Source organism: Petaurus breviceps, unplaced genomic scaffold (assembly GCF_028583685.1).
Source record: "Petaurus breviceps papuanus isolate PSGF00001 unplaced genomic scaffold, PetGlider_PUasm1.0 90760, whole genome shotgun sequence".
Classification (NCBI taxonomy): domain Eukaryota; kingdom Metazoa; phylum Chordata; class Mammalia; order Diprotodontia; family Petauridae; genus Petaurus; species Petaurus breviceps.
Window position 1 is genome coordinate 10,283,032 of NW_027187338.1, and position 72,089 is coordinate 10,355,120.

The 72,089-nt window shown below is 42.4% G+C and overlaps 1 protein-coding gene across 1 annotated transcript; it reads left to right on the forward strand.

The window, feature by feature from the left end:
• Positions 1-6,155: 6,155 nt before the first annotated feature.
• AZIN2 (antizyme inhibitor 2) lies at positions 6,156-44,172 on the forward strand. The gene is made up of 11 exons (XM_069068136.1): positions 6,156-6,269; positions 6,551-6,667; positions 7,080-7,239; positions 8,458-8,631; positions 15,582-15,754; positions 18,172-18,306; positions 20,251-20,419; positions 23,914-24,076; positions 25,171-25,283; positions 40,404-40,618; positions 43,216-44,172. The coding sequence occupies exons 3-11, from the start codon at positions 7,144-7,146 to the stop codon at positions 43,346-43,348; spliced, it is 1,371 nt and encodes a 456-aa protein (XP_068924237.1). The 5' UTR covers positions 6,156-6,269; positions 6,551-6,667; positions 7,080-7,143; the 3' UTR covers positions 43,349-44,172.
• The last annotated feature ends 27,917 nt before the right edge of the window (positions 44,173-72,089 follow it).

Genomic DNA, 72,089 nt, shown 5'->3' on the forward strand with positions numbered 1-72,089 from the left:
GGGTTGTTGTGAGGATCAAATGAAATAATATTTGTAAAGCACTTAACATAGTGCTTGGCACATAGTAGACACTTATTCCTTCCCTCACGACTCCTGTGTCTTTGCACGGGCTCTCCCCTATTCTTGGAAAGTGCTACTTTCTTATCTTCTTTCATAATTCTGTCCTCATTGAGGCTCAGTTTTCTCAACTGCTGGACTAGGCAGAGATGCTTTCCTTCAGACACTTTCTCTAATCACTTTAGCTCTAAATTTGTGATGCTTTGCTGTGAGAGGCTGAATAGCATAAGGAATACAGGGCTGGCCTTGGAGTCAAGAAGACTTGGGTTCAAGTCCTGCCTCTCATATAGCCTGGTTGTAGAATCATGGGTGTAACCTCTCAGTGCCTCAGGCAATTGTCCAAGATGATAAGTTACAGAATTGCTAAACTGAATCAGCAAAGAGAATGTCCATACTGGGAGTTCCTTGTGTTGTAATGTGAAATTGTGAGATGGAGACCATTAATAATTTTAAATGGAGTTTATTGTGGAGCATAATTAACCCAGGGACTGCCTGGGGTCATGTATCCAAATCAGGCAGCCCCAAGCATATACATCTTAGGGTTTATATAGACAAAAGCCACAACATAAATGTCTCCAAGGGGAGCAAGCAGGGAAAATACAGAAGCCAAAGGATAGTGTTGCTTAACAATTGTTGTCTAGCAATCAGTTTGATGTCCAACTGGAAAGTTCCTAAATCTATTTTGAGAACTGAACAGAAGACGGGGCGGGGGAGGAGGGGTGCTATGAGCTTCAAGTAGCAGGTCTGGGCAGGTTTACTTGGCAGGTTTGTTGCTTTGTTGAGTTTTAGGCAGGTTTCCTAGGTAGTTCTTCTATGATGGGGAGAGATGCAGGATGTTCACAAAATGAGGGGTTACTGCACTTGCACCAAGGATTCATTGGTTCTAAGGACCATTCCCCATCCCTGATTTGCTCCCTTGACAAAAAGGGACCCTGTGTCATAGGACCACAAACTGAAAGTTCTCTCTAAGCTAAAAAGTTTCAAGTTCAGGTCTAAATATGGATTAAGTCCAAGGACCAGCCTAGCTAATTTCAGAGCATTTTATCACTGGAAAGTTAGCCACCAGGTAATGGTCATGAAGACTATCTATCAAGACCTAGAGGGGGGTTGCCATCTGCATTGTACTAGGGAGCACCCACCCCAAGTCATATATCACTGAAGTGATGAAGTGTAATTTACTTTGTTTGTATTTTGGAGGGGGAGAGGCAGGGCAATTGGGGTGAAGTGACTTGCCCAAGGTCATATGGCTAGTAGGTGTTAAGTGTCTGAGGTCGGATTTGAACTCAGGTCCTCCCGACTCCAGGGCCCGTGCTCTATTCACTGTGCCACCTAGCGGCCCCTATGAAGTGTAATTTCATCTAATTACATTTGGATCATGGCTCATGTTTCAGCCCTTTGAGATAGCTCTGGCTGTTGCTATTGTCATCTGGCACATTCCTCCCAGCCCTGCATCACTTGCAAATTTGATGAGCTTGCCATTTATGCCTTCATCCAAGTCATTAATAAAAATGTTGATTTTTGTTAATGAAAAGTCAATTAATAAAAAAAATTAATTAAAAAAATTAAATAGATATGGACAGAGTCCTGTAGTACTCTGCTAGAGATTTCCTTTTGGTGTTGACAAATCATTTAAGTGTCTGCCTCTGTGATGGATGGGCTTGTCTTTGTGTGACATTATATTCTATTTATGAAGTAGTGGTGACCCTAATCTGTATTTCCATGTTTTTCCTTCCACTGGAAGAGGGGAAACAAAAGAACAAATGATAAAGGAGAGCCAGGACTTGTGGTTTGGCCTATGTGGGGACAAAGGGGAGAAAAGAAAATGGAAGGAGAGGAGAAACTCATGTCTAGCTGTGATGGAAGTGACAGGAGAAGGAGGAAGGTGGTTAAGTATTGGGAACAATAGGTCCCGGAGCTCAATGCACAAAGGGACTGAGAACAGGTTACTATGGGTCTTGGGTTGGAAATTCAGGGATTACAAAAAAAATTGAGACTTTCCACTGGGAGCTCCCTTTTCTCCCTTCCTCCTCACCTGACAACCTTTATATCTCTTCTCATAACACCAACCCCCACCCTTTTCTCCTTTACTCTAGTCTCCAGTGAAGAGATGACTCTTCTCCTCAACAAGACCAGCCCTTCTACATGCATCTTTGATCTGATCCCTTTTCATCTTCTTAAGCAGATTTCCTCTCACCAGTATTTAATCTTTGGCTACTGGTTCTTGCCTCCTTGTTTCAAACACACCCAAGTCTCCCCTATTCTCAAAAAACCAAACCAAAACAATAAAACCTTCTTGGCACCATCATACTATGTCTCTTCTCCCTTTCTCAATTAAACTCTTTGAAGAAGCCATCTAGACTTGGTGTCTCCCCTTTCTTTCTTCTCTTTCTTAACCCCTTATAATCTGGCTTCTGATCTTACCACTCAGCTGAAACTACCCTCTCCAAAGTTACCAATGATCTCCTAAACATTAAGTCCAACAGCCACTTTTCAGTCTTTATCTTTGACCTCTCTGCTCCATTTGACTGCTGACTACTTTCTTCACCTGAGTTTTCATGATTCTTGATGACTCTCTCTCTGTCTCTGTCTGTCTGTCTGTCTGTCTGTCTGTCTGTCTGTCTGTCTGTCTGTCTCTCTCTCTCTCTCTCTCTCTCTCTCTCCTTTCTGGAGGGCGAATGCAGGGTAATTGGGGTTAAGTGATTTGCCCAAGGTCACATGGCTAGTAAGTGTTAAGTGTCGAGGCTGGGTTTGAACTCAGGTCTTCCTGACTTCAGGACTGCTGCTCTATTCACTGAGCCACCTAGCCACCCCAGTTAATGAAGTTTTCTTGATCCTGACTGCTTCTTCTCATTCTCCTTTGCTGACTCAGCATCCATGTCATGGCCCCTAACCATGGGGGTGTCCCAAGGCTCTGTCCTGGGTCCTCTTCTCTTTTATTGCTGTAGTCTCTCAGTGATCTGATAAACTCCTGTGGGTTCAATTATCATCTCTACACAGATTACTCCCAAATCTGTAGATCCAATCTCTATCTCCTTTGAGCTCTAGTTCTGCATAACCAATTGCCTATTGGATATTTCCAACAAAGTCTAAGGGGGTGTTTCAAACTCAACATGTCTAAAATAGAACTCATTGTAACTCCAACCTCCAACCTACCCCTCTTCCAAATTGTTGGACACGATAATCTTCCCAGTCATCCAGATTGAAAACTTTCTCACTTTTACCTACCCATAGATCAGTCAACTCTGACAACAAATGGCCGGAAAGTCACAGAGGTTATGCAACCTCTGTTAACTCTGAAAAAACCAAAGAGTTCACATAGATTATTACAACCACAGTTAACTCTGAAAAACAAAATAAAACAAAGAGCTAATTGTGATCATAAGCAAAAAGCTTTCTTTATTTCATTGGAGGAGGAAACTAGACACATGTGCCAGGGCCTTCTCTGATACTGAGTTGACCTGATTTAGGGGGGGCAAATCTCAATACATAAACTAGTGACTATGAAGTGAGCTGTGCTCAACAATGAAAGGTAACAGCAATGAGACAAGTTTGGTTCGTAGTGGGATTTCGTGACTGGAACATGGTTTCTTCAAGTACTTATCTGAGCTCAGGGACCACTTGGTGCTGGTATAAACAATTTTGGGATTTTGCTGTGGCCAAATTCATTCAGAGGGTGAGCACAAAGGATTGTTGTTATGCTACAGCTTGCTTGCTGGGCCTTAGCTCTAAAAAATAGGATGTTTCCTAAGAGTAAAGAGAGAGGAGTTAAAAGAGAGGGGTGGTCTTGGCATGGAGATCTGGACAGATTCGATCATTTACCAAATCTTATTTCTAACTCTGCAACTACTCTCCTATACATCACTTCCTCTCTACTCATATAGCCACTACCATAATCCATTTCCTCAATATCCCTTACCTGGCCTTCTATTTGACCTCCTTGCCCTCTGCCTCTGCACTCCAATGCCTCCTCTATACAGCTGCCAAAGTGATTTTCCTAAAATGAAGGTCTGATCATATCATCCCCTACTTAAAACCTTCAGAGGCTGTTTCTTGCCTCTGGGACCAAATTTTTGACTATTACAACTGGTTACCTTCTTGACTTTCCAGTTTCTTAACACTTTACCACCCTGCTGGCACCTTGCATTCCTCCCATACTGGTCTCCTTGGTGTTTTGTCCCTATAGTGTGCCATCTTTCTTCTCTGTGCCTTTGTATCAACTGTGTCTTGTTGCTGGAATGTGCTCCTCTCCCCGCCCCCCACCAGCCTTTTGGAATTCCCGGGGTTTCCTTCAAGGCTCTGCAGCAACACCACCTTCTGCAGGAGGTTTTCCCTCCAAAGCTGCTAATGCCCTCCCTTCCATCCCAAACCACCTTGTATATATTTTGTGTATACTTGTGTGTTCCTATTCTCTTTCCCCCATTAGAATATGAGCTCCTTGAGGGCAGGCACTGCTTCACTCTTAGATTTGTAGCCCTATCCCTTACTATATTTCCCACATATAATGATTGTGTGTTAATTGATAATGAGAGGGGAACCCCTTGGGGGTTGAATGCAGTGCTATTGCCTTAGAGAAGGAGATGAAATTAATGAGAAATTCCAGACTGAAAACAACCTCATTGGTCATCAAATCTAATTCCCTCATTTTTTATAGATGAGAAAATTGAGGCCTAGAGAGGTTGGGCATCTTGCCTGATGCCACACAAGGAGTAAGTGGCAGAGCCAGAATTCAAACCCAGCATTCCTTCCACTGCAACATCAATTTCTGGGAAGATGATGTACATCATCAAGGTCCAGGGCTCAGGGCTGAATTCTTTACCGTCTCCTTTCCCACAAAGGGTCAGCACTCCCTGTTTACTGTGCTTCCTACTGGGGTCATAAAGAAATCTCTATAGTTAAATTTTGTGCCTGAATCTGTGATACAGTGAAAAGAACACCAATTTTGGAGTTAGAGAACTCAGGCTAACATCCTTTGTCTCTCACTGACCACCTCTGTGACCTTGGCTAAGTCATTATCCTTCTCTGGGCCTCAGTTTCCTCATCTGTAAAATGAGGGACTTAGACTAGATGCCTTCTAACATCTCTTCCAGCTCACACTCCTATGGATCCCTAGGCCTCATCTCTGTCCTTGAAGGGCTTACACTTCTCTGCCTTGAAGAATCTTGATCTAGAGAGGAAGACCGATTCCAAACCTTGGTCCTTTTACAGAAAGAGGAGAGAGGGGAGCAATGTGCTCAGGGTCAGCGCTGGGGCCAGCAAGAAGGCCTGCAAAGAGCACTGGCAGTATGACCCTCAGGCCTTATGCCTAGATGGCAAGAACCAAGGGGCCTACAGAGACTTGGGCCTTGGGGCTGCAAGAGATTCAAGTGCGTCTAGCATGGAATATTAGAAACATGACTGGCTCTACGAACCTGAATTTTAATTCTGGTTCTGCTGCTTACTGGGTGACCTTGGGAAAGTCACTTGTCTTTTGGGTCTCAGTTTCCTCAAGTATCAAATAAATGATTGAAGTATGATTGTGGATCCCTCTCTACCGGGAAATGCTAGGATTGCTGTCTAATGTCTTCATTTGATAAGATACAGTATTTCAGAGAAGAGAGAGATCTCCCTTGCTGGGGTGAGTGGGAAAAGCAGTGCAGGAGGTAGATTGGGTCTGGGCCTTGAAGGGATACCCACCCTGGATTTGGCATTTAGAACTGGAAGGGGATGGCCTGTTTTGCTGGGAAGTCTTTCTCCTCCCGCATCACCTATCTCTCATGATGTCCGGGCCGTTCCTCCTTGAGGTTTGGCGCTGAGAGGTGGCTGCCTGCCTTGGGACCACAGTGCACTGTGGCACCAAATGTGAACGAGGGAGTGTGGAGGGTGAGGTCCAGGAGACAGGGATGACAGTGGGGGACGATGCTGAGGTGTGTGTCGCGGGCTAGGGTGCGGCCGGGGACGAATGCTTTGTGTCGGAATCGACCAATGGGCTGGCAATGCCCGGTTGCCAGGGCTACGGGAGAGTCAGAGGAGGCGGGGCGAGGAGGTCGTGGGGGTGTGGGGGTATATAAGGGGAGAGGCTGGCGGGAGGTGGGGTGTGGAATCAGTCGCTGCTGCGGGCGGGCGGGGCGCAGGCCGAAGGGCCGGGCTGGAGCCGCGGGGGGAGCGGAGGCGCCGGTATCCGATTCAGTCGCTGGGGAGACCTATGGGCAGAAGCCGTGTAAATGCGTTTTAAGGTGAGTGGAAGGGAGTGTTCCCAAGGGGATGGGAAGAGAACGGGCCATCTCCCCTCTCCTTCTATGCCAGGTTTTCCTCTCTTCCTCCCAGTCCCGGACAAGTCCTTTACAGTCTTTGGGGTCTCAGTTTTGCTGTCTGTGAAATGGGGGAGGCTTGGACCAGACGGTCACTAAATTCCTTCCCCGCTGCAGGTCCTTCCCCCTCCTCCTTCTTTCTTCTTCCCTTCCCCCTATTCTAATCAGCTGCTCCCTTTCTCCCTCCCCCCTTTGGTGGGAAGCAGGGGCCTCAGCTCCCCAGCAGCAGCTACTCCTCGGGGTGTTGCCCAAGTTTTGAGCTCACCTGCGAGCCCCCCTAGCATCGCACCCGGTTCTGCCCCCGCCAAGGAGGACGGGGCCCGGTAAGTGGGGGCCCTTGCCTAGGGGAAGGAAGCCTTAAGGGGAGGAGGGGAGGAAGGGAGGGCTCCAGCCTGGTGACCTGGGAGGGATGTGCCACATATAGGTGTCCTGGAACTGAGCCCCAGAGAGACCTCCCAGGTGGGTATTTTTCTGCAACTCATCGTCCTTCCTATACTAACAGTATCCAACACTCTTAGATCAGGACCCCTGAGGATTTCAGGCTGAAATCCCAGGCCTTTTCTTGGAGACTCTCCTTGCTGGAAAGGTGAAGCTTATTCCTGCTCTCCCCCAATCCACTCTATGCTGATGTGTTCCTGGGAACAGGCTGGGGCTTAGGGATACTGAGGGCCCTGAGTGAGCCCTGGGCCTCCTTGTGGGGGCCCTCTCTTCCTGTCTTTCTTTCAAACCTGGCAGTGTGTTGCATACTTTCTACGGCGGTGGGAGCCGGTCCACCTAGCATTCCCTGTGGCTCCCAAGCATGGCTGGCTACCTGAGTGAATCAGACTTTGTAATGGTGGAGGAGGGCTTCACCACCAGAGACCTGCTGGAGGAGCTGACCCTGGGGGGCTCACAGGTACGAAAAGAGACGAAGCAAAATAATTGGATGCCCTGCAGGGAGGGGAAGATCCAGAGACTAGCTAGGAAGGTGTATGGTGGAGTATGGTGGGCTAAACCCTGGATTTGGAGTCATTGGGATGTAGGTTAGCATCATGCCTCTTCCATTCCTTCCTGGATGTCCTCGGAAAAGTAATTAAATCAATCTTAACATTCTTTATTGATAAAGAAAGGGAAGGGGTCAGACTAGACCTCTGAGGCACCTTAGCTCAAATTCATTATAATATGGTCCTATGCTTGGGCAGCTAGGTGGCGCCATGGTACACCAAGTGCTGGGCCTAGAATAGGGAAGACTCATCTTTCTGAGTTCAAATATGGCCTCAGACACTGTAACCCTGGGTAAGTCACTTAACCCTGTTTGCCTCAGTTTTCTTCTCTGTAAAATGAGTTGGAGAAGGAAATGGCAAACCACTCCAGTATCTTTGCCAAGAAACCCCAAATGGGATAATCAGACACAACTGAAATGAAAAAAATTGCATCAACAAAACACAAATCACTTTTTTTTTATGAGCAATTGGGGTTAAGTAACTTGCTCAAGATTACACGGCCAGTTATTTCTGGGTGTGGTGCTAAGTGTCAGAGCCTGGATTCGATCCCAAGGTCATCCCGACACTGGAGCCGGTACTCTTACTTGCTGAGCCACCTGGCCACAACATAAAAATCACTTTCAAGATGTTTATAGACAGAAGATAAATAAGCTAGAGTGGAAGGCGAGAAAAGATCCAGGCTCAGGAGCTGGGGAGGATCCTTAGAGACCTCTAAAGCAAGGGACCCTCACCTTGCAGATGCATAAAGGCTAATTGCAGGAATGTGAAGAAGAGACCTCCTGTCAGTTACTGGTGATGCTGGACAACTAACACCATTTCTTTGGGGTTTCACCTGCCAGTTAAAGAGGACTGGGCTTGATAACCTCTAAAATTTTCTTCCAGATCTAAATCCCTATTCTTCCATTTTTAAGTAGAGGAAATGAACCCCAGGAGGGCATGCTCAAGTATTCTAGCCTTGCACAACTGTTAGGCCAGAAAATATTTGGGAAATAGCTAAATAGGTGACCCCCGGGACCTAGCAGTGGTTGCCGTCCCTACTGGTGTGATGAGGTGTTTGGACAGGGAAGGGCTGTGGGGAAGGGCAGGGACCCCTAGGCCTCAATGCTGGTTCATTCCCACTCTCTGTGTAGGATGAAGGTGCATCCTTCTTTGTGGCTGATCTGGGAGATGTGGTGAAGAAGCATCTTCGTTTTCTGAAGAACCTGCCCCGTGTCAGACCCTTCTATGTCGTAAAGTGCAACAGTAGCCCCGGGGTGCTGAGGGCCCTGGCGGAGCTGGGGCTGGGTTTCAGTTGTGCTAATAAGGTAAGGAGATGCCTCCCTCTTCCCTTCTCTAGTCTACCTCAGGAGTCCTATTTCATTTTAAGAATTTGGAGCATACATTGTCAGAGCTGGGAGGTGAACCTTAGGACATAGGCTATCAAGCTGGAAAAGGGAGGGTGAGGAACCTTAACATATAGACTGTTGAGTCGTTTCAGCCATGCCTGACTCTTCATAACTCTGCTTGGGGTTTTCTTGGTAAAGATGCTGGAGTGGTTTTTGCCGTTTCCTTCTCCAGCTCATTTTCCAGATAAGAAACCTGGGGCAGACAGCGTTAAAGTGACTTGCCCAGAGTCTACATAGCTAGTAAGTGTCTAAGGCTGAATCTGAACTCAGGTCTTCCTGACTCCAGGCTTGGTGTTCTAACCACTGCACCACCTAGCTGCTGACCTTACAGAATATTAGCTCTTAGGAAGAAGCTTAAAATCATTCAGTCAGTAAGAATTTAAAGTGCTTACTATGTGCCAGGCATTTACTAAGTAAGTGGTAGGGATACAAAAAAAGGTAAAAGACAGTCCCCACTATGGTACATAGTGCACAGAGTGCTGGGCCTGCAGTCAGGAAGACTTATCTTTCTGAGTTCAAATCCATCCTCTGACACTTACTAGCTGAGTGATCCTGGGCACGTTACTTAAGCCTGTTTGCTTCAGTTACCTCAGCTGGAAAATGAGCTGGAGAAGGAAAAAGGCAAAGTATTCCACTCACAAAGAGTTGAAAGTAGCTGAAACAACTGAACAACATCAGCGAAAACTCTCAAGGAGCTCACAATCTAATGGGAGACGTGACAAAGAAACACAAAAGAAGGTCCCTGCCCTCAAGGAGCTCACAGTCTGATGGGGGAGAAAACATGCACACACTTGTGTATAAACACACACGGTATAAGTAGGAAATAAACAGAGGGAGGTACTAGAATTAAGAATGGCTTCCTGCAGGTGGAATTTTGGCTGGGTCTTAAAGGAATGAAAAAAATGAAGAAAGAATACTCCCGGCAGGGGACACAGCCAGTGAAAATGCACGTAGTCTGGGAGATGGAGGGTCTTGTTCTAGGAACAGCAAGGACTAGATTAAGAGTACATTGGTGGGAGGGGTATCATAGAAAGCAGGTTATATGAATGCCAAAGAGAGGATTTTTGTAATGGATCCTGGAGGCAATGGGGAGCCATTGGAGTTTATTTTGAGTAGGGGAGGACATGGTCAGCCTTGTGCTTTTGGAAAAACCACTTTGATGGCTGAGTGAGGATACTGGAGTGGGGAGAGACCTGAGGCAGAGAGACCCACCAGCAGCTAGTGCAATAGTTTAGGTACGAGGGAATAAGGACCTGCACTAGAGTCTTGGTAGTGGTATAGGAGAGGAGGGGGGTGGTTTTTTGTTTTGTTTTGGTTTTTTTGCTTTCTGGAAGAGGAAAGGCTGGGAAATTGGGGTTAAGTGACTTGCCCAAGGTCACGTAGTTAGTAAGTGTTAAGTGTTTGAGGCCAGATTTGAACTCAGGTCCTGGTGCTGACTCCAGGGCTGGTGCTCTGTTCACTGTGCCACCTAGCCAGCCACCCCAGAGGGGGGCGTATTTAAGAGATTTTGCAAAGGTGAAATTGACAGGCCTTGGCAATAGATTGCATATTGGAGGAAGGAGAATGAGAGATAACAATGTAGTCTATCTTCCTCCTCCTCTTACATACAGTTGGAGGAAGCTGGGATCCAGGGAGGAGGAAGTGAGTGATGCCCAAAGTTATCTGCAATGTCAATAGTGACATATGGGACTTGCCCGCCTCCAAGGCTTTTTACCATCACTAAAATATGTCTTCCGATTATTTGGTCATTTTATTGAGTGTCTGTTGTTTGCTCAGCATTCTGGACTAAAGACACAATAAAGGGAGCCAAAAGGTCTAAGACTGAGTCAAAGTGTTTCATTTCAGTTGTGTCTGACTCTTCATGACCCTATTGAGGGTTTTCTTGGCAAAGCTACTGGAGTGGCTTTTGTCATTTCCTTCTCCAGCTCATTTTACAGATGAGGATATTGAGGCAAACAAGGTTAAGTGACTTGCCTAGGGCCACACAGCTGCTAAGTGTCTGAGCTGAGGCCAGGTTTGAATTCAGGAAGATGAGTCTTCCTGATTCCAGGCCTGGCACTCTATGCACTATGGCACCTCTGGCTGCCTTTAAATGATGTGAAGTGGAAGAAACAACACCCCACCCCCACCCCCACCTCTTGAAAAACACAACAAAAAAAGTTTAAAATCACAGCACTCAGAATCAGAAAACTTGGAATTCAAGTTTTAAAGTTTTGTCATTTCCTAGCTGTGATTGCCTCTCTCTAAGCCTCACTTTTGGGGTTTTTGTTTTTTGCTTTTTGGAGGGGAATGCAGTGCAGTTGGGGTTAAGTGACTTGTCTAAGGTCACATGGTTACATGGCTAGTAAGTGTTAAGTGTCTAAAGTCCGCATTTGAACTCAGATCCTCCTGACTCCAGGGCCAGTGCTCTATTCTAAGCCTCACTTTTCTTTCCTGTTAAATGGGCATTAACATTCTAAATATTAATTTCACTACTGTAAGAAAAGTACTTACAAACTTTAAAAAATCATAGAATGAGAACTAAAATGTGAATAGATGCCCATGTATGAAACAACTATTATCATAAGGACAATAAATATTTGAAGAGCCCAGCCGTGAGATTTTAGAGAAGACAATTGGAGTAGAGTGGACAGACATTTGGAGTCAGGAAAACTGTACTTGAGCCTAGTCTATAGGGCAAGGCTTACTTCATTTCTCTAGTTCCTTATTGGAACCTTAAGGAGTCCTTATTGCATCTTGCAAAATGGAAAGGGCTATAATAATATTTTTGATTTTCAATTTTGTTTATAACATTCATTTTTAGAAGTTTCAGGTTCCATATTGTCTTCTTCCCTCTAGCTGAGGGGCTAGAGAAGACAAGCAATATGATACTCATATATATGTGAAATCCTTCCAAACATATTTCCATATTAGCTGTGTTGCAAAAAACAAGAAAAATAAAGTGAAAAACAATATGCTTCAATATACGCTCAGAATTCATCAGTTTTTTCTCTGGGGGTGGATAACATTTTTCATCATGAGTCCTTTGGAATTGTGGATCATTATCTTGATAAGAGTAGTCAAGTCTTTCATAGCTGATCATTATAATATTGCTGTTACTGTGTACAATGTTCTTTTGGTTCTGCGGACTTCATTTTTGCATCAGTTCATATAAGTCTCCCCAGGTTTTTTTCCCCTGAAATTATCTACTTCATCATTTCTCGGGTTATAATAATATTCATTCTCATACCTTTGGGCCAGGGTTGTTAGGGAAGACTTGATAGAGAATCTTGAAGGGTGGATAGGCTTTGAACCAGCCAGAAGGGAAGGAAGATGAATTTGGGTTGTGGGTTACATCGAAGGAGATAAGACTTGGATGGGGCTGAGAGAATGAGCCCTGGGGTGAAATCTGTCCTGACTTGAACTATTGTAATAAACCTTCTCTGTAGAGCATTTTGTTGTTGCTTAGAATAGAGTTGGCTTAATTTTCACTTGTTTATTACCTCCTCCCTCTCCCAAGGCTGACCACAGAAAACCCTTCTGGGGATTTAGATCCTTGGACTCCCTCAGGACCCATTTCCTGGGTGGGGTGGTGGTGGAAGGGGAACCTGCTGGACCCTGGGATTGAACCGCTGGGTCAGTGGCTTTATCTTCTTCAGGGTTTGGGGGAGAGTGGGGAAAATGACTGCCAGGGCAGGGAGTCCCATGCTAATAGGTAGGTTGACTCTTTTTTCTACTCTCTTTACAGATGTGTCTCCACCTAAACCTCCATTTTCTAGACAGTTCTAGGTACAAGTGATGCTATGAGCTCAATTACAGGAAATTCTGTGACATCACCTAGTTTAGAAGCTCATTCTTGGGGATCCCTGGTCTAGATAGTGGAGGATGCCCTCTTGTGGCTATTTCTGGTGGAACATCAATGTGTCCTTTAAAGACAATGGATAGCATTATTTTACTAGTCAGTCAATAAGTACTTATTAAACTCCCACTGTGTGCTCTGGGGGTACAAAGAAAGGCAAAAGACAGTCTCTGCATTCAGTACAATTGAAAGGGGTAAAAACATACAAATAACTGTAAAACAAGATATATAATTGGTAAATTGGAGAGATAATCCATAGGGGAAAGGTACCAGGAAAGATTTCTTCTAGAAGGAAGAGGACCTTAACTGGAATTGAAGGAAGCCAGGAGGTGGAGGTGAGGAGGGAGAACATTCCAGGCATAGTGGACAGCCAGTGAAAATGCCCAGAGTTTGGAGACAGAGTGTGTCCTGTTTATTTAAAGAATAGCAAGGATGGTGGGGGGTGCAGTGGGGGTAGTAATGTGTAATAAGACTGGAAAGGTGAGAAGCAGGTTGTGGAAGGGCTTTGGATGACAGCAGAGGATTATATATTTGATCCTGGAGGTGATGGGGAACCACTAGAGTTGATTGAATGGTGGTGGTATGTGTGTGTGTGTGTGTGACATAGTCAGATCTTCACATTAGAAAGATTAATTGGACAGCAATTACTATATTATGGAGTGGAGAGAGACTTGAGGCAAGGAAAAAAATCAGCAGGCTATTTGCAGTTGTTCAGGTAAGAGATGATGAGTGTTTGTACAAGGATGGTGGTGGTGTCAGAGGGGAAAAAGGGGGCATATAAAGAAAGATGTTATAAATGTAAAATCAGTAGGACTTGGCAACACACTGATTGGATGGGGGTGCTGATAAAGAGTGAGGAGTTGAGAATGACGTACCTAGTTTTGAGCCTTGGTGACTGGTAGAATGGAAGTGTCTTTGGCCATATTAGGGAAATTTGGAAGGCTTTATGGGGAAAGAGACTAAGTTCAGCTTTGGACACGTTGAGTTTAAGATTCATCTTATAGGATATATCTGAGATATCTAATAGGCATTTGGAAATGGAAATTAGGAGAGATCTAGAGATTAGGAGGGCTGGATAAATTATGTCTGAGAATCACCAGCATGAAGATGATAGTTGAAATGTTTCATGGGAACTGATAAGAAATCACCAAGTGAAGTAATATAGAGGGGAGAAGAGAAGAGGGCCCAGAATAGACTTCTAGGTGGGCACCCACCTTTAGTGCGTGAGACCTAAACACAAGATCCAGCAAAGGAGACCTAGAAGAAGGAGTAGTCAGACAGTCAGGAAGAGATCCAGGATAAAGTAGTATTATGGAAACCTAGACAGAAGAGGGCATCAAGGAGAAGACAGATGATTAACAATGTCAAAAGATGCAGAGAAGAAGGATAAGGTTTGAAAAAAAGACCATTAGATTTGGCAATTAAGAGATCATTGGTAACCTTGGAGAGGGCAATTTTGGTTGAATAATGAGGTAAGAAGCCAGACTGTAGAAACCTAAAAAGAGAGTGAGAAGGAAGTAAGTGGAAGCATTGATTATAGGATGGCCTTCTCAAGGAGTTCAGCCACAAAAAAGAGAAAAGGCAGGGAATGATAACTAGTGGAAGTCTAAAATATGACCCCTATTAATCTCATGATCCATTTCTAAGGTCTTAAGAACTCTTAGGAAGCACCCAGTCCCATTCCATCTCCTTGTATCATAAGCTTTCCCCCATGCCTCCTTCTCTGAGATTCTGAAGCAAAGGTAGGTGGCCTGGTGGAGTGTAGAGAAGGGAACTGATGTGAGAGATGGTGTAGAGGCATAATTCACAAGAGTGGACAGCTGATTGGCTCTAGGAGGTAAGGGAGAAGTAAGAGCTGAGGTTATGAGCAGCTGAGGGTGGCTATGAGGATGTGAGCCTAGGTAATTGGAAGATTTGGGGGCGCTGCCTCCAATAACATCCAGAACTGTTGGATTTGAGCTGCTTGTCCCTGGAGTATGTTCATGTGCCATGTGGGGGGACCACTTGTCAGAGTTGGAGTAGGGATTCAGGTACTGATAAGTACCCTGCCCTCCTTAAAGCCTTGGGGTTTCTGGGATTCTGTGATCTTTTGCAGTCTCAACTGCTGTTCCAAGTCAAGACCTTGCATCTGCTTCTGTCTTCTACCATGTCAATGAATGAATGTCAACTAATAATCTTTAAACAACTACTTAAGTGTACCAGGGAACAGAGTATTATTACGGATCATTGCCTGAGTTGTCCAGATTTCTCTTCTGCTCAAACTCTTCTTTGTCCAGCATTCAAGGCCCTCCACTACCAGTGCCCATACCCCCTTTCTTTTTAGTCTCATCTTGTGCTACCCTCTTTTTATTCTGAACTGTATCCAACCTGAATTCTATCCCCTACAAACATCCTTCACTTTCCTTTCTCTACCCTTTTCTTATTCTGGTTTCTTATATCTATATTCCTCCTTCCTCTCTCCCTTTCCCTTTTCCTCCTTTCCTTCCTTCCTTCCTTCCTTCCTTCCTTCCTTCCTTCCTTCCTTCCTTCCTTCCTTCCTTCCTTCCTTCCTTCCTTCCTTCCTTCCTCCTTCCTTTCATCCTTTCCTCCTTCCTTTCATCCTTTCCTCCTTCCTTCTCTTCTTTCCTCTCTCCCTCCCTCCTTTCCTTCCTTCCTTTCTTTCCTATAGGGAAATCCTGATGTGGAAACTCTTTCTGTACAGAGACACTTGCTCTGCACCTTTTAGTCTTAGAGAGCTGACCCAAGGGCATCGAAATCTAAGTGACTTGTCTAAGGTTACCCAGCCTGTATTGTGCCAGAGATGAGCCTTGAACCTAGCTGAGTCTGAGACTGGCTGTCTATCCACTGGGCCAGGCTGCCTTTTATTGAATTCTTATCCACCATTTAAAATCTTAACTCACATACCAACTCATGCAAGAAGCCTAAGAGCCTGATTAGCCCATGGGATAGTAATGGGCCAGCTTGCTGGAGTCTTGCTGGGTGGGACCCTGGACAAGCAAGGCCAGAGTTCAGTCCCTTACTGTCCTTGTAGGCAGAGATGGAGCTGTTGCAGCACATTGGGGTCCCTGCCCACAAGATCATCTATACCAGCCCATGCAAGCAGGCTGCCCAGGTGAAGCAGGCTGCCAGGCTTGGCATTCGAGTGCTCAGCTTTGACAACGAGGTGGAGCTGGCCAAGGTGGCGAGGTCCCACCCCACTGCCAGGTAGGCTGATTGTAAGGAAAACTTTTCCAAAGAATCATCCAAAGAGGCTGGGCAACCTTGGGAGGAGGTGGGGATTCCTAGGATTGAAAATCTTCAAGAGAAGACTGGATGACCATTTACAATGAGAGTTCGGAGTGTAACAGGCACAGAACTTCAGAACTGGGTTATGCCTCAGTGGCCATTTCCTCAAATCACAGATTTAGAATTGAAAGGGACCTTTTTAAAGTTCATCTAATTTTTTAAAATTCATCTAATCTAACTCCTCTCACCTTATCCAGATGAAGAAACTGATGTCTCAGAGAGGTTAGTCTACTTGCCCAAGGTCACACAAAAGGTAACTTGAAGAGCTGGGGTTTGAACCTAGTCCTCAGACCACACTTGGAGAATTCTACCACAACACAGGTTGTTGCTTGGGCTAAATGACCTCTGGGATTCTGAAACCCGTCTCTGCATGCTTTGTGTGTCCTTGGTATAGTAATTTCTCCTGTCTGAGCCTCAGTTCCCTCAGAAAATGAAGATGTTGGATTGTCTTTAATATAATTAGTAAGGCTTCATGATTCTATAATGAGATTATGAGTTTTATTAAGAGGAAGTATAGATAGTGCTCTAGGAGCCAAAAGACTGATTTGTGTGATCCTGGGCAAACTACTTAAATTCTCTGGGTCTCACTTTCCTCATCTGTAGCCCCTGCCTCCCAGGGTTGTGAGCATAAAATGAATAATATTTACAAATTATTATATAAAGTATATAAGTATACATTACATTATATATTGTAGTCATACATTATATACAAGTACATTATCTATAATATACGAATATGTTATATATTATATAAAATTACACTATAAATTATTACCTGTAAAATGAAAGGTTTGGGCTATATTGCCCTAAGGGGCCATTCCAGTTTTACATCAGTGATCCTTTGATTCTCCGTCACTTCACTTTCCAACCTCTCAATTTCTTCCTCTATTGAGTGGGAATAATAATACTCCCATAGCACTTACCTTTGGAGAAAAGGGTGTTCTAGTCAGTGTTTAACAATAGACTATCTGGGGGAAAAACTGTATCTATGCTACACTTTTAAACATTAATAACATCTTCTCCATCACTCTTGAAAAGTCTAGAAATCAGCAAAACAACAAGTCATTTGCCCTAATTTGTAGTATTTGCTGGTTTTTGAGGTGTCAAATGCTCCTACTGAACATTTAACAACCGGCTTGAGAGATCAAGCTGGGCAGGACAGGCTGCAGCATACTGCAGGTTGAAAACCTTTAAGCATGATAGAAATGTGAGCTGTTGTTAGGGGCACACTGAGGGCAAGGATGGGAGCTGTGGGTGGCTTTGTTGGATTTGGCCTTTTATAATCCCCCAGCTGTACAGATAGGAGCATAGATTTTGAATTCAGATTTAAACTTGGGTCAATCAGAGGACCAGACTTGCGGAGTAGGAAGGGGCATCTACAGGTTGTCTCATCTTACAGATGAGGAACAGAGGCCCATAGAGGTGACTTACCTGAGGCCTCATAGGTTACAGTGAGTGGCCATACATTGGCTGCTGAGTCCAATGTTGCACATTTTACAGATGTGGTCTTCTTACTCTGGATCCTGGTACAATTTGCCCTGTGCTAATTAAGGACCTTACAAATTCATGAGACCCTCAGCCAGTGTTCCTTAAAGGCAATATATACCTACATGAACAATTTGAACAATAAATATTGGTTTTCTCCTGTTTACTCAATCTAAAATATAGGATTTGTTTTGGGCCTAGAAGCTTAGGGTCAGATAGTGGAGGGCCTGAAAATGCCAGGGGTGGGGGAAGGGTGTGGAGTGGTTTTGAAGTGGGGAGCCACTGAAAGTTTTTGAGTGAGAGAGTGGTGAGATGAAGATGGCCAATGGGAAAAAAATGCATATTACTTATCTGTAGTGGTGACTGTGTGAGACATCTCCCTGTCATTAGTAGGAGGGTGTTTGGGCTACATGGCACCATTCACACTCTAGTCCGGCTGACCTGAGGGTATCTGCCCAGGGTGGCCTTCATGTCTTTGACATAGAATTCCCTGTCTATGATCTGATGGTAGCATTTGTTATCTAGAGTGAGGGTAGGGAGGGGAAAAAAAGGAAGGGAGAGGTGGGTGAAGAAAGAAAAATGACTGAAGACTAGAGGATGGTGGCCAATGGTAGGAAAGTAGGAAACAAATTAACCCAGGTTGAGCCATGGCCTTGACCCCCCCTCAGGCTAGGGATTTGGGAGTATACACCTGCTCTGGCTAACCTCCTGGTGATACTTGGTGGCTGAATGGTTCTGCAGCCTGTTGGCCCAGGAAAGATCTCCTGGAGAGCAGCAAGCAGGGGGACCCTGTGGAGGGGGGGTGGATCTCCACCCAGCGGGGAGGGCGGGGTGTGCGTGTCTCCCCACAGGATGGTTTTACGCATTGCCACAGATGACTCCTGCTCTCCTGCCCGCCTGAGCATGAAGCTCGGTGCTACTCTGAAATCCTGTAGACACCTGCTAGAAACTGCCAAGAAGATGAACATGGAGGTGGTGGGTGTTAGGTGAGTGGCCTGGCTCCTGAGCGCTTCTAGAACCTTGCCTTCTCTGGGTGGATGGAAACCTGTCAGACTTTGGGTTCCTATTGTGGGTCTGCTCTGTCCTGCTATGTGACCTGGGGACAATCAGTTCCCTACCCCAAACTTTTATTTTCCTCATCTCCAAAATGGGCATGTTATTATCTACCCTGCCTGGGTCACAGAAATATTGTGAAGATATGATGAGAAAAATGGAAGAGAGAGTACTCTGGAATTGTAAAGTGGGTTCTTAGGCAAAACCAAATCACCTGGCAATCAGTTTCCCGCTGATTAACTTCTCTGCATTGATTGAGACTTGTTTCTCTCATAATTATTCATTAGTGTTGTTAGGAAGAATCTGGGGACCACTTGTGATGGAGGCATCCCAGAAGGCCCTGCACTAACTTGGTGACCTGTGGAGCCAACTGACCTTTTCAGGGGTGGGATTAGGAAAGGGCATGGGAGAGATTACAGAACCCTCTGCCCAGACTCCACCCATTAGTGATGCTGCTATGACCTGGTGCTTAGTAGCTGTGTACTATCACTTCCCTGAACCTCCACCTCCTCATCAGTAAACCAAGGGAGGTGAAGTAGGCGGCCTTAAAGCGCCCTTAGAGGTCTAACATTCTACATGTCAGATCTCCCCCCCGCCTGCCTTTAAAAAAACCCACCACCATAGCATTGCCTAATTTTCCCCTTGTAACCTACTGTAACAGCAAGCATGCTAGCATACCCAGGATGGCTGCTAGCACAGGTTCTTTGATCTGCTTTCCTAAAGGAAAGCAACTCAAAAAGGGTTAACAATCTTACTTTAATCAAACACACATACACATACACACATTTATACGTATATGTATATATCATTCACTTAGTTCAGGGGAAAACGTCAGTACCTTGAATTTCAGAAAATATAAACAGAAATTATAAGCAGACCAAAAAAATACAGACAGAGAAAATAGCACAATTCAATAGAACAACAGACAGGGCTTCTAGCTGTCTGACCATTATATACATACATAGTTACCAGAGAGAGAAGCACCCATATCTGGGTTTTCAAAGCTGGGGGGGGGGGCTCCAATGGCTGCCCAGAGTTTCATCTGGCCAAATCACACAACTCTTCCCATAAGTGAACTCCAAAGCAAAACCTCACCTCAGTGTATATATACCCTTCTTCAGAGGACATCACAACCTTAGTGACCCATTGTCTAATTACAAAGTGACAAAAGGTGTGGGCCTTCCTGAAAAACAAGCCTCCTCCCAATCAAACCCCTCCTGTTGGGTTCCACTTGAGGCCTGTTAAGGGGTGGGGAAGATCTTCAACTTCCTTTACCATTATACTACTACTTCCTTCCCAGAGTACAATTCATTATATCGAATAAGTAATGACCACCTTTTCTACTATCTTGCTCTATTACCCTTGGCAAGGTCATTTATCTCTTTGGAGTTCAGTTGCCCCCTCTATAGAATGGACACATTCCTCCTTCCATACATTGTTCCTTCTAACTCCAAGACCTACAACTCTGGCTGGTAGGGTTGGGGAAAGGTTTCTTTATGTCCTCACCTTTCCTTTCCCCTCTTCCCCTCCAACACTCCCTCGCCCCCCTCTAACTCCCCCTCTTCCCCTCCTCCCTCTCTTCCTTCTCCTCCTTCCCCTCCTTTTCTTCTTTCTCTTTCCCCTTCTTTCCCTCTTTTCCCTCTCCCTTCCTCTCCTCTGTCCTATCCTTTCCTCTCTACCCCTTCAACTCTACCTCCTCCCTGTCTCCCCTTGCTCCCTCTCTTCCTTCTCCTTCTTCCTTTCTCTTCCTCCCCTCCTCTCCCCCCTCCTCTTTCTCCTTCCCCTCCTCCACTTCTCCTTTTCTCTTCCTCCCCCTCCTCTCATTCCCCCCCCCTCCAGTAAATCCATCAGCTCAGAGTAAGATTCTTTCTCTTTAGTTTCCATGTTGGAAGTGGCTGTTCCTCCGACCCTCAGGCCTTTACTCAATCCATCGCAGATGCTCGCCTGGTGTTTGAAATGGGGACTGAGCTGGGCTACCGCATGCACATCCTGGATCTTGGAGGTGGCTTTCCTGGCACTGAGGACTCTAAAGTCAGGTTTGAAGAGGTACACGCCCCCTCCGGCCCTCTCGGAGGGTCCTGGTGTGGGGGGATGCACAGAGGCTGTGGGACTAAAATCCACCAAGAAGCCCCAGGTTCCATCCTAGTCTAGCCAGCCCAGCCATCATTTCAATTCAGTTAATGTCTAAGGTGATAGATTCAGGTCTGCAACCCCAGTCATGTACTTCCACAATCCCATTTTACCAGCACAGTACTTGGCACTGTGGATACAGAGAGGAAACTAGCCTCGGGGAGCTTATATTCTAGTGGGTGTGAGGGAGGGATACAGCTCAGGTACCACCTTCTATGTGAGGATTTTCTTGCTCTCTTCTGATCTCTGCTTCTGACTGCCCCCTCCCCCCCAGTTACTTTGTATCTACTTTTGTTTACCTCTCCCAGTAGAGTATAAGCTCCTTGAGGGCAGGGACAATTTTCATTTTTCCTTTGTATCCCTAGAGCCTGGCACATAGTGGGCCATATTATTTAATAAATACTTGATGACTGATTGATTAAACTTGTGCAGATAAATAAATGCAATATTTATAGAAAGTAATTTTAAGAGTTTGAAAGCACAACTTGGTGAGGAGGGGAATCAGGAAAGGCTCTGGACCTGAGTAATGTCCCAAGGAACAAAGTGCCTACTTCCCCACTGCTAGAATAAGGAGGGCTAGGGGAAGAGTTGGGGAGGGCAGAGCAAGAGGAAGAAGATCAAGAGGCCTAGATATGTGTATTTATATTCTAGCTTTCCTTCCCCTTCCTGTTCCCCCAATTTGGACGGAGCCCTGGACCTGTCATCAGGAGAGCTGGATTTCGATACTGGCTCTGCTACATGGTGGGCTGTGTGACCACTGGCAAGTCACTTAACCTCTCTGAACCTCAGTTTCCCCCCTTATAAAATAGAAAGGCTAAAAGTTGTCTAACCTGTCAGGCCTCTTGCTAAGAATCAAAATTGGTATAAGTTATGTGAAAGAACTCTATTGATGGAGATCAACTACAGTTAACAATAACAATGATTTTGATAATAATAATGCTTCAGCACTTCAGGGACCTGTGAGTTCCTCCACTTATATAGATAGCAGCTCCTATCTGCCTAGTGGCCTTCATGAGTGGTCATGACCCCATAGCTTTGTGGCTAACCCTCTGTTGGTGAATTTCTCTGCATTTAGCTGGGCTGATCTTTAAGACTCCAGGCACATCATCAGCCCAAACTTATGGAGTTCTTAGAGCTCGTTCCATGCTGCGCTAGCCTTTGAGAACCCAGGGCTCTTATCTAAGCCCTGGTGAGGCCCTTTAGTGTTGGAATAATAATGAGATCAACAGTCATAGGATTTTAAGTTAGTAGGAAGCTCAGTAGGCTTACAGATGAGGAAATCGAGGCCTGAAAAGGGAGAAGGAATCTGCCTCCAAGGTCCCTAGGTTACAGTAGAAAGGTGGAGAACTGGGATTTAAACTCAGGTCCAAGGACTCCAAATCCAAGATTCTTTCCAGTCCACCAAGAAGAAGAAAGAGCAGCAGAGGGCATTCATGACTAACCACTATGAGCACTCTTGGGGTCGGACAATGGAATTGGACCTATGACCTGATTGGCATAGGGAACTTCCTGTGAGGAAACTAGCCCCACCATTGCAGACTGATAGGCTTCTCTGCAAATTAGTCTTAGAATTTTTCCTGGGGCCCTTTGAGCTGAAGTCACTTGCCCATATTCTGAATAATGATCATAGTATTTTTTTTCCTCAGTCACCACTCCCTACTATTTCTCTTTGGATTTTGAGGAGGCAATTGAATTTCCAGTGCTGGTGATTTCTCTAACCAGCTAGGTGGAGCAGTAGATAGAGTGCTTTTACAATGACTCTTATGTGGTCCTATCCTCTTCAAATTAATATTTTTGTCAATTGGCTGATGAGCATAGTTGGCAGGCCCATCAAACTTTCAGATTACTCACAACTGGGTGAGGAGGGGGAGGATAATGAACACACTGTTTTTTTTTTTTCTTTTTAGAGGGCAATTGGGGTTAAGTGATTTGCCCAAGGTCACACGGCTAGTTTTTGTGTTAAGTTTCTGAGGCCAGATTTGAACTGAGGTCCTCCTGACTCCAGGGCTGGTGCTCTACTCACTGCACCACCTAGCCATCCTTTTTATTTTTGTTTTATTTTTGGAGGGCAGTTGGAGTTAAGTGACTTGCCCAATAATGAACACACAGGATAAGAGAATTGGGACTCCAAAGCATCTATGCCCAGAGACAAGTAATCAACTGAACAAGTATAGACTGGGGAGACTTTGTCTAGACTGACTTGGGTATAAAAAATTTAGTGATCCCATATGCCTGGTGTGGGTCAAGACAGCCTCCAGAGGCACAGTACCCCTAATAAGGGAGATTCTGTTGTACTGCAGTCTAGTTAGGTCTCATTTGGAACACTACATTTTAGGAAAGATGTTGATAATCTAGAGTCCATTCAGAGGAGGTTTGATATCAGGAAAGATTTCCTAACAATTGCTGCAGTTCATTCCTTTCAGTCCTGTTTGATTCTCTGTCATTCCATTTGGGGTTTTCTTGGTAAGGATACTGGTTTGCCATTTCCTTCCCCAGCTCATTTTACAGAAGAGGAAATTGAGGCAAACAGGGTTAAGTAACTTGTTCCAGGGTCACACAGCTAGGAAGTATCTGAGGCAGAATTTGAACTCAGGTCTTCCTGACTACAGGTCCAGTACTCTATCTACTTGTCCACCTAGCTGCCCCTTCCTAACAACCAGAGCTGTCCAAAAGCAGAATGAACTGCCATCAGAGGTAATGGGCTCTCTCTTAGACCCAGGGCAACAAGGGTCCTGGAGACCAATGCCATAAGAGTACTTACTGAGGGAGCTGGGTGAGGTTTAAGTCTGGACAAGAAAAGACTGAGGGGAGACATGAAAGATGTCTTTAAGTATTTGAATATGTCTTTAAGTATTTTGTCATAGAGAGGAGTGATTTATTAGGTTCTGGAAAATCACAGGATTTTGACTTGGAGAAGATATCAGGGACTTCCCAGTTCAACCCATACCTGAAAGGAGTTTTCACTATCACATGCTTACCTGACACATGGTCATCCCCTTCAGTCTCTTTGCTTATAGACTTCCAAAGAAAGGGAACCTATCATTTCCCAAGGCAGCTCATTCCACTTGGAGACAGCTCTAATTCTTAGGATCTATTTCCTTATGTCAAGCCTAAATTTGCTTCTTTTCAATTTCCACTAATATTAGGGCCTAAATGGACAGGTTTAATGCCTCTTTTGCAAGTTCTGCTTGGCCCCAGGTCCCAGAATTACCAGCCAGGGGGTGGGGGAGGTGTAGTTTAAAAGGATGCCTCTTCTGGTAGGGAATGGATTAAATAATCACTGAGCTCTCTTCCAGCTCTAAAAGTAGAATTTTGCTTCTAGGTAGAATGATTTCTGAGCTGGGATTTTCCTTCTGAAGGGATCTGATTGCTCATTCACCCTTTCCCTTTTCTTCCTTTCCTGGTCCCAGATGGCTTCTGTGATCAACTCAGCCTTGGACATGTACTTTCCTGAAGGCTGTGGAGTGGACATTCTGGCTGAGCCTGGACGTTATTACGTGGCTTCTGCCTTTACCTTGGCCATCAGGATTGTTGCCAAGAAGGAAGTTCCATCAGATCAGGTTGGCTTGGATGGTAAGTTGGGTGGGGGTTTGGATGGTGGGGAGATGGCCAGGGAAACTTCGTGCCCCTGCCCTTGGCAGACTCCTCTCAGGCTAGTTGGTCTTGTCTGCAGGCATGATTTCAAGAGTGTGAACAGAATACACCAACCACATGCAAAGGGATGTGAGATGACAACAATGCTTGGATTTGGCTGGGATTAATTTGGGAAGGCTGCCTGGTGGAGGTAGCTGTTGGGCAGGCTTTTGGAGGATTTGTGGGAACTGGCATGGCAAAGATGGGAAGAAGCGTTCTGATCATGGGGACCCAGACCTGGTAGAGGAAATGGGAGACTCTGCTTCTGCTGTTTTGGGATTCTAACCCTTTTCTTCCCCCTGCCTCCCAAGCATATTGTGAAGCTCAAGATAATTGATACCAAAGGGTATTAGAATATACTAGTTAGAATATATTAGTATACAGAGCATATGCCTGGAGTGAAGGAGGATGTGCTTTTCTCTTTGCCTATCCTCAACCCATAGCATCACATGATTTAAAGCTAGAAATATTATCAGATCATGGCATTAGACCTGGAAGGGACCTCAGAGAGCATCTAGTCTAACAGTTTTGATTTTACAAAAAGAGGAAACTAAGTCCCTGAGAGGCTGCCCATAGTCCTAAAGATAATAAGCAGGGCTGGCATTCAAGCCCAGGTCCTTGACTCCAAATCTAGCAGTTTTTTCACTGCTCTGGGATATTTCCATAATCTCTCAGGAAATGGACCTTAGAGACCATGTAATTCTAGTCCAACCTCTCCATTTTACAGAAGAGAAAACTGAGGCCCAGGGACATAAAACAACTTGCCCAGTGTGACTCAGGTAGTCTATTGCAAAACTGGGATTCAAACCCAGGGCTGAAGATTCATTGACGTTTCTCCTACGCTATGCTTCCTCTCCCTTTGAGGTGACTAGCAATGGCCTGGTCTCTTGGTGAGCAAGGAACCTGGTCAGCCTGTAGGGATAGCCTACTGGGAGGGGGATCCATCATTGCCCTAACTCCAGGAAGGCCTAGGGAATTTCCCTGACCAGAGTTCTGACTGCTCTCCCTTGACCCTCTGCCCTTCCCCTTCACAGAGGAAGACGGGGCCTCTCCCAAGAGTATCGTGTACCACATTTCTGAGGGTGTCTATGGAGCTTTCAACTGTGTCTTCTTTGACAACGCTTGTCCCATGCCCATCTTGCAGAAGGTAAATGGGATAGGCTGGGAGGCTATTTTTTTCCTTTAATAAAGTTAACTTTTAAAAAATCTTTTTCACTTAGGCAGAAATAATAAGAGAAACAAAATATTCCAGCCAGGTTCCTTGATAGAGATGCTGCCACAGAATATCTAACCACTGTAGTCCCTAGGAAGAGGTCCCCCTATTTCTGTTTATTTCATAGCAGAGCCTTTTGGGGGAGGGTCAGAGGGATGTATAATATCATACATAAACTTTGTAAACTTGAGAGGCAGCATATATACTAGAAACATGGCTGGAGCTGTAGTCAGGAGACCTGGGAGAGTCTGGTACTAATACTGGCTAGTTGTGTGACTTTGGGCAGATCACCTGATCCTTAATTTCCTCATATGTAAAATGCAAATAATGATGCCTGGACTAGCTCCCTCCCAGGGCTGACATGAAGAAAGTACCTTACAAATCATAGAGTTTTAGAGACAAAGGATGCTTAGGACTGAAAAAGAATTTGGAGATAATCTTTAATCCCCTTAATACTCATTTCCTTCCACAGGGCTATAGGCTTATAGATTTAGGACTGGAAGGAACCTCAGAGGGTATTTAACCTAACCCTTCCTTTTATAGATGAGGAGACTGAGGCCCACCCAGAGAAGGATAGTGACTTGCCCAAAGTCACACAATGAGTCAGTGAGAGTCTGGACTCAAACCTGGGTCTTCTGAATCCAAGTCCATTGGTTCTTTTTATTTCAACTCACTCCCTTAAAGTGCTGTTGAAATGTGACCTATTAATTCTTGCCTAAATGGATGAATAATGCATGAATTAAGCACTTACTATGTAAAAAGCACTACTTTAACCTCTGAAGAATCAGATAGTCTCTGCTTTCAAGGAGCTCACGTTCTCTTTTTTAAAATTTTTTTAAAAATTAATTTGTTTACTTTTAGTTTACAGGATTCAATTCCACAATTCCTTGAGTTTCACATTTTGTCCCCCTCCCTCCCCTCCCCCCATGGAGGCATATAGTCAAGTATAGGATCTGTAAATACTTTCACATTATACATTAGTCAGGTTATACATCCACGGATTGTATAAGATGGAATGAAAAGTGGTAAAGAGGACATAAAACCAAACAAGAAAAGGAAAAAGATCAGGTATTTTGCTTTCATCTGGATATAAACTCAGTTCTTTCTCTGGATGCACACATTTCTCTCCATCATGAGTCTTTTGGGATTGACTTATATCACCGCATTGCTGAGAAGAGTCCAGTCTATCAAAGTTGGACATCACACATACGTTGTGTCTGTAATTGTGTACAAATTTCTCCTGGTTCTACTTTTCTCACTCAGCATCAGTTCGTATAAGCCTCTCCAGGTAAATATGAAGACCGTCTGCTTCTTGTTTGGGCACCCCCTTAATTTCCAATTCTTTGCCGCCACAAAAAGAGCTGCTATAAACATTTTTGTACCTATGGGTATTCCTCCCACTTCTATGATCTCTTTGGGATATAACCCTAGGAGTGGTATTGCTGGGTCAAAGGATATGAAAGTATTTATAGCCCTTTGGGCATAATTCCAGATTGCTCTCCAGAAAGGCTGGATCAGTTCACAACTCCACCAGCAATGCATTAGTGTTCCAATTTGCCACATCCTCTCCAGCATTTGTCATTTTCCTGTTTTGTCATCTTAGCCACTCTGACTGGTGAGATGTGGTACCTCAGAGTTGTTTTGATTTGCATTTCTCTAATCAATAGTGATTTAGAGCATTTCTTCATGTGCTTATAGATATCTTTAATGTCTTTCTCTGAAAATTGCCTGTTCATATCCTTTGACCATTTATCAATTGGGGAATGACTTGTATTCTTATAAATCTGACTCAATTCTCTGTATATTTTAGAAATGAGTCCTTTGTCAGAGACATAGGTGGTAAAGATTCTTTCCCAATTTCCCACCTCCCTCTTAATGTTGGTTACATTGGTTTTGTTTGTATAGAAGCTTTTTAATTTCATGTAGTCAAAATTATCCATTTTACATTTTATAATGTTCTCTAATTCTTGTTTAGTCATAAAGTCTTTCCCTCTCCACAAATCTGACAGGTAAGGAGCTCATGTTCTAATGGGGAGATATGGCACAGGGAAACTTTCAGCTGCAAGTCAGCTGGGAAGATCCCCTGGTCCTTAGTGGGTAGCCATAAATTAGACATTAATACCTCTCCCTGAATATCATTTCTACTAGTAAAATCTTTTCAGTTTCTGATGTTGAGCTGTTGGACAGTGCCAACGATTATAAGAGCCAGGATTTGAACTCGAGTCTTCTTACTACAAGCCTAGTACTCTTTCCAATACACAGGCTGCATCCTCTTAATAGTGAGTGTAGAGCAGGAATGTTCCTTTCCTTGGGTTCATTTGCTTTTGACTAGCTCCAAAGGCAGGCAAAACATTGTCCAAAGAATGGCTAGCCATAGTGCACTCTCTGCAAAAGCCACCAGGTGGCATTCCAAGCCATGAATTACCAGCACAAGTGTATAGGATCTTGTCTACGTCCAGAGTCCCTTCTTTCTTGAAGGGACCAATGGGATTGCAAGGGTGACGTCTTGATTTGTGCATGAACTGGGTTTGACTGAGGCAGAACTGTGCAAAGTCCTCAGCCTCATGTTCTCCTCCAGTCATCTGGAATCCCTTTGTGCATGTGCAGACCACCTTGGGCCAGATTCTGTCTCATCTGGTTCAGGATATAAAATAGTCCAGCAATGACTTGTGGCTGGCTCATGTTCCCATTGCCATTAAGATTCTAGTCTCGGGCAGCTAGGTGGCACAGTGAATAGAACACCAGCCCTGGAGTCAGGAGGACCTGAGTTCAAATGTGGCCTCAAACACTTAACACAAAAAACTAGCCCTGTGACCTTGGGCAAGTCACTTAACCCTAATTACCACTCCAAACCCCCCCCCCCAAAACAAACAAAAAAAAGCCCCAATAAAAAAGCAAAAAAGATTCTAGTCTCCTCAACTCTGTGTGACTTGAAAGAATTACTGACTTATGGGTTAGAGATAATACATGGACTAAAGCAGACATTTGAAATGAATAGCTTTAGCTTTAAAACTTCTGAGTTTCTTAACAGCCTTTTCCCCCCTGCTGAGCCCTCAACTCCCCATCCACTCAGAGGTAAAAGGGAGAAGGGATAGAGTAATTGGTTCACCAGATGCAATGTGTCTCACCATGACCATCACACATTCTGACTCCTGGAGTGCTAGCAATTGCTTCCTGCATGGTCCCCAGGCAAAACCTGTAGGGAGGCCAGTGATTTAACAGGATTTGAGGTCATTCACTGGAGGCTCATTGTTCAGAAATAGTCATTGCTTCGGTTTGGGGGGATCCTAATAAGTTGACTGGGTAGCCATCTGGTAAATTTATGCTGTGAGGGTCACTCTTTATCAGACATCCCTACTTTGGGGAGACAGAGAAAGATTGACTCTCTTTACATAAAAACTCTCCAAGCAATTTAACATCATGTTGCTTATTCTTTTGGGGCTTTCAGGGTTGGGATGATGAGGGAAAGAAAAAAAGACTATTTAAACCAATCATAAACAATCTAATAATAATAAATATCAATAGTGCTATAATTATAATATTTATTACAATCAATAAAATATACTGATAATAACGAATAATACTTATTCTGACTTTTAAAAAGCAGTTTTACAGAGTGCTTTATGACATTAGTTTGTTTGATCCAAAGAACACTCCTGTGATATAGGATATATAACTTTACTATTTTCCTCATTTTACAGATAAGGGTTAAGTGATGTTCTTGTGGCTGTATAGTTAATGAGTATGAAAAATGGCATGTAAACTCTACCTCCTCCTGACTCAAGGTCCAGCACTCTGCTAACCCTCTAGAGTCACATGTTGGCTCAGTAGAAATAAGAGCTAATAGCCAGAGATGGGCACAGATGGGATAGGTGACCTTGGGAGGTATGGGGTTTCCTGTCATAGAAAGAGGAAGCTGGATGATTACCTGACCCAGTTGTCTTGGCGGGGGTTCCTGCTTTGTGTGGAAGGTGAGATGAAAATTAGACATATGTCACTTGAAGCAGTTTTGGTTTTTCAATCTTAGCTGATTATCCAGACCAAGATTTCTTATCTAAAACTCAAGTCCTCAGCTCAATGTCAACATTATTAATGTTTCAGTGCTCCTGATAGCACTGTTGAAGCTTGGATAGAATTAACTGCCTGAGCAACTATCTCCGATCTGGCATTGCTGAGCTGCTTTAACTGGATGAAGTCTGTTCCTCAGCTGCTCAGGAACATAACTATTATATCAAAGGGCTCCAGGACTTTGAGTTGGAAGGGGGAGCTCAGGGGCAATCTAGTCCAACACCTTCATTTGACAGATGGAGAAACTGAGGCCCAGAGATGAGAAAAGTCATCTGACCTAGGTCACTGACCTAGAAGTTGAAGGGATATTAGAAGTCATTTTGTCTAACCTTATTTTACAAACAAGGAGATTGAACCCCCAAAAGTTTATATGACCTGTCCGAGATCCCATAGTTAGTAAATAGCAGAGCCAGAACCCAGGGCTCCTGATTCTAAATCCAACAGTCCTTCTGCTTCAATTGTGATTTGCCAGAAATTGTGGTGTTCATGTATGACTCGTTGCAGCATTACCAAAAGACCTTTAACATGAATTAGCATTTACATAGTGTTTTAAATTTTGAAAAGCACTTTACAGATGTTATCACATTTTATTCTTGTAATAACCTGGGCAGGATAGGTATTACCATTATCTTGATCTTTACAGTTGAGGAAACTGAGGCAGACTTTCCCAGAGTCTCACAGTACTAAGTATCTGAGGCAGGATTTGAACTCAGGTCTCCCTGACTCCAGGCTCTGCTCCATTTATGTTGCCACCCATTGTTTCTATTATTAGAGTTAAATATTAGGGTTAAAAAAGATTGAATTATCAGAAGTGTGGCTCAATTTCTCAAGTACAATACAACTCATAGTTGTCATCCTTGACCTCACCTATTGTCCATACTCAGTGCCTGACCACAGTATGGGTACTGATGGTTCAACTCAATGGGCTATCTAGCCAGCTGCATGTCACAATCTAGGCAATAGTGGTTGTGGATCTCATTAAAGAAGTACTGTGAAGATATTATGGACCTTGATGCAATCAGCATGAGATCATCCATGTATGGGAGCATCTTGAAGGAACTCACTATCTATAGGGAATCTTCCATTTGTATGCTGCCCAAAAGAGGTGAGCGTCTTTGGCCAACTTCCTCTTTTAAGCTCTGCTTGATATCTACAATGGAGGTGGCAATCACAGTTGTAGCTGGGGTATGCTGGACCTAATTGGACCCAACTGGCTTCTAGACAGACAATGGTTAAATTTTCAGTGTGAGCATTTACATCTTGGAAATCGGTGATTCCAAAAAATCAGTCTGATTTATTGTTTTGTTGATTGTCTAGACTTCAGAAAGTGTTAATAATGCAGATTAAAGTTTAAAGTTTGTCCTTTGTACTTTTTTCTTCTTCTTCTGGAGAGTCCGCTGTTAAATGTTTACCTATATACACCCTTACTTGTAGCTCTTCAAAATCACAGAACTTTCTAGCTTACCTCATCTTTCCTTCTCTTAGCCTATCTCTCCAACCTCCATTCTGTCTCTTGACTTTTCCTCCTTAAACCAAGAAAAGAGTGGACAGGCTTTGTCCTGGGGCATTGGTGCCAGGAAACTTACTGTTTCCAAAGGTTCCTGGAGACACATGCTAAAGACCTCTGCCAGCAGAGAACTGGTCTTTAATCTTTTCACTACAAAACTGATCATAGGATCACATATATATGATTGGAAGGGACCTTGGTCATATATTCCAACCCCTCCGTTTGACAGACAAGGAAGCTGAAGCCTAGAAAGACTGAGTGACTTGCCCAAGGTCACACACCAGAATTAGGAATTGAATTCAGATTCTTTGGATTCTGAATAACCATCAGTGGTCTCTGTGTGTGCTGTGTGGCTTCCTATTCAGTAGATCATTGAACAAAGTTATCTCTGGTTGCATCTGTCAAGGAATCTTGTATTATGTACATAGGAGGCATTGTCTTGGAGGAGAGCCTCAGTTTTATTTTGCCAAGACAAAAATAAATACTGGTATCTTTTATTTTTGCCTTTCCTTAAATTACAAATATATTTCCCCCACCCCCTTGCAGATAGCCATTCCTTTGTAACAAAGAATTTTAAAAAAGAGGGAACAAAAAGGCAATTCAAAAAAACCAACCAATATATTCACCAAGTCTGATGATATACGTAATGTCCCACACCCATGGTCCACCACTTCTACAGAGGAAGGAAGGCATATTTCCTCCTTTCTTCTCTCAGACCATGTTTAGTCATTATAATCACACAATGTTCAATTCTGTTTTGTCTTTCCATTTACACTGTGGTAGTCATTCAGTAGACCTTGTCTGATTCTGCTTGCTTCACTCTGCATCTGTTCATAGAGGTCTTTCCATCCTTCTCTTTAGTCTTTATAGAAGTCATCATTTCTTACAGTACAGGGCTATTCCATTACATCCATTATATCAGAATTTGTTTAGACAGTTAGTTTAATTTGTTTTAGCCATTCCTTAGTTTCCAGTTCTTTGAATCCTGACCCAGCAACTTACTGACTTTACAACTAACTCTCTCAGCCTCACTTTCCTTATCTGTAAAATAGGGAAAATAATAGTGCCTACCTCCCTTGTTTATTGTGAGAACCAAATGAGATAGCAGGATGCTTTGCAAACCTTAAAGGGCTATATAAATCTGAGCTATTATTATTCTTTGCTACTACAAAAAGTGCTATGATTAATATTTTGTTGTATATGAAATGGAAACTTTTTTGACCACCCTCTGAGTAAAATACTTTAAAAAAAGAACATACATGAAATACAGTGTGATCTTTTACTCGGTACACAGTTGTGGGTTATGCTGGAGAAAATCTTTTGTGATTGCTTGTTTGTACCTTGAGTGCCCTCAATGAATGTAGGCAGTTCTTTCTCAAAATTGTTTCTCACCTCTATATAATCTTTCTGAGAATGTGAAGTTGAATTGCACCCAACTGATTTAGACATAACTCCCACACTGCTAACTGATCCTTCCTCCCTCCCTCCTCTCTCTTCTCTCCCTCCCTCCCTTCCTTCCTCCCTCCCCCCCTCCCCCCCTCCCTTCCTTCCTTCCTTCCTTCCTTCCTACCAGCTCACCCTCTCTCTCTCTCTCTCTCTCTCTCTCTCTCTCTCTCTCTCTCTCTCTCTCTCTCTCTCTCTCCCCCTCCCTCCCTCCCTCCTTAACTGTGGTCACCTGTTTTGCATTAGCCCTGCTGCATCTCTCAACTCTAGCCTCAGTGTCTAGGGATTACAGGCCAGTGTCACCACATCTGAATTCATCTTCTCTTTGTTCAAATAGGCAGTTTCATGTTCTGTGATGTTGTTTGGTCCTCACCATATCTAATACCTCATTGTTCTCTTCTGGAAGCAAATTCTCATGATACATTGGTAGGAGATCTTGGAGCAGTCCAGAGGTCTTGGGCCTTTCTAGTTGATGAACAAAGACATTTTCTGCCATTTTTTCCCCTTGCTGTCTTCCCCTTTGCTCACATCCACATCACCAGGAATCTGATTACATGTTAACTTGGTCTGATGATGTTGCTGAGTTCCTCTTAGGATTTCTCTACCTCTTGACTTCTGCAGTAGAGGCAGTGGGTGGTAGTGGATAGAATGCTGGGCCTGAATTCAGAAAGACCTGAGTTCGCATCCTGTCTCAGTTACTTACTAGTTGTGTGACCCTGGGAAAGTCACTTTACCTCAGTTTCCTTAACTATAAAATGGGGATAATAATAGCACCTATCTCCTAAGGTTGCTGTGAGGGTCAAGGGAGATAATATTTGTAAGAAGCATTTAGCTTAGTGCCTGGCACATAGTAGGCACTGTAGAAATGCTAGCTATTAGTATCAAAAGTAGGCACAGCAAACTGCCACATTCATCTCCTTGGCTGACCTTTGTTTATATTGTCTGTGAAACCTTCAAGAGGAGAAAAGCAAATGTCCCATGAAACGAGATTTCTCCTTGACTTTGGAGACATACTTGTTGAAGCTGGTTCTGGGGGCACCTTTATTTTTGCTCCTCCAGGCAGAGTTTATGAGCTGTCTTTCCTCCTAGAAGCTTCCTTCTATGTCCTGTCTTGTGTCAATAGCCAACATGCCTCTATTGACTTAGCTCAGTTCCTCCAGTAGTATATAATTTTTTTTGGCTGTCGAATGAGGAATCTCATATTCAGAGCCTGGGAATTCAATTAATATTTTATAGATGGTCTACAAACCATGTGATTTGTATTAGTCCTGCCCCCTTCTGCCATTCTGACACCATCACTGCAGAAGCAGAAGGGGGCCTCATTGGACTGGGGACATTTTGTATTTTTTCTTGGTTCCATGGGTTGCTGTGGTGAATGAATCCATCTGGTGGCCAACTCATTTTTGGTGAGCTTTCTAAACCTGGCCTTTGGGTCACAGACACAGCCTATAAGTACCCTGAGCCTGTCAGAATTTGTCTTCTGCTGGCATACTTTTCAGGACAACAGGGTCATCACCACACTGTGATGAGGCCCAGTGTTAACGCTTGTGGAGGTGGTCACTTAAGAGGTGGAAAGGTTAGGTTTACCAAGACCTGTGCTTCCCATGTGGAGTTCCTGATCATTAACTTGGGTGGTGTCAATGGGTCTAGGATAGTAAGGGAATGGAAGGTGACCTTTATCAAAGCAGGGGAACTATAAAACTGGACAAGGAGATATGAACCAGATATCTTAATCTCCCAAGGTTAAGACCATATCAGATTTAGTATGGCCAATTCTTTTAGTATGGGGGCCACAGTTGCTTGGCCTAGTGGTAGAAGAAGAAAAGTGAAAGACTCAGGAGTGAGTCTTTCAGGAGTGAGGAGGAGAGAAGTGAAAGACTCAGGAGTGACTCAGGAGTGAGGCAAAGGCTTGAGGGAGTGTTATCTAGGGCTACAGGCCAGAACAGATAGACATACACAAATCTTAATGGATTCTGGGATCAAATAAATCACTTAGAGGAAAAAAGTCAGATGGATGGAGCCTCTTCACTCTCTCTTATGGCACTCTGGAGCATTGATGTCAATGTTCCAAGTCTTCAGTCTCCTGAGTCAATTAAGTCTGGAGGATGCTTTCAATACATTTTAAGGAAAAGAACTAGCCCAGTCTACATTGGAGATGAGGGACTCTGATATATATTGCTCTGATCACAATAACCTTCATGGGGTATGTTCTAGCTGATGTAGAAAGACCTTTGTAGGGAGGTGGCACTTAGGTGAGTCTTAAAAGGAAGCCAAGGATTCTAAGAGATGAAAGTTAAGAGGCAGAATGTTCTTAGCTTGGAAAACAGCCTGTACTAAGGCAAGGAGATGCAAAATTCAATTCAGTCTGTATTTATTAAACACCTACCCTCTGCTAGGCATTGTGCTAAGTGCTGAGGATACCAAAAGAGGCAGAAGAGAATCCCTGCCCTCCAGAAACTTACAATCTAATGAGAGAGATACCATGCAAACAAATATATACAAAGCAAGCCAAAGGAAAAATAGGAAATAATTGAGGGAAAGCACTGGAATTAAGAGGCTACCTGCCAAAGGTGAGATTTTAGTTGGCTCTTAAAGGAAGCCAGAGAGGTCAGTGACCAGAGTGGAAGAGAGAAAGAACAGAAGAAAGTAATTCAGTATCACCAGACAACAGAGTGTGTGAAAAGGAGTTAAGTGTAAGACTGGAGAGGTAGGAAGAAGTTAGTTTGTGGAGAAAAGCAGCTGCATTTATTGTGAAATGGGATCAATGTTATCAATAGTTTTTGATTAACTATTTTTCTTTGTTACAATGAGAAGATTCAGAATAGTGGAAGCAGTGGGACAGAATACACTCAGATGACTGTGACTTAAAAATAATGCATAAAATAATACAACTTATAAAAAATTATACAGAAGAGGCATAAAAGATGGAGATTGGAAAAGGAAGATGGGCTGGCCATGCTGACTGAAGTAAAGATAGGTGAAAAACCTGTATTACTTCCCTGATGTCCAGGCAAGGTTGAGATATCCCCCTCTCTTTGTTGGGGGGACACCTGGGAAAGATTTCCAAGGGGATAGACTAGAAGCTGGACAGAATGAGGAGATTAAGAAAGGTTGCTATCTGACCTTTTGGAAGGGCTCAGATCAGGCTTCCCAGCTTAGAGCCTAGGTTGGGAAGGATTTCTCCATCTTAGGGATGCTCTCTAAGTCCTCTGCAGAGGCACAGATCCTGGCTGATCCTCCAGACTGACTGAACTCCAGGCAGCCCCCAGGACTGAAGTCCCACGCATGTGCATATGGGCCCTGCTGTGGAGTGTATATGGGGTCCTAGGTATACCTGGCTTAGGTATTTCCATCCCAGTTTCTGGAAATGGCTCAGATATCCCAAACCCGTCCATTCTCAGACAGGGGGATACACTCTTCTCATTGGAATGTTGAAGGTTTCTTTCCTAGCTATCTCAAGTTTCCCATCCAAAAGGAACACAAATGATAGGGTTAGCATTATGAACTTGGAGGATAACATAATGAATCACAGTAAGTAAGTATGTTGTCTTTGTATTTTCTGTGGGTTAGAATAAAGGCTATCCTATGCCCAGTATACACAATTTTACCTTGAGTGTTATACAGGAACAAAAGACCCTTTCCTCCACATTGATAGAGATCTAGTCAAAATTGGGAAAATCAAATTGATTCTATTTTGTAATTGATTTCATTCTGTATCATTGCCAATGGTTTTGTAACTGCTGAAGTAATGTTTCATTTGTCTTAGAGTTAAGTTTGGAAATTTAGCTTTTCTGCAATCATTCATTGACTCTGAGTTAAGTTTAGAAGTTCAGTTCTCTTGCTAATTGCTGTTCTATTCTTGCCTCAAGGAAATCTATGATTCTTGAAGGATGAACACTAGGGAATTTGGTCTGTTATCCAAAGAAGTCTGGTCCACTATTGCTAAACTGTCCTTGCAAGTGGACTCATACAATGAACATTTTTTAATTCCAGTGCTTTCCCTCTTAATTATTTCCCATTTTTCTTGTATATAGCTGTAGCAGCAAGCACCCCAGCGTCCCCAGGGTGGCTGCCAACACAGGTTCTTAGATATGCTTTGCTAAAGGAAAGCAACTCAAAATTGGTTAACAAGCTTACTTTAATCAGTCAAATATATATATATATATATAGTTTACCTAGTTCAGGGGAAAAAGGTCAGCACCCCGAACTTCAGAGTATACAGACAGAATTATCAAGACAGAGAAACAGATCAAGTAGACAGGTTTCCAAACTGTCCAACCATTACATCCATACCAAATCAATATCTGGGTTTTTCAAAGGGGGGAGAGGGGGGCTCTCAACATCAGCTTCCCAGAGTCTCATCTGATCAAATCACAGAACACTTCTCAAAGTGAGCCCCAAAGCAAAGCCTCACATCAGGGATTATATAGCCTTCCCCTGGGTCATAGAATGTAACCACCCTCTTGACCCACTGCCCAATCACACAGCGTCAAGCTGTGGGCATTTCTGAAAACCAAGCCTCCTGCCACAGGCTCCATGTGACCACATTCAGCCTATTAGGAGGCAGAGTATATTTTCAAATCAAGGAAGGTTCTCAGAGTCTCTGAAGCCTATCAAAGGGCCTAGGGGAAGGGAAGATCTTTACATTTTCATTTCCATTACAATAGCTTATTTTGTATATATTTATTTGCATGCTGTCTCCCTTGTTAGATTGTAAACTCCTTGAGGGCAGGGACTATCTTTTGCCTCTTTTTGTATCCTCAGCACCTAGTACAGTGCCTGGAACGTTGTAAGTGCTTAATAAATATTTATTGAATTGAATTTATTGAATAGAAGGGCTGTTTCTAGCCCCTAATTCCCAATTTCCAGTCAATCATATTGTTCCTCATACTTGTGAATGCTACAAGCTTTGTAACCATTCATACTGTTTCCCCATCTATGATGCTGCTTTCTAATCTGGATGCCCCTCCTTTTATCTGTCAAAGAAAGCTGTCTTCTTCTTTGACTTGCTGAGGAGCTTGAGAGAACCTGTTTACTGGTAATTGCTAGCCTTACCAATACTTTGTGTCTCCACTTATCTTAATTTCATTCATAACCCTAGACATGAGCTATATTTGAGCTATATTCTGAAATTTCCTAGAGGTTGTTCTGAAGGAGGGGCAGTATGAGCCAGAGGAATGACTTTTGGAGAGGCCTCAAGATTGGACACAGTCCACAATAGTTTAGAGTTTGAGGAGCTAGACCACAGGTTACAGGTGGAACAACTGAGATAAATAATTGTAGAATCATAGCAAACACATGACACACTAAAAACAATAAATATCCATGGCTTTGTTGGAGCAGGCACATTTTTGCTAGGTATGTGTAAGGAGGACAAATTTTCCTCATGGGGAGATTGTCTGGGGAGATTGTGTTTATCTTCGTGTCTTTCTTTTTTTTTTGGAGGGGGGAAGGCAAGACAATTGGGGGTGACTTGCCAGATGTCATACAGTTAGTAAGTGTGTCAAGTGCCTGAGGCTGGATTTGAACTCAGGTCCTCCTGATTCCAGGGCCAGTGCTCTATTTACTGCACCACCTAACTTCCCCTTTCATGTCTTTCTTTGGCTGTCTGGTTGTCTTCTTGGTGCCATCCCTGCTTGTCAAGGGATTAATGTTCAGATACACACTGAATCTGATGAGGAAGTCTTCTAAAAGACAACCTAGATCGTAATTCTGATAGGGTCAGGGATATGCTAGAGCCTGCTCAAATGGCTTCAGAGAGCTGATTGTTAAATTTTCATTGTGAACATTTTCACCTTCAAAACCAGCAAATGTAACAAATCAGGGCTTAATTTATTATTTTGTTGGCTGTAGAGGCTTAAAAGTTTATCACATATACATTCTCTGCCCCCCTCCCACTTCCCCTTCCCTGACATCTGGTGGTTAAACATTTACCATCATAGTCCTTGGTGGTGATACTTAATCTGTGACTTCATCTTTTACTCTAAGGCTGTACCTGAGAGCTCAGATAAATTAGTGAGTAGGATTCGGGTCAGGCTGGTGGTGAGTAGTCTAACCCTGGTAGGAGGAAATCTGAGGTGAGGTGGGAATATACCTGATGTATGCAAAGAAAGAATGGACGTTGGAAGGCAGAAATGCACTTTGGGAAGGGCATTAGTAAACTGGGGCACATCCAGAGGAGGGACACCAGGCTGGCATGGAACCTTCAGATCGTGCCATATGACAATCCTGATAGAACTGGGGATGGTTAACCTGGAGAAGAGAAGACTTCAGGTGGAGCATGAGTCATCTCCAGATATTTGAAGGTCTGCCATTTGGAAGGTGGATTAGACTTGTTCTAGGCATCTAGGGAGTGCAGTGGATAGAATGTTGGACCTGGATTCAGGAAGCCTGAATTCAAATTTGACTTCAGACACTTGGCAGCTGTGTAATTTTGAGCAAGTCATTTAAGCTCTGGTTGCCTTAGTTCCTTTAACTGTAGAATGGGGATAATAATAGCATTTACCTCCCAGGGTTGTGAGAATCAAATGAAATATTTGTAAAATGTGCTTTCTCTTTCTCCCCAATTCTTGCCCCAGAGATTGGAACCTGGAGCAATGGGTGATAAATCTAGGTTTGCTGACACGGAAGCAATTCCTAAAAGTTAGAGAAGTGGGATGGGATCCTGAAGAAGATAGGGGGTTTCTCCCTACCAGAGTTCTTTAAGCAAAGGCTGAATGACCATTTGTTGGGTGGACTATAATGAGGATTCTTTTTTGGGGTCTAAATTGGGTTTACAAGGTCACTGAGGTCCCTTCCTGCTCTGAAATTTTGTGATTTTGTTATATAAGCTGGCTCTTATGAGAAAAGAGGTTTTCTGTTGAAAAGAATGGAAATAAGGTAGGCTGGGTACATGGGTGGGGCCAGACATAGGATTGTAAACTAGAAAGGACTTTGGTCATCAGTTGCTGTATCTGTCTCTTCTACACTTGGGGAGCAGGAGGACTGGAGAAATGAGTGTCCAGGGTCATGATGCTAGTGAGTGTAAGAGCTGGTGTGTGTGTGTGTGTGTGTGTTGGGGAGGGTTGGGAGGCAGGTATGCCCATGATGGTTTGGTGAAAAGACCACCACATTTGGAATGAGAGGTCGTTACTAGGAAGCAGCTGTCCTGGTTCTATTGATCTTGCCTCTGCCACTTATAAAATTGTGTGATCTTGGGCATGTCACTAAGCCTCAGCCTCAGCCTGAATCCTGTTTACCCAGAGGAGGGTGGAACCCACCATACTTCAGTGGGACCCCAGTGGATGTACTCCAATAGTCCCAGCCTTACTCTTCCACATCTCACCAAGATCCCCCTTTCCCAGTAATGTGTCTTACAGACCCTGGAGCCTTTCCATCTTTTCTGCAATTGATCTTTCCTGTATGCATCTCCCCCATTAGAATATAAGCTCATTGAGGTCAGTCAGACTGTCTTGTCTGGCTTTCTGCTTGTATTTTTAGCCCCCTTTGTGTTGTTCAGTTGTGTCTGACTCTTCATGACCCCATTTAGTTTTTTTTTTCCCCAGAGATACTGGAGGGGTTTGCCATTTCCTACTCCAGCTGATTTTACAGACAAGGAAACTGAGGCAAACAGGGTTAAATGACTTGCCTAGGGTCAAACAGCTAATAAGTATCTGAGGCCTGATTTGAACCCACAAAGAGGAATCTTCATGACCCCAGGCCTGCCACTTTATCCACCGTACCACCTAGCTGCCCCTTTAGCCCTCAGTGCAGTCCTTATACATAGTGAACACTTGATAAATGCTTTCCTTCTTTTCAATTTTCTTCATCTGCAAAATGAGGAGCCCTCTGAAGTCCCTTCTACTTTAGGTCTGTGATGCTGACTCAATTGAGAGGTCTTTCCAGTCCACTCTCCTGTCTCTAAGTTCTCTGGGCTTCAGTGGGGCTGACTTGGTTGTCTCCATCATCTACCAGGTCCGTTGTTTGGTCTTTGTCCTGAGTAGGGGTATGGTGGACCTCTCTAGTGACTTGTGCCTTTTCCTCCCCTATGTCTGTAGAAACCATCTCCAGATCAGCGTGTATATAGCAGCAGCCTCTGGGGCCCAACCTGTGATGATTTGGACCATGTGGCTGAGGGCCTCTGGCTACCAGAGCTGCAGCCTGGTGACTGGCTCATCTTTGAGAACATGGGAGCCTATACCGTGGGCACGCCAACCTCCTGCAGTGGGCGCCAAACCTGCCAGACTACTTACGCCATGTCTAGAGTCACCTGGTAAGAGGCTTGGGGTTGGGGTGGAGAGGCAGCTGGTGCAAAATATCTGCCCTTACTAGGGAGCAGCCGTCCTGGCTCTATCAAACACTAATTCAGTGTATTGTCCTTAGATCAGTGACTCTGGACAGAATTATAGAATTTCAGCATTCAAAGGGACTTTAGAGGGCATCTAGTCCAACCTGTACCAGGAAGCCCCTTTATAACATCTTTCACCAGGAACTGAAGACCTCCAGTGAGTGGGAACTCATTCAGCATTTGGATAGCTCCATGGGGACGTTACCCCACTGAAGGGAGTTATCCCATTTCCCTATGACAATCCTCCAAATATTTGTTCCTGCAAAGCTTTCTATTTTCCAGGAGAAGCATTCTCAGATGCTGTACTTCTCCTATTTGTTATATCCCTCCTAAAACACTATTTCCAGAGACCACCCCAAATGTAGTCTGACCAGGGCAGAGTCTCATTCCTTCTTTTGGGATGCACTTCACTCTCCCTCTCTCCCTCTCTGTCTCTGTCTCTTAAGTCACTTAAGCCCTTAGTTTCTTCATCTGTAAAATGAGCTGGAGAAGGAAATGGCAAACCACTCAATCTATCTTCCCATCCCCTTGGATTATGCATCTGTTCCCTGAAGTAAAAATTCCATTTTCTGCTCTGTGCCTTCTCACCAACTCTCTCTTCCATTTCTGGAATATGCTCCAACATCATCATTGCCTGTTAAGAGTCTTTAAGGGAGAGGTATCAAAGACTGAACTGAACCAGATTAAAATGTAATTGAGAAATAGTTAACAAAATAAAGATAGGACAGAACAGAGATAATGTCAATATGTGGTTTTCTAAGTCAACATATGCCCAAAAGGATCTTTATGGACAGTTTATTAGCCCTTCTTTCTATTCAAGTTTGGCCCCATTGTTCTCAGGCTTAGCTCAGATGAGAGCCCTCTCCATGGAGCTCCCTCTGAGTCCCCTCTCCATGGAGGTTTGTAAAGGTTCACTTGCTTCTCAAATTCTTTATGAACATACTGTGCTTAGGATCACAGGATTCCAGATCCTAGAGCTGGAAGTGTCCTTAGAGTCCATCTATCCCAACCCCCTTAATCTAGACCACTGTCTTCAATCTAGACTAACCCCTCAATCTAGACCAACCCCCTCAATCTAGACCTGAGGACACTGGGCTCAGAAAAGGGAGGAAATGACTTGCCTAAGGTCATACAGACAGCAGAGCCAGCACAACAGAAGGTACTTGAGAGCAAGGTCTGTCTTTCACTTTTCTTTATGTCTGGCACTTAGCACAGTGTACACAGTCGGAGCTTAATATATGTTATTGACTGACTAGGTGTGTGACTCTGGGTAAAAGTCCCAGCCTGGTACTGACCACGCGAAGGCGGAGAATGACAGTCAGTCAATGAGCATTTATTAAATGCTTACTATGTGTCAGGCACTGTCTTAAACTCTGGGCATAACGCAAGGGATGTGATAGAGTGGAAAAGTGGTAAAGTGGATTTGGAGTCAGAGGAACTGGCTTTGAATCCAGTCTCTGCTTACCTGATAGTTTTGTGATCTTGGGCAAGTCAGTTCCCCTCTGGGACTCATTTACCTCCCTGCTGGAGTAAGAGGCTGAGAATAGATGGACTCTTATGAGCCCTTCTAGCTCTGAATCTGGGAGGCTCAAGTCCCTTCCTACTCTTAATGCCTTAGGCAGAGAGGTATCACAGTGGAGAGGGTGCTGGAACAAGAGTGAGGAAGACCTGAGTTCATATCTTGCCTCAGGGCAAGTTACTTGACCTTTCAGACTCAGTTTCCTCATCTGTAAAACCCAGACAATAAGAGTACTTACAGAGTTGTCATGGGGGTTCAATGGTGATATTTGTTTTTGTTTTTTGCTTTTTGGAGGGCAACTGGGGTTAAGTGACTTGCCCAAGGTCACACAACTAGTTTTGTGGTAAGTGTCTGAGGCCAGATTTGAACTCAGGTCCTCCTGACTCTAGGGCCGGTGCTCTATTCACTGCACCACCTAGCCACCCCTGGTGATAATATTTGTAAAGTATTCTGTCCTGTTGTTATTAATCTTCCATTCTTGAAAAGGACCATGACGTCAGGGAGGTGATGCCATGATGTGCAAGTGAATTGAATTTAAGTGAGAAAGGGCTATGCAGAGTCACCAGCCTCACTTTCTCCTTTGGAGCCATCTGGGTCCAGTGGCCAGATATAGATCAGGATGACTGGAGAAGGACCAGGATGTGGTGGGAGACCTTGGTCTTTTTAAGCTTTTTAAGCTAAGATCTTTTTTTGAGGTCTCAGTTTGATTGAGGCAGCACCTCATGAGTTCAGATCTGTCCTCAGACATTGGCTGTGTGGCCTTGGGCAAGTCATTTAACCCTGTTTGCTTCAGTTTCCTCCTCTGTCAAATGAGCGGGAGAAGGAAATGACAAACCACTCTAGGATCGTTGCCAAGAAAGCCCCAAATGAGTCCACGAAGAGTGAGACATAAGTGAAAAATAACTGTCCTTAATATGTTCAGTGCTGAAAGTGTTTTGTAAAACTTATAGAGGTCTATAAATGCTAGCTATTGTTGTGATTACTGGGACTCTCTCATCCACAGGGAAGCGGTCCGAGGCAGGCTTTTGCCTTCAGAAGAGGACACAGAGGACATGTGTAAACCCCTGTCCTGCGGCTGGGAGATCGCAGACACACTGTGTGTGGGCCCCGTCTTTGCTCCCACCAGCATCATCTGAGCTGCCCTCCAGTCTTCCCTCTGTCTCTTCTTGGCCCTGCTCCCCTACCTGAGAACGGGTCGGTAGGGAGGGTGGTGGGCTGAGGCGGATGGATGCCTTCCAGGGAGGTGGGGGGAGGAGGTGGGAAACCTCTCTGAGGAGGCAAGGACTCTCGTGACCTCTGGGCCCTGTTCCCCCAAAACCCGCCTCTAGTGTTTCTGCCCTGTAAGTACACCCAGTCTTACAATCGCTGTAGTTAAAGTATGCAACATAAATCCTGTCCCTTCCAATGGTGTCTGTGTCTTCTCCAGCATAGTCAGGTCTGTCTGCCTTCCTGGTTTGTCTGTCTGTCCTGTCCTTCCCCTCTCCCTGACTTCTGCTACTGGCTCCCACTTATCCTCTTCTCTGTAAATACATACTAATAAATATTTAGGTTTTAATATCTTGAGCAGAGTTGTGTCTGCCACGGTCTGGGCATGGGTGAGCTAGTACCTGCATGGCCTTGGGCCAACGTGGGATCTGAGGTTGAAAGGGGAGCTCTTCTCTCCTCTCCACCCTGTCTTCACTCTCTTCCAAAGCAGGAGTGTCCTGCTTGATCAGGCACTGCTTGGGTGGTAAACTGGAAAGATTTGTAGTAAGAGGGACCTGCTGCATGTGTGATCTTAGACAAATTCTTTCCTTCTCCAGTCCTCAATTTCTTCATCTGTAAAATATTAGACTAAATGTTAGACTAACTAGACTGTTAGACTAAATGAGTATCTCTTTCCTATATCCTCTTCTCTCCATGATTTACAAGGGACATTGATTAAAAAAAATTCTCATGATTAAAGAATTATATGCCATTATGCCTTTGTAAATGACCTCAATTGAACTGGAACAGGGTTGGGAATGAGGGGAGGGGTTTTTCCGTCTGATGTGAAATCTGAGTGGGTGTAATGCCATGCACAAGCAGCTTTCCAGAAGAAAGCTACTGTGAACAGCTTTTAAGGTTCTGATTACACAGTATAGTGAACACTCTATTCCATAACAAATCAAAGCAAAATATTCACAGAAAATCAAGGTACAGTAATCACAATATTACAACTTATATTCACAAACAGCTTATCATTAAAATGGCCACATAGTTTTCACCAAAGTGGTCACAATATTTAGAACAAAGAACAATCATCTCAAAGTATAAGTCAAAATCTTCCACTCATGGGGCAAAGTCTTAAATGAACTCAATCACTTATTCAACAACCAATTACTAAGTATCATTAATCACTAAGTACAATAGAAGATACAGACCCTCCACCCCTAGGTCACTAGTAAACTACAATTTCATCATTACTCAGTATCCAGGGAGAGGTCTTTTCATCTTGACTTTGGGGCCTGTTCTTAGATTCCCTGGATCCCCTTCCATCATCCCAGATTCTACCTGGATTCACCAGACTGTCACCTGGGTTCAATGGCAGACAGCTCCCAGTTCCTTGTCCAGCTTTCTGGGTAGGTCCTGCTCCACACTGAAGTTCACAGGGTCTGGTCCTTTTCAGATCCTTCACCATTTCTGCTCCAGGGAATCCAAGGCTCAGTCAAGCCACAAACAAACAACATCTCAGCATCCCAGTCATGCTTCAGTCACCTGGGCTCCGGGCTCCAGGCTCCTGGGATCCTGTTCAGAAGAAGCTCCACCACCACAAGTTCTCAGGATTCTGGCTCAGTTCTCCATTCTCTCTTCTGTAGCTACTCTGCCACCAGATGCTGATCCCAAGAAATTCTGCCTCTTCCTCTCTGGGGCTTTTCTTATACACACACAACCTTAGCTTTCTGTTTCAGCCAACCCCTCGACAGGAGTTCATACCTTCTGTTTCCCCAACAGAGACTTGATCAATTACTAAGTGCTAAGTACCTGCTACCTTTGTCAACACAAAGGTATCTTCAAATTCAAATTACATTACCATTACATTGGGCAAATCTACATATCAGACCTTTAGCCTTACAACCCACAGGAAGGGAAGAACTAAGGGAATAAAGGCTCCCTGAGAGTCCAAGAGAACTCTGAGGCTGCCCAGAATCACTTCTGATGTCAAGTGGTATGTCTTAACTAGGAAGGATACCCATAGGATGTGGTAGAGTGGAAAAGTGATGACATGGATTTGGAGTCAGAGGAACCGTCACCTAATTTTTACTATTGAGTATTGTCAAGTGCAGTGAATGGAGGGCTGACCCTGGAGTCAGAGAGACCTGAGTTTGAATCTAGACTCAGATACTAGCTATGGCAAGTCACTTAATCCTGTTTGCCTCAGTTTCCTCATCTGGAAAATGAGCTGGAGATGGAAATGGCAAACCACTCCATTATCATTCCCAAGAAAATCCCAAATAGGGTTACAAAGAGTTTGACACAACTGAAAATGACTGAACAACCACACAATCGGGCCATTGTCTATAGCATCCCCTGGTGGTAACTCCTGCAAAGTAGGCTCTCTCTTCCTGTCATATAGACATGGGATTGTGCCAAGTTTGATAGTGAGAACTTTCTTTTCTGGCTCTTCCGGAACCATGACTGCAGCATCTCCAGAAGCAGCTGCCAGGTTGTACCTCTTTTTTTCTGAACAGAGGATTCATGCAAACTCCCTGGCATCTTTGTCTCTCCACCCATCCTCCATGGTACCATCCTATGGTGTGGATTCCCCTGGAAGGGAAACCCACTTTGGGTTGCTAGATATGAATATACGAGGAGATGTGAATCAAAGTCCCAAGCACCACCATGTAAGCTTATCATAGAGGTAGGTAACTCTGGATAAACTCCTATTAATGTGAGTTTTCAAAAACATGAATAGTCATAAGTATGGGATGGAGGAGATGTGGCTACATGACATTTTGTGCTGAGAAAAGACAAAGTGTCTTTGTGAAGACTAATCCAAATCAACAGCATGACTCAGCAGTCAAAAAAAGAGATAGAAGGAAACAGGCATTTATTAAGGACCTCCTATGTGCCAGGCACAGTGCTATGTTTGACAAATGTCCCATTTGATCTTCAAAGCGAATGTAACATTACTCTGCATTAATAGATGCATAATGTTCTTAGTGCTTCTTTTTTTTTTTTTGGCTTTTTGGAGGGCAATTGGGGTTAAGTGACTTGCCTAAGGTCACATGGCTAGTTTTTGTGTTACCGTGTTTCCCTGATAATAAGACACAGTCTTATTAATTTTTTTGGACAGAAAAACACCAGAGGGCTTATTTTCAGGGGAGGGCTTATTTTAATGAACATTGACAGCAATTTTAATAAACAGGTAAATGTGAACAAAAAAATGTACCTTTATTCAATAAGCAAATCACTGGAGAAGAACAGGATGACGCGCTCACTGCTGCAGCTCTGATTGGATGCAGCTCAGAGCGCAGCGTGCGTTTCACCCGGGGGGGGGGGGGACGGTGCATACAGAGGGTACTGTAATGTAGTGTGTAGCGCAGGGGATCACCTTCACTACAGTAGCAATCTCAATAGGGCTTATTTTCGGGGGAGGGCTTATTTTAGAGGAATCTTACACAGTAAGGGGAGGGCTTATTTTCGGGATAGGTCTTATTATTGGGGAAACATGGTAAGTGTCTGAGGCTGGATCCAAACCCAGGTCCTCCTGACTCCAGGGTCAGTGCTCTATTCACTGTGCCACCAAGCCTCCCCTGTTCTTAGTGGTTCTTAACCTATCCAAGGTGACTATGGGCAAGTTTTAGGGAGCCCATGAATTTGGATCTTTATTTTCATCTAACATCTTTATTTTCACTAACCTTTGATTTCCTTTGTCATTGGTTATTATTATTACCTTTTTTTTTTTTGCTTTTTGGAGGGGCAATTGGGGTTAAGTGACTTGCCCAGTCACACAGTTAGTGTTAAGTGTCTGAGTGTGGATTTGAACTCAGGTCCTCCTGACTCCATGGCCCATGCTCTATTCATTGTGCCACCTAGCCACCCCAGTTATTTTTTTTATAGTACGTAGCTTTATTTTGGATTCTTTTTTTTGGGAGGGGGAGTTCACTAAACCTCTTACTCAGCACATGCTTTCTATGTAGGGAGTGTGCTGATCTCTTTTTTCTTTTATTTTTAAATTCATTTTTAGTTTTCAATATTCATATCCATAAGTTTTAAATTTTCTCCATCTCCCTCTCCTCCTTCCTCCCCAAGACAGTGTGCAATCTGATATAAGCTCTACATATATATTCCTATTAAACATATTTTCACATTAGTCATGTTATATAGAAGAATTATAATGAATGGGAGGAACTATGAGAAAAAAAACAAAACAAAACAAAAAAGAAAATAGTCTGTTTCGATCTGCATTCAGACTCCGTAGTTCTCTCTCTGGATGTGGACTGCATTTTTCATCATGAGTCTTTTGGAATTGTTTTGAGTCTTTACATTGCTGAGAAGAGCTAAGTCTATCAAAGTCAGTCATCTCACACTATGGCTGTTACTATGTGCAATGTTCTTCTGGTTCTGCTCACTTCATTCAGCATCAGTTCACGTAAGTCTTTCCAGGTTTTTCTGAAGTCCGCCTGTTCATCATTTCTTATAGCACTATAGTATTCCATTATATTCATATGCCACAACTTGTTCAGCCATTCCCCAATTGATGGGCATCTCCTCAATTTCCAGTTCTTGATCACCACAAAAAGAGCTGCCATAAATATTTTTTGTACATGTGGATCCTTTTCCCATTTTAATGATCTCTTTGGGATATGGCCCTACAAGCGGTATTGTTAGTTTGAAGGGTATGCACATTTTTATAGCCCTTTGGGCATAGTTCCAAATTGCTCTCCATAATGGTTGGATCAGTTCACAACTCCACCAACAATGAATTAGTGTTCCAGTTTTCCCACATCTTCTTCAACATTTGTCATTTTCCTGTTTTGTCATGTAACATTGGATCTTTTTCATTTAAAAGCACTCTTCTGAGGAGGAAGAAGTTGGTAGACTTCACCAAATAACTAAAGGTGTCCATGACATAAAGTGGTTATGAATCCTTCAGGGAGATGATTGTCTTACTGTCCTCTGTCCTGGTTAGACCACATTTGGGATGTTGTGTCCATGTCTAGATGCCACATTATAGGAAGAACAATGAGAAACTGGTGCATCCTGTAGAAGGCAATTAGGTTGGAAAGGGGCCTAGAGACGGTGGCAAGTGGTGACAGAAGGAAGTTGGGGGTGGGTTGGTTTCAGAAGAGGGGCAGCTAGGTGGCACAGTGGACAGAGTGCTGGACCTGAACTCACATTTTGGTGAGTTCAAATCCAGCCCCAGACACTTATTGGTTATGTGACCCTGGACAAGTGACTTAATCCTGTTTACCTCAGTTTCCTCTTCTGTAAAATGAGCTGGAGAAAGAAGTGGCAAAACACTCCAGCATCTCTGCCAAGAAAGCCCCAAATGGGGTCATGGAGATTTGAACATGACTGAAAAATGGCTTAAATTTCAGAAGAAAAGATTTGGAGGTGGGGAACATGAGCTCTATTTTCTAATATTCAAAGGGCTTTCACTTGGAAGTGTTACTAGACAGTTCTGCTTGGCTCCAGAGGGCAGAACTATGAACAGTGGGTAGAAGGTTCAAAGAAGTGGCTTGATTCAGGCTCGATGTTCTGAAAACTTCCAAACAAGAGCCATTCCAGAGTGAAATGAGTTGTTCTCAAGCCAAGGCTGGATGCTCACTTGTCAGGGATGTTGTAGAAGACATGTCTAGTCAGATATGGGTTGGACTAGATGTCCCCAAGGTCCTTTTTGGCTTTGAGATCTGATTCAAGGTGTTAAGTTTCCACATCTTGTACTTATTTTCTAGTGGCCCTTGGCCAGACCTAGCTGACTCATTCTGATCCAAGACCAGCCAAACCTAGCTCAACCTCAGCTCAGCTCATCCTTGTCCAAATCAGTCTTGTCCCAGTGTAGCTCAATATCCTAAACTTCCTGTCAGAATCTGAGGTCTCTGTAAAATCCAATTTTAAACCTATGTGGTCATTTAAAATGTTTTTATTTCATTATATATTCCCCAATTACTTGTACAAATATTTTTAACACTCATCTTTAAAATTTTTGAGTTCTGCATTCTCTTCCTCCCTTTGGTCCCTCTCCCCACTTTGACAAGGCACACAATTTGATATTGATTATACCTATGAAGGCATACAAAACATTTCCATATTAGCCATGTTACACAAGAGAACACAAACTAAAACAACAGATTAAAGCAAATAAAATATGCTTCACTCGACATTCAGAGTTCTTTCATCATGGGTCCTTTGGAATTGCCTTGGATTATTGTCTTCATCAGAGTAGCTAAGTCTTTCACAGTTGATCATCCTGCCAATATTGCTGTTACTGTGTACAATCTTCTCCTGGTTCTGTTCACTCCACTTTACATGAATTCATATAATTCTCCCTGGGTTTTTCTGAAACCATCCTGCTCATCATTTCTTATAGCACAATAGTATTCTATCACAACCACAAGTTGTTTAGTCATCCCCCAATTGATGGGTCTCCCCTTGATTTCTAATTCTTTGCCACCACAAGAGAGATGCTATACATATTTTTATACCAATAGGTTCTTTTCCCTTTTCTTTTATCTCTTTGGGATAAAGACTTAGTAGTGGTATTGTAGGGTCATAGTTTTATAGTCCCTTGGGCATAGTCCCAAATTGTTCTCCAGAGTGGTTCAAGTAGTTTACAATTCTACCAACAGTGAATTAATGTTCCAATTTTTCTGCATATCCTCCTACATTTGTCATTTTCCCTTTGTGTCATGCTATCCAATCTGATAGGTGTGAGGTGGTATTTCACAGTTGTCTTAATTTTCATTTCTCTAATCAGGAATGTTTTAGAGCATTTTTTTCCTATGTAGTTATTGATAGCTTTGATTTTTTCTTTTGAAAACTTCCTGTTCATATCATTTGATCATTATCAACTGGGAAATGGCTCTTATTTTTATAAATTTGGTTCAGTTTCCTATATACTTGAGAAAGGAGTCTTTTTATCAGAGAAACTTATTGTAAAAATTTCTCTCTCCCCTGCCTCCGAGTTTTCTGTTTTCTTTCTAACTTTGGTTGCATTAGTTTTGTTTGTGCAAACACTTTTTAGTTTTGTGTAATCAAAATTACCTACTTTAACTCATGTTCTCCTCTTTCTTGTTTGGTCATAAACTCTTCCCTTATCCATCAATTTGACAGTACATTTTCCATGCTTTCCTAAATTACTTGTGATATTACCTTTTATGTTTAAATCATTTATTTATTTTGACTTTACTGTATGGTGGGAGATGTTGGTCTATGCCTAGTTTCTGCCAAACTGCTTTCCAGTTTTCTCAGAAATTTTTGTTAAATGGTGATTTCTTATCCCCAAATTTTGGATCTTTGGGATTAACAAATACTAGAGGATAATGGTCACTTACTACTGTCTATTGCATACGTAATCTATTCCACAGATCCACTGAGACTCTATTTCTTAGCCAGTACCAGATTGTTTTGATGATTGCTGCTTTGTAACATAGTTTGAAATCTGGATCTGTTAGGTCACATTCCTTCACATTTTTAAAAATTGTGTTCCCTTCTGAACTTTCTCCTTTTTAAAAAAGAAAATCCCCCCATGATCCTTTTTCTTTTTTTGTCAATGCTGTTTTAATCTCCTCTATCTCCCACAAATGCCCACTCCCAGTAAAACAAAAAGAAAACATAACTCTTTGAATAAATAAACTTAGTTAAGCAAAATAAATCCACACATTTGCCATGTCCAAAAATATGCATCTTGAATCCATCCCTCCTCTTTCAAGAGGTGGGTATCACTGAGAATTGTGGTTGGTAATGGGTAATTGTGGTTGGTAATGGCCATTGATCTGAGTTCTTAAGTTTTTAAAGGTTCTTTTTTTCTTTATATTATTATTGTTACCATAAATATTGTTCTCCTAATTTTGCTCACTTTGCTCTACATCCTGTCATGAATAAAATCTGTGAAAAAGAGAAACTGAGACACAAAGTTCTGAGCATAATCAGTTTGTTAGCAAGGCTAACAATTGCCAATAAATGGAATCCAAGGCACCTCAGTAACCAGTAACCCCTCTGACAAGCAGAATAACTCTCTTCTACAGTTGGTTTGCACAAGGCACAAAGTGTAGTCCAGTGATAATTGGTCTAACATGAAGATAGAGAATGGGCTTATATTTGAATTGATTCAGAGAGGGGATTTCCATAACCCAGGACAATAGGGAAGAACACAGAGTTGACTCACATCTCCTGGAAAGTCTCATGGTGGGCAAATATCCTATGATTAGGTTGGATTACATCCCTACTCTGGTCAGTAAAAGCTCACAGATTCAAGTCTTTGTGGTCAGGCTGTGGCCCATAGGAAGAGGGAAGTTGCTTCTCCCTATTAGTTACAGAGGAAGGATGTTTCTCTCCACAGAAGCACCTAATTTACAATGGTATTAGAGACAGAAAAGCAGTTAAGCAAAGCATACCTTCGTGGGTCTTTGACCTGAATAATGATTTTTAGGGTGTAATGTCTCTATTAGCCACTAGATGGTGTTCCAAGCTCTGAGTTACCTGCTGTAGACCCTTTGTACAGGTATCTACTGGGCTTTGTCCCAGTTTAGGTCCTGAGTTTCTTTGCACATGTCTGGACAACCTTGATTTCCAGCCTGTTCTTTTATTGCTTTGGCTCAGGTTCAGTATCATCTGGTTTAGGATATAAAATATGAAAATATTCATCAATGATTCATAAATTATGGCTAGATTGGCTCACCTTCCCAAATCAATCCCTTAAATAATGTATGACCTGTAACGATTACCCCTTCACATCTTGATTAATTTTATATTTGCTAACAAAAATGAAATGAATAATAGTTTTATAACTGACAAATCATTGTTTCTAGTGAAATCTCAACTCTTCCACCCAGTCTTCTGTGCCTGGTGTTTCCAGAGGTGTGCCCATGGAATATTGGTTGTGTGATAACTTCTCATGCATTTTGATATCAAAGGTAAAAGGAACTGGGAATGGTTAGCCTGGAGAAGAAAAGACACAGCAGGGAACATTAAGTCTTTGAATGGCTGTCATGGACAGAAGGGATTAGATTTGTTCTTTTTGACCCTAGAGGACAGGGTACAAAGACACAAGTTTAGATTCTATGTCAAGAAAAGCTTCCTCACAATTAGAACTGTCCTAAAGTGTGATGTCATGCTTTGGGGAGTGGTAAGCAATAGGGTAATAGATTTAGAGATGGAAAACATGTCAGAGGTCATCTAGTTCAAGCTTCTCATTTTATAGATGGGGAAACTGATGCTCAGGATGATTCAAGGTCACAAAAGCACTAAATTATGAGAGGTGGGATTTGCACCCTGTTCCCATGACTCTAAGGCAAATGCTCATTCCTCTGTACTATAGAGAGGTGGGGGAATTTTGGGAGAGGAACATTATATTGTCAGATTTGACTGCTATGTTGGTTGTTTTGCTGAACTGCCTTTTTTTTTATCTTTCTTACAATGATAGCTTTCTGTGTAGGGAAAAAAGAAGGGATATTTTGGAAAATAAACATGATATATATAAACAAAGGTATCAATGAAATAGGGCAGTTAGGTGGCACAGTAAATAGAGCACTGGGCCTGGAGTCAGAAAGACTTATCTTCCTGAGTTTAAATACAACCTCAGATACTTACTAACTGTGTGACCCTGGGCAAATGGCTTAACTCTGTTTACCTCAGTTTTCTCTTCTGTAAAATGAGCTGGAGAAAGAGATGACAAACCACTCCAGTATCTTTGACAAGAAAACTGAAATGGGGTCATGAAGAGAATGACATTGTCATTTGTCCCACACATCTAAGCCTTTGCTAAATCTTGTCATTTGTGCCTTCCCGAGATCTCCCACATATGTCTTCTCTCTAATTATACAACTACCCCCTAGTTCAGAGTCTCATCACCTCTTACTTGGACTCTTATGATAGCTCCCAATTGGTTTTCTTCGTCTTTCCCTACTCCAATCCATCCTCTATTCACATTCCAAAGTAAGAAGGATGAAGAGCCAGCAAGAAAGGCAATGAAGGAAGAGCAGGAGAGGTAGAAAACACGAGACTGAAGTGTCATTGAAACCAAAGGAGGAGAATAATTTTCAGCAGCTCCAAATCCTTCATTATATAGACTCCTAGAAGATCGGAGCTAGAGAGACCATCTTGTTCAGCCCCCGCAAAGGAGAAAACTTAAGTCAAAAGAGGTGACCCTTAAGTCACCTTAAGACCCTTAAGCCCAGAGAAGGGCTTGGTAAGTGTCAGAGTCAGAACTGGACCTAGGTGTTCAGAATCCAAATTTAGGACCCTTTCTCCTATAAAATAACCTTGGGATCACACACTAGATTGCTCAGAGGACTTGGGGACTTCTCTGGAGACATCATAATTCACATTCCTTTAAAGCTCATACAGTTTCCCCCCTCCCTGAGAACATCACTAAGTAGATGGTACAAGCGTGATTATCATGCCCATTTTACAGAAGAGAAAACTGAGACTCAGAGTGATTAAATGATTTGCCCAAGGTCACACAATTCATGATCAGAACTTCAATTTGTACCTCAGTTATTTTACTACAAGCCAATCATTCTTTGCATTATACTTTGCCACCTTCCTTTTTATTAGGATATGGGTGCCTCCTTGCACTATATCCTTCTACACTGGTGTCTCCTCCCCCATCCTATTCCCCACCACCTTCCTGCCCCTTGGCCTTGAAGGTAGAAGCAGAGGTTGAAAGGTCACTGCTGAGCTTCCCAATCATCCTTGGAAGGAATGCATCTCAAGCTCATGGGAGGTGTCAGAAGTCAGTCATGGACAAGTACCATTTCTCTACATCCTGTAAGGAAATAATTGAAACTGTTGGGAGCATAAGATTTAGAGCTAGAATAAAATATCAAAACTGGAATGGACCTTAGGACACAGACTGTCAGAATTGGAAGAGACCTTAGAACACTGCATTTCAGAGTAAGAGGGAGCTTAGAACATAGAATGTCAGAGTGGGAAGGGACCTTAGAACTTAGAATGTTAGAACTGAAAGGAACTTTAGGACAGAGTGCTAGACAAGAAAGGGGTCTTGGGCTGTGGCATGTCTGAGTAGGAGGTGATTCTAGAAGATTGTTGCTTGTCTTTTGTTTTGAAGAGGACCAATGACACCATAGGGTGATGTCTTGAGTCACTAAAGTCCAGTGACAAGACCAAGTCCAGATGACCAATGGTGACTGGGATGCAGTGGATGATCTTGGCATCTTTGATATCTGACCAAACTCTAAGTTCTCCATAGCATCTGCTTTAGCCATCTTCGTGGCCATTGGAACAAACTGTTATCATCTGCCCATTCCACTGGGAGAAGTCTTCACATGCTTGGGGTAGACACCCTGTAACTCACTGATGGATCTGAGGTCTTTTGGTTTTAGCTTCTCTACCTAGATGGTTTTACTGGGGTGTAGCTGCTGAACATGTTACCACTTCTTGGAGCCACAGGTGAGAGTTGGGTGGCAGGCACCAAAGGTAAATGAGCAGCCCTGAGAAGGGCTTGGCAAGCCCTCACACCTCACATACCCCATTATAGAATATAAAATGTGAGAATAGGAAGTGACTTTAGAACATAGAATAAAAAAAGTTAGAGCTTGAAGGAACCTTGAAAAATAGACTACTGGACCCAAAGAGAGCATAGAAGTGGGAACAGGCCCTATAGGTACAAAAATACTTATAGCAGCTCTTTTTGTGGTGGCAAAGAATTGGAAATCAAGGGGATGCCCATCAATTGGGGAATGACTGAACAAGTTGTGGTATACGAATGTAATGGAATGCTATTGTGCTATAAGAAATGAGGAGCAGATGGACTTCAGAAAAACTTGGAAGAACTAATATAAACTGATACTGAGTGAGAAGAACAGAACCAAGAGAACTTTGTACACAATTACAGACACGTTGTATCTGTAATGAATAACTTTGATAGACTGGAGTCCTCTCAGCAATGCAAGGTTAGAAGACAACTCCAAAAGACTCATGATGGAAAGGGCTATCCACATCCAGAGAAAGAACTACGGAGTGTGAATGCAGACGGAAGCAAACTACCTGCTCTCTCTCTTTTTCTTGTTTTGTTTCCTCTTTCCCATTGTTAATTCCACCGGTTATAATCCTTCTTTACAACCTGACTAATGTTTAATGTGAAGGTATTTGCAGATCCTATATTTGATTGCATGCCGCCATGGGGGGTGGGGGATGAGACGGAGGGGGAGAAAATTTAAAACTCAAGGGATTGAGGAACTGAATGTTGTAAATTAAAAGTAAATAAATAAAGAAAATAAAAAAAGAAAAATAGACTACCAGAGCTAAGAGGGACAGGTACAATGTAAAATGTCTTGGAAGCTACAATGTAAAATGTCAGAACCGGAAAGGACCTTTGAACACAAAATGTTAGAACTAGGATGAGTCTTAGAGCATAAAATGCCATAGCAGGAAGGTGCCTTGAAAGATTGTCAGAACTGGAAAGGTTCTTAGAACTTTTAAAATATGTCAGAGCAGGAAGGACCTTATAATGTAGAATATTAAAACTGGGAGAGACCTTTAAACTGTGTCCAAAGACTGACTATCAGGGATGGTAGAAAATCAAATATAAAATGTCAGACGTGGAAAAGATTTTAGTAATCCTATGGTACAACTCATTCGATTTCCTCACAGAAGAAAGCTGAGGCAGTCAGCTGTTATGTGCCAAATACTGTGCTGGGGCTATAAAGGCAAAAGACAGGCCCTGCCCTCAAGGAACTCACAGTCCACTGGGGGAGCACAACATACAAACAACTGTACAGAAGATGCAATTTCCTGAGTTCAAACATGACTTCAGATACTTACTAGCTGTGTGATCTTGGGCAAGTCCCTTAACCCTATCTGCCTCAATTTCCTCATCTGTAAAATGAACTGGAGAAGGAAATGGCAAACCACTCCAGTATCTTTGTCAAGAAAACCCCACTTGGGATATGAAGAAGTGGACTTGACTGAATGGCAACAATATACATGATAAATGGGAGATATTAGAGGGAAGGGACCAGCATTAAGGACTAGGAAAGCCTTTGTGCAGAAGATGGGATTTTCTCCAAGACTTAAAAGAAGCCAGGGAAGCCAGAGGCAGAGATAAAGAGGAAGAGTGTTTCAGGTATGGGGGCCAGCCAGCAAAAATTCCTGGAGATGGGGGTAAAGAGGCCAGTGTCACTGGATGGCAGAGGGGAAGAGGTTTCCCGGCTCTAGGTTAGTGATACAGAAAAAAGGAGGGATTGTTGTGCTTCTTCATAAGGGATCAGGAAGGGGCAAGTATAGGTTTGGGGAAATGGGATGGGATTAAAAAATTTAAAAAAAAGTTCCTCATCAAATGAAAGAAAGAATCATGAAAGATAAGATGGATAATTTTGACTACATAAAATTTAAGTTTTTACACAAATTCAATACAAAACTAAGTTTAGAAGGGAAACAACAAGCTAGGAAAAATCTTTACAGCAAGTTCCTCTGATCAAGATCTTCTGAATATAGATGAAGAACTGAGTCAAATTTATAAGAATAAAAGTCATTTCCCCAACTGATAAATGACTTAAGCAGTTATCAAGGGAAGAAAACCAGGCTACCTCTGACAGACTGAAAAAAAATACTCCCAAATCACTAATAATTACAGAAATGCAAATTAAAACAGTTCTGAGGTTCTCAGAATGCTCTGACCTCACCTCACACAAATCAGACTGGCAAACCTGATGACCAAAAATAAAAGAAAATGACAAATTCAAGAGGCTGTGGGAAAAATGGCCATACTGGTGGCGAACCAAATGGTGGATCTCTTAATGAGCACAGATATTCTGGAAAGATAGTTGAAATGATACACAAAACAATGCATGCCTTCCAATCCAGTTATGCATGGAAAACTTTTCTACATGGAATATGGAAAACACAGTTAGCCACAGTCTCAAAAAGGCGATAAAGTCTATCAGCAGCTATATTTGTAGAGCATGAAACAGTGTGCTCAGACTGATCTCTTGCTAAAAGATGTGGATCACATGGGAATCCCAGCTCCCTTAATCTCTCAGAGCCTCAATTTCCTCTGTTAGTAAAGATGAACCGAGAACTCTGAGCTCCTCCTAGACTTGACCTACCGTTGTCCTGACTTTAGGCTCCATTTAAGCTGGGGCAGAGTGAAACTTTTGGAATGTTTCTAGCTTTGGAGAGTCTGGTCTAAGAGAAGGAGTTGAATGATGGGTGGGAGGGACTTTGGAGATGGGTTTGCAGTCTGAGTCCTTATTAATTCTCTTCTAGCAACTCTCCACCTTTGGAAAACACCCCATTTTTTCTGTTATTTCTTCCTTCCACCAAGGGTTTGCCTCTAGTTGCCATGGTAGCTTCCCTGGTCCTGCCTAACCAGTTCATCAGAACTGCTTCAAAGGAATGAAAGTCAATAGGTTTAGTGGTGATGGCTATGCCTGGTAGTGGAGAGCTGGGTGACCCCAGGACATCCAGGAGCTAACAGAGATCAAAGGACTCTTAGATTATGAGAAGAGGGAGGATCCAGGAGCTGAGGGGAGAAACTGCATAATTTTTAGGGTATAGAAAGAGAAGGACCAGCAGCCCTTCTCGTACTGGAAAAAAATATAAGGCTTTCTTCGAGGAGATACTTGAAGAGAAAGTGTGATGTAGTACAAGATGCTTATGACTGGGAGTTTGGAGCTCTGGAATCTAGTTTGAGCTCTGCCACTAAATCACTCCCCCTCTCAGTTTTTTCATCTGTAAAATGGGGGATGATACTTTTACTTTCTACTTCATATGAGGCACACCAGCCAAAAGGCACGATCTAATTGTAATTGAAGCAGGCTGGCGATAAAAAAAAAAATAGCAGGTCATGCAGAAGCAGTGTAATAGATTTATCCATCAAACCTATCTCTCTAAACAAATCCACACCTTCCCTCATTGTCCACCATAAAGGAACGGGGTTGTAGAAAGAATTGATCTTTATGAGGCCAAGTGCACAAGATTCTCCACTTCCTCCATCTTAAAAGGGATAAAGTGGGATCCCCATCTGGCTCTTCCAATTTATTCATTTAGTTTTCAAGAGCATTAATTAAATCACGTCTAAACTCTCTCAGTTGAAATAGTTCTTCAAATGACAGATGCTGTAAATCACTCCTCCCCATTAGACCATGCTCTCATTAGCCTTTGTTCTAAAATTTTGTTGCCCTGTTATTTAAATTTCTTTTGCAGACCCAAATTCCTTAAAAGTACATCCCCTTTCTAATGCTTCCCCCAGCCTACCCCACTAGAAGATAGCCCTGGGGAAGGGATATGAGCAGGGTTGAAATAAGGTAAGGGTGAGGCTCTTTTTTTTTTTTCTATTCTGGTTCCCAAACATGATTACCCATACCCTGTTTTGTAGTCTTCAATTTTAAGAAATTCTCCAGAGAATTCTCTGGGTCAGAAAGCATGCCTTTTTTCATAGCTTATTCATCTCTGCCTCCATTAACACTGACCTCTTCACCTGGGTAGTTAACAGATCCATTAAGATCCTCTGACTTCAGTTAATGATTTTTAAAAATTAAAAGCTCATTTACATCTACCTCTAATTACTTAATCCTTAAAGACAGCTTATGTTCTTTCTCATTGCTTTGGCATTATAGCTTTCCCATGGAGATCAGTAGGAGTCAAACAGTGCTTCAGGCCCTTTTTGCTTTCTTCTAATATATGTCCTAACAATCCCACTGGATCAGTAGGAACCTTTTCTTGAGGCTCAAAAAGTTTCCCTTATGTTCTAAATGTGATCTGGAATATATTCAGAAATCACAAAAAAAAGCAAGATGTTTTCTCTCCCTCTTCCTCTTCCACTCCTCCCCTTCCCTCCCTCTCTTCTTTCTCTTTCTGTCTTTCTCCTCCCTCCCTCTCTCTCCCTCCCTCTCTCCCTCCCCCTCTTCCCCTCTCTCTGTCTTTGTCTCTCTGTTTCTCTCTTCTGTATCTGTCTCTCTGTCTCTCCTCCCTCCCACTCCCTATTCCCTCCTGCTAATCCAGTCATTGCTCATTTTCAGTCTTTGATATTGACTGGCACAACTCCTGGCACATGGCAGGCACTTACCAAAAGCTTGTAGATGGATTTAATATTCAACATTTATTAAGCACTAAATGCCGGGCTCTCTGCTGGGCACTGGGGACACAAACCCAAAAATGAAATAGTCCCTGTTCTCAAGAACACAAACACACATAAATATAGAAGGGTTGCATCCACTTCTCCCTATTTAATACAGGACTTCAGGTGAGAGGTCACAGGTAACACAGTTTTTTAGCCACAAAGTGATTGTTGTTGTTTGCCCTTGGTTCTTGAAGAGGACCAAATGACAACACAATGGTGATAACTTGACATACCTGTGAATTGGATTTAAATGAGGCAGAGCTCCTCTCATGATATTCATTGCCCTCACTTTCACTTCCAGAGTCATCCTAGTTCAGTGGTAAGACAAAAGTCAAGATGATTGGTGATGGCCCAGGATTCAGTGGGTGACCTTGGCCTTTTTAAATTAAGGTCTTTCTCTAGTCTCAGTTTGTCTGAGGCAATGCCCATTCAATGACTAAGGAACTGAGAAAACAGGTGGCTTGATTTACCATAAGAAAAGTATCAACCATGGAGAAAAAGACCCTCAGAGTTTCTGGTCAAAGTGATATCTGGGAGACAAGAGACTCATTCTTGGCACCAGAAACCTTAAAGGACATAGTGCAGAGGATGTTCTAATTGCAATAGTATTATATCTTTTAAAAATGTACATACCTCAATTAAAAATACTTTATTGCTAAAAAAATTTCTAACCATGATTTGAACTTTCAACAATCTTTTTGCTGGTGGAGAGTCTTGTCTCTATGTCGATGGCTGCTGACTGATCAGGGTGGTGGTTGTTGAAGGCTGGGATGTTTGTTAAAATTTCTTAGAATAATTTTTTAAAATAAGACAACAATAACATTTTCTGCATCGATTGATTCTTCCTTTCATTAAATATTTTTCTGTAGTATGAGATGCTGTTTGATAGCATTTTACCCACAGTAGAACTTCTTTCAAAATTGGAGTCAGTCATCTCAGACCCTGTCACTGTTTTATCAACGAAGATGATGTAATATTCTTTGATATTGTTGTATCTCATTCCCAAAGAAAGGGAGAAAGACAGGGAGAATGGCCAGTTGCTGGAGCAGCCAACACACAAAAACATTTATTGATTAAGCTTGTATGGGTGCTGTTCATGGTGCCCCCAAACAATTACAATAGTAATAACAAAGATCACTGATCACAGATCATCATAACAGATATAATAATAATGAAGATAATTTGATATATTGCAAGAATTACTAAAATGTCACACAGAGACACAATGTGAACGCTTTGTTTGCAGGGTTGAAACAAACCTTCAATTTGTAAAATTACAACATCTGCCAAGCACGATAAAATAAAGCACAATTAAATGAGGTATGCCTATACTTAAGACCCCAAGTTTTTTATTGCGTCAAAATAGAACAGGTTTGAGTCCCCATAAAGACTTATGGTTATCTAATTATGCCCTCTGGGGCTTCTTCTCCCAATTTGCACTTGTTGAGGATATAGAAGGAAGTTCTAGGGATAACCCTATGAGTGACTATTCTCCCAGTTGTGCTTCCCTCTAATAATCATCCTGTAGCCAATTAAGTGGCTCTTAACAAAGGTATCTACTAAGATGTAATAGTAAAGATAACTGATATAAAAGACTCCTCCTAGAAGCCTGGGGTGCCCTCTCCCATAAATACATAGAGTCCATTGAAAGAGTGGGCTCAAATTTAATGTTGAATGGTAGCAGGATACACATCTAAGACTCATGTGTGACAAAAGGGTAAATCATAACTCTTCGCACTGGAAGTCCTTTTTCTACAGTCCCCATAAACCTCCCTTATCATGTAGCTCTCTTCTGGGCAGAGAACTTGGGATTGACCCCTTTCCTGAGTTCATAGGTGGTGCTTCTGTCTCCAAAGGAATCATGTTTCCTGAAGCTACCCTTGCCTTCCTCAAGAGACAGTCTTTCCACATTGGTATGGTCTTTTTTTTTTTAGCACAGAGCCTAGCACATAGTAGGTGCTTAATAAATGTTTATTGATTGATTGATTATTAGTGTGTCTCTCTGCTACCAGATGGATATATAGATTCCTACCTAAACAGTCTCCAATAACATGGATAAGGGGGTAAGAGTAGCAGAAGACAAAGTCTAAAAGTCCCTTCCTTCTCTCAAAGAGTAATTCCTCCTCAGGTGTGTGTGTGTTCCTCTACTTCTGGCTCCAGATCTTGAGCTGGTAAACTCCAAACTGAAATTCTTCCTCTGATGGACTGGTGGACTTCCAAATTAATTCACTGTTTTTATACATAGATCCAGGAGTATGTCTGGTTCTTCCAACCAATCATAAGATGCTCTTTCTGTGGTGTCAGCTGCCTTTCACCCAATGATGGAAGCCCTATACTCCCCTGGAATTCATTAAATACTTATTCACACATTGTAGAGGTATAGAAAAATCCCTTAATAACTACTTGCGATTAAATAAGGGGAGGTTATAGAAAGACAAAACTAAAACATTTGCTGTCCTTAAGGAGCTTATGCCACCAGGGGAAAGAACCTGTGCACATGCAAGTAGATGCAGTAAGTATCGAAGGTAAATATAAAGTAATTTCTGGGGGAGGAGTGCACTAGAAATGAGGGAGGGGGACCAGGAAAGACCTTATGTAGCAGGGGGTGCTGCAGCTGAAGTAGGTTGGAAATTTCAAGAGGCAGAGGTGAAGAGGGAGTGCCTTCCAGGCATGAAGGATAGCCTATGCAAAAGTACAGGGATGGGATAGAATATTATAAGTGAGGGAGAACAAATAGGGCGATTTACTTAGAACACTGAGTACATGAAGGATGTAATGTCTAATAAGTCTGGGAGGGTAGGTTGGAGTCAGACTTTGAGGGACTTTAATTACCAAACAGAAACTTATATTTCATCCTAGAGACAAAAATAAACCACTAGAGTTTCTTGAGTAGAACAATAAAAGAGTTAAACTTATACTTTGGAAATAATAATTTGACAACTCTGTGGAGGTTGGATTAGAGTGGGGACAGATAACTTAAGAGGTTATTGTAATAATTCAAGTGAGAAGTGATGATGGCCTGAGCTAGATTGGTGGCCATGTTGGTGGTGAGGAGAGTATGGGTGCATGAGATGTTGTAAAGATAGAATCATTAGGGCTTGATAACTGATTAAATATGGGAATGATGGAGAATGAAAAGTTGAACCTGACTGAATTTGTGAGTCTAGGTAGCTGGAAGGATGGTGGTACCTAGTTGGACATAGGGACATTAGGAAGAGGCAACTGGAACAGAATGGACACCTCATAAGTATATGTTGTTTTCTACAAAAACCTCATTTTAGCTTTTCCCGTTTCATTTGAACAACCAGAGCTACATTCCAGTCAGGGGTCTCCTATCACTAAATTTCAGGAAGAGGGGTGGGTTTAAGGGGAAAGATAGAGTTCCATTTTGGCTATATTGAGTTTGTGATGCCTACAGAATATCCAATTGGAAGTAAAAAATTGGTAATCTGGAATGAGAACTGAGGAAAGAGAGACCTGGATTTATATAATTTCATAGTCATATATATAAAGATGATAATTGAAGTCACAGGACCTGATAAGATCATAGAGAAAGTTTAGAGAATAAAGAAAAAAAAAAACCCAAGACATGACTGGCAATATAACAATGTAAATTGAGAAGGAGAAGCCACAAAGAACTGTTTCATGAAAATCTACAAAGGATATAGGGTCCTGGAGGAGGATATATCATATATATAAATATATGTGGATATATCATATATATAAATATATGGAGGATATATCATATAAATAAATATTTATATATATGATATATCTATCTATCTATCTATAAAACAATACCAGTGTTTCAAAGTGATTCAGAAGGATGATAATTAAGAAAAGGTCACTGGATTTTGAAATTAAGAGATCACTGGTAAATTTGAAGAGAGCTATTTCAGTTGAATGATGACATACTCACATGAGAAAATCTAAGGATCAGTGATTGGAGACATGATAGAGAGTATTTTTGTGAGGGTCAATGGAAAAAGAAGCAAAAGTGATATTTATATGGAATCATAAGGATCACATACACACACACACATACACATATATCAAGTAAGGCAGAAAAGGAGGAGTGGTGTGAAGAGAACCATGCTGATCCTCAGGGAATTCACCAACTAGCTGAGATTTTAAAAAATATGAACTGATAATAGAAGCAAAGATAGAAATTAGAAGATTAACACAGGAGCATGTCACAGTACTGTAGGAATACTACCAAGTGGGCTGATACTAAAGGTCAGAATGGATTGAAAAAAGTGAGGAAGGCTAAGAGTAACAATACTGAAGAAAAGAGATTGAGTAAGGGATGGGACTATGGTTGCAGGTGAAGAGAATGATGATAGTGTATGAAGGTGATATGCCCTCTATCTCACTGCCTTGTCATGGTGCAGGGATATGTGCTGCTCAAGGAAACCATGAGCCATGCCATGCAGAGTATAAACAGGTCATAGTGGAGAGTTCTGACAAAAGGTGATCCATTGGAAAAGGAAATTGTAAATCACAATAGTATCTTTGCCAAGAAAACCTTATAGACAGTACTAAAATTATAAAAGAAATGACATCAGAAGATGAGTCCGCAGGTCAGGAAGTGTCCAACAAGCTACTGGGGAAGAATGGAGGAAAATTATAAGTAACTCCAGCACTAATGAAGCAGGTGGGTCAAAGCTAAAAGGAAGCTCAGCTACAGATGTATCTAGTGACTGTAGAAAAATCTGATGCTGTAAAGATCAATCTTTCATAGGAACCTATGAACCAAGGTAAGCTGCATATGATCAAACAGGAGATTGGGAAGATTAAACACCAACATCTTGATGTCAGTTAATTTAAATTAATGGGAATGGGTGAATTCAATTCAGATTATCACTATATATACTGCTGTGGGCAAGAGTCCCCTAGAAGAAATGTAGTAGCCCTCATAGTCAATAAAAAGAAGAGAAAAGCAATACTGGGGTATAATCTCAAAAATGACAGAATGATATCTGTTCGAATTCAAGGCAAACTGACCTCACAGTAATATAAGTCTATGCTCCAACCACTGATACTGAGGAAGTCAAATTTGCTCAGTTCTATGAAGTTCTACAACATCTTCTAGAAATATCACCCAAAAAGGATGTCACATTCATCATAGGGGATTAGAATGCTGAAGTAGGAAATCAAAAGGTAATGGGAATATCAGGCAAGTTTGGCCTTACAGGGCAGAGACTAAAAGAGTTTTGTCAAGATCACTCTATAGTCACAACAAACACTTTTTCAACAACCCAAAAGGCAACTCTACACATGGACATCACCAGATGATCAATATAGAAGTTAGATTGATTATATACTTTTCAGTCAAAGGTGGAAAAGTCTAGTCAGTTAAAAAATACTTGGAGTTGGGTATGTATTAGTCCCTGAGTTTCTTATTGTAAAATTCATTCTTAAATAGAATAAAATAGGGAAAATCCTCAGATCATATAGGTATGACCTAAATAACATCCCTTACAAATATGAAGAGGAGGTGAAGGATAGATTTAAGGGATAAGATTTGGTAGAATGCCTGAAGAACTATGGATAGAGGCTTGCAACATTATATGGGAAGCAGCAGCAACAACAGCAACAAACAACATTACAAATAAAAAGAACAAGAAAGAAAAATGGCTATCTGATGAGGCTTTACAAAAAGTCAAGGAAAGAAGGAAAGTGAGAGTTAAAGAAGAAAAGGAAAGATATACCCAACCGAATGCAGAATTCTAGAGAATAGCAAGGAGAGAGAAAAAAGGTTTTTTTATTAAATGAGCAATGCAAGGAAATAGAAGAAAAACAATAACATGGGAAAGACGAGAGATCTCTTCAAGAAAATTAGAGATATCAATGGAACATTTCCCATCACTTTCTGGCAAATAGAGGGAGAGGAAATGGAAGCAGGGTCAGATTTTATATTCTTGGGATCAAAGATCACTGCAGATGTCAACTACAACCATGAAATGGCAGGAAAGCTATGGCAGATCTGTACAAAATACTAAGAAGTAGAGAGAGTACCTTGTTGACAAGTCCATATAGTTAAAGCTGCGGCTTTTCCAGTAGAAATGTATGTCTGTGAGAGTTGGACTTTAAGGAAAGCTGAGTGCCACAGAATCAACACTTTTGAATTTTGGTTACTGGAGAAGACTTTGTAGTACCTTGGACAGCAATGAGGTCCAATGAGTCAATAATTAATTTAGGCTATGCACTGGAAGGTCAAATACTGAAGCTGAAGCTTAAATATTTTGGCCATATAATGAGAAGACAGGGTTCATTGGAAAAGACCCTGATATTGGAAAAAATGAAGGCAAAAGGAAAAGGGGATGGCAGAAGATGAGGTAGAAAGATATTGTCATGGAAACAATGAACATGAACTTGGACAGACTTCAAGAGATAATTGAGGATAGAAGAGCCTGGAGTGCTATGGTCCATGGGGTCTGTAATGGTAATGGAATTTGAAAATCCCCATTGTATTGGTAAGCTAACAGGTACTTAGCATTTGGTTTCAGGTTAAATGTTAAGACCCAGAGCTTGTGAAAATCCCATGGTGGGATAGACTTGTTGACATGATGAGAGGGGGCCGAACAGGGAGGATCTGGTGCCGTGTTAGGGAAAAGCCCAAGCTGAGAGAGGTCAGAAGAACTTTTGGGAGGGAGAGAGAGAGCTGCCAGCCAGAGCTGCCTGGGACTTCTGAGGGCCACTTGGAGCTGCTGAGAACTGAGGAGGCATGATTATGGTGCTGGTATTTTGTCTGTTTGTTTTGATGTTACTTTGTCAGATTCATTTGTTGATAGAGGCCTCAGACCTTGTTGTTGGGTCTAGGTTGATTTCACAGGCAGAGAGTGAATTGATGAGGACACCGGCAATGTGAATGGATGTCATTGTGGCTTTGTTAAGTTTTGTCTTCCCAGGAACAGAAACTGCTGAGAACTTTCCTCAGGTCAAGATGAAGAAAAGACCTCTCCTCGGCTATTGAATGCTGTGATGATATTGTAATCTAGTTGTGACTTAGTGGTGGATGGCCTTTGTGCTTTCCACTCCCCCTTGAGAGGGTGCTTGGTGGTGAGTGATGATATTGTAATTCAGTTGTGGTCCAGGGGTGGAAAACTTTTGACCTTTGTACTTTGTGACTGACCAAATGAATGTACTTTGTTTATGATTGGAAACTAATCTCCAACTGAGAAGAGAGAAGACTTAGTGATTGACTAAATGAATGTACTACCCAGGGGTAGAGTACTTTGACCTTTGTACTTTGTGATTGAATTGAGAACTTACTAAATGATGGAGTTACTCTGTATTTTGATTTTCTGTGAATGTTTTGCCTTAATTTGTTACTGAAAATAAATGAAGAGTTTACTATGCTTGTAATCCAAACCTTGAAAGTTGTTCACAGCAGCAGTCCTCTGAAAAGCTGCTTGTGCTTGGCATTACAGGGTCACAAAAATGTTGGACAACTGAACAACAAGAACAACAACAAATTACAGGCAAGAACTCAGAATGGCCCTATTCTTACTTCAGCATTGTATTTATCAAAAGCATATGTAAAATTCTGTTTGTAGTTCACTGCACCCCTACCTTTACAATCTTCTTATACCTTACACCTCCCACATTCTCTGTGATCCAGTGACACTGGCCTCCTTGCTGTTCCTTATACAAGAAGATCCATCTCCTGACTCTAGGCATTGTCCCTTGCTGTCCTCCTTGCCTGGAACACTCTCCCTCCTCACCTCCTCCTCTTGCCCTTCCATGGCTTCCTCCAAATCCCAGCTCAAATTCCACCTTCTATTGGAAGCCTTTCCCGATCAATTGGAAGCTAAAATCCTAGAAAAATAGGATAGTAAAAGAATATCTAGGTGTTCTTGATAAGCCCAAATTACCTGTTCCAGATGAACTATGGTCCTGGAATACTTTCAGAACTGGTCCATGAGATCACTGCCTTATCAGGGATCTCTGGAAGATTATGGAGAATGAGAGACACTACAGATTTGAAGAAAGGCAAATGGTCCAGTTTTCAAAAAATGGAAGAGAATTGAAACAGAAAAATAAAAGTCAGTGCATTTAGGTTTGATTCTTGGCCAAATTCTGGAAATTACTATAGTGAGGATAAGTGTACATATAGAAAAGAAAGCAGTGACCACAGGGAGGCAACAGGATTTCATCAATAATAGGTTATACCAGACCAACCTCTTTTTTTTTGAGGAGGTTATGAGACTGGTAGATTAAGTGGATTCCAAAGATACCATTTGTTTAGATTTTTTTTTTTGGAGGGGGGAAGGCAGGGCAATTGGGGTTAAGTGATTTGCCCAAAGTCATATGGCTAATAAGTATTAAGTGTCTGAGGCTGGATTTGAACCCAGGTACTCCTGACTTTAGGGCTGGTGCTCTATTCACTGCACCACTAGCTGCCCCATTTGTCTAGATTTTAACATAGCATTTGATACAGTCTTATGCTAGATGAGATTGTATATAGAGATTTGTAGTCTAGATGACTACACGGCTAGATGAATTCAGAGCTGGTTAGAGTGGTCACTAACAGGCCCAAAGAGATGTCAACTTAGTAGATGTCAACTTCATTGGAGTGCCCAAAGGATCTTTGCTTTGTTCCATGTTATTATAAATTATTTATTAGACAAAGGTATAAGTGGTATACTTACTAACTCTGTAAAGGACATCAGGTTGGGAGGGAAAGCTAAAACACTAGATGACAGACCTAGGATTCAAAAATATCTTGATAGGCTAGAAAAGGAAATCAAATTAAGTAAGATGAAATTTAATCAGTATAGATACTTTAAAATCTTACACTTATGTTAAAAAATTGATTACATAGGGGCAGCTAGGTGGCACAGTGAGTAGAGTACCAGCCCTGGAGTCAGGAGGACCTGAGTTCGGATCCACCCTCAGACACTTAACACAAAAACTAGTCATGTGACCTTGGGCAAGTCACTTAACCCCAACTGCCCTCCAAAAAGCAAAAAAAAAAGTAAAAAAAATTCGGGTTGGCTAGGTGGCACAGTGAGTAAAGCACCGGCCCCAGAGTCAGGAGGACCCGAGTTCAGTTCTGACCTCAGACATTTAACACCCATACACACACACACACACACACACACACACACACACACACACAAACTAGACATGTAACCTTGGTTAACTTAACCCCAATTGCCCTCCAAAAGGCAAAAAAAAAAATTGATTTCACAGTTGCTGATAAGAGAAACATGTTCAGATAGAATTTAATTCAATTTGACAATTATGTAAAAGGTATACAAAGACTCTTGTAGGATTTGATCTTTTAGGAAATCAAGTGACACAAATAACTACAACCTAAATAATCACGTCTAGATTGTACTCACATTTGGAGTGGCCTGAGGTTGTTAGGACCTGTGTGATTTTATACTGAGGGACACAAAGGGAGGTGGAAACTTTAACAAATGTAAACTAGATAACAAGGTGATTTCAGGACACCAATGTCCTGGGATACATGGTAACTAGACCTCAGGTGCCTCTGAATATGCCAGTACCAAATGCATCACTGTCACAGCACCAACAGTGACTATGAATATGTCCACATAGTTCTGAATCACAAAATATAGTGGACTCTTTACATAGAAGACAGAAGATAAAACATTTTTTTCAGACACCAGAAAGCTAAATCCCAATGAAACCCAAATCCCAACACCAGAAAACCAAATCCATCATATCAACAAAGCAATTGATACACCTTATCACTGCAGGAAGCAGCACCATCCCAAAGCCTTCCCACAAACACTCACAATAATTAGCTGTCTGCTTGCCTGTGTCCTTTCTCCTCCAGCTCTAACTGTTCTGACTCCCAACTTCCTTTGGACTCTGCTCCACCCTACCTGCTCCATCTGGTCAGCAAGCTCCTCCCATGACAGGTGCTATGTGATTACATTTGGCCTATTATGGGGCAGGGAAGATCTTCAAATTACCATTACCATTACAATAAGTCATCTAAGGTTGGTAGAATTCCTTGGATATAAGGGACTGCATTTACAAATTCATTACCTATTCTAACTATTTCTGTGTACGCATCCAACCTCTTCCCATTGTGACAAGGAGATTCTTAACCTGTGGTCTGCAAAGTAGTTTAAAAAATATTTTGATAACTGAATTTCAATGTGATTTTCTTCCTTTTTAATTCTATGCATTTATTTCATGTTTTTGAAAACATAATTTTAGGAAGGGTCATAGGCTTCACCAGACTGCCAAAGGGGCCTGAAGCATAAAAAGGTTAAAAATTCCTGGTTTAGGATAAGGTACCCAATCTAAACAGCTCCCATCAAGGCATATGGCCAGAACCACAGGTATGATTTTCCTCTGCTGGCACTGGATATCCACCATGCCTGGAATGCCCCTTTGTCTTAGCCTGATCTTGTTGGTATCCTGAGATTCCTTCAAGACCCAATTCAAAGTGCTAAATGACCTCCCAAATATTAGTGTCCTGAACTCACCTTGTTATCTATTTTGCATGTAACTTTTTAAACATACATGTGTTCATCTTGTCTCCTCTGATAGAATGTAGGCTCCTTTAAGTCAGGGTGTGTTTAACATTCGTCTTTGTATCCCCAGCACCTAGTATAGGGCCTGGCATACATCAGGCCCACATTTAATAAATGCTTGTTGATTGATTGATTGACATGAGTGAACTTTTAACCAGAAGAAGAAAAGACTTGTAGGTGGCAGATAATCACTGTCTTAAAATATCTGAAGTCCTGACATGTGAAAGAGGGAACAGACATATTATCCTTGTACCCAGAGGAAAGCCACAAAAGCAATGGATGGAAATTACCAAGAGGCAGTTTTGGGCTCCATGTAAAGAAAAAAACTTTCTAACCATTAAATCTGTCCTAAAGTGCAAGGGACTACCTCAGGAAGTAATGAGCTCCTCATCATTGGGGGTCTTCAAGTGAAGGCTATATAAACACTTGGCAGGTATGTTTCATAGGGAAAGCCTGATGAGGGAAGGGTTGGACAAAATGTTCCCTCTAGGTTTCTTGGATTAGCCTTCTACGACCCAACTTGGTATGGAAATTAATTCTGTAGCCTCTTCCAATCCCTCCCCTTCCTTAAGTCTTTGGGGGCTTTCTGGGGACTGCCATTGGTCATCCTTTGTGGAGCATGGGTCAAGGGATTTGGAGACAAATCAAGAGAGATTGATGCAAAGGTAAAAGACATCCAAAGGAAAGAGAGACTCTGGCTTCTGAGGGGTTAGCAGGAGTTGCTGCCTTGGAATTCTCTCTCAAAACTGAATTCTCCTGTGCAAGGCGGAGTTGTCCCTTCCTCCTTCAGACTATTCTGTATCAGGCTTTCTGTATGTAACCTTTTCACCCCTTTCCCAATGCTTTAGGATCAAAGACTGAGAAAAAGAGGGCCGGCCCCGTTGTTTCACTTCCCTGGGCAGATCTGGTCTCTATATCTTCCTCCCACCAACACTGCCATTTGATTCAACTGAACAATTATTAATCACCTACTATGAAAAGAACACTGTAAATACTACTGTGCCAAATTTACAAAAGAGGAAATAGAAGCCTATAGCCCCAAGAAAATAAAGAAGAACACCCATATTTACTAAACTATTTATAGCAGCTCCTTTTGTAGTAGAAAAGAACTGGGAACAAAACAGGTGCCCACCTACTGGAGAATGGCTAAACAAAGCCTGCTATAGAAATGTAATGAAATTTTATTGTGCCATAAGAAATAACAAAATGAATCATTTCAGAGAAATCTGAAAAGACCTGGATGAGCCAGTACAGAGTGAAGTAAGCAGAACCAGGGAGCCAGAGCAATTTATACTGTAACAACATAATAAAGAATGACAACTTGGAAAGACTTGAGAATTCTGACCAAATGCAATGACAAACTGCATTTCCAGGGAACTGGAAATGACTTTGTCCTGACTTGTCTTAGGTCTTGAGGACCTTCTTGATTTATCTTGGCTCTTAAGGGCCCTCAACTCATCTTGTAGTGATGGACTCAAGATCTAGAATAAGACTTCCATTTTCAGATGCTGCCAATTGGGGATTTGTTTTTCTTGCTTGTGCATCTTTGTTATGGGGGCTTTGTTTTTCTTTTAGTTTTTTTCCAGTGACAATAGAACAAGGAGGATAGGGTAGCAGAAAAGGAAAAAAGGAAAGAGGGCCATTGGATCAGGTTTTTTTAATTCAGAGGACAGAAGGGAGGCCAGAAGGAAACACAAACAAGCAGGATAGCTTTGAAAGCTACTTTAAAAGAAAAGCAAGCTGGACACAAAAGATCTGCAATTTCTTGAACAATTCACTTTATATCTCCTATTCAGCTTATGGAAATTTCCATTTTATTTGGTGTTTCTTAATCTTAGAATGAAAAAACAGCTAGAAGGACCTCTCTCTGGTCTTTCTACTCCACAGGATGAGAGAGATGCTTTCATGGTGGCTGATCTGGTAGTTTTGGCTCAGTATCATCAGAACTTTCTGCTTCTTCCCTCTAGCTGATCTGTCCTATCCCAAACTGCTCAATCTATTAAGGAATCTCTCCTTCTGGACTCAGTAAAGCCCCTGCCTATCCACCCCAACTACCTAGTGCTGGACTCTCTGTGTAATCCTGGGCTC

Excerpts from the sequence above, each read along its gene's own strand:
- AZIN2 (XM_069068136.1), top strand. The coding sequence starts at position 7,144 with ATGGCTGGCTACCTGAGTGAATCAGACTTTGTAATGGTGGAGGAGGGC. Across the intron at positions 8,632-15,581 it reads GTTTCAGTTGTGCTAATAAG|GCAGAGATGGAGCTGTTGCA; the intron begins GTAAGGAGATGC and ends CTGTCCTTGTAG. Across the intron at positions 20,420-23,913 it reads CTAAAGTCAGGTTTGAAGAG|ATGGCTTCTGTGATCAACTC; the intron begins GTACACGCCCCC and ends TCCTGGTCCCAG.